Source organism: Choloepus didactylus, chromosome 16, assembly GCF_015220235.1.
Source record: "Choloepus didactylus isolate mChoDid1 chromosome 16, mChoDid1.pri, whole genome shotgun sequence".
Classification (NCBI taxonomy): domain Eukaryota; kingdom Metazoa; phylum Chordata; class Mammalia; order Pilosa; family Megalonychidae; genus Choloepus; species Choloepus didactylus.
The window spans coordinates 16,768,303-16,840,391 of NC_051322.1; the positions used below are offsets into that span (position 1 = coordinate 16,768,303).

Sequence of the window (72,089 nt, forward strand, 5' to 3'; positions counted from 1 at the left end):
AGCTTTTTCTAAATGATGACGCCAGATCAGCTCTCACCCCTTCAAGGGTACATTGGAGTTCTGGGATCCTGCTTGTGCCTGGGTGCTCTGAGGCTTTTTAAGCGATGGTGGTTAAACCAAAAGAGCATCACAGGACCATCACCCACTCTGCCTGGGATGCCCAGTCCCCGTGATGCCGCGGCTCCTGCCCAGCCCCTCAGCACAAGCCTGGTGCCATGTAAAAGGACCCAGCAGCCACTGACGTTCTTCGGGATGTTTGAGGTGAGAAAGGAGAAGCCAAGAAACTACTCTTATTTTTTCTACTCCCATCGTTGTTTCTTCATGTCTCTCCAGGTTACCACAGTTAAACCCACAATTAAACCCAGGGGACCATTGGATGGGCCTATGAGGCAGACCAAGGTGGCTTCTTGGCTTTGGGGCATGTGACAAGGGGGCTTGGTAGACCGTCATTGGGAGAGCATGTGCAGCAAAACAGGTCATTCTAGTCCTGCAGGGCAATTTTATGTTATTATAAGGAGATATTTTTCTGTCTTATACTTTGGTATGAGGTTGTTGCTTTCCTGCTACTTTATAATATTTTTACTAAAGAGTATAGAAAATCCCATCCTCCAGTTCTGTAATGAGAAAGGAAAAGCAGCCATTGGCTGCCATTGCTGCAATCATTCAAAATAGGTGGCCCATCACCTCCAGATGGACCAATGGGCAGACCTCCTGCTGCATCTGCTAAGGTGGAGGTGAGGAAGAAAGAATCTGGGGAGTCTGCTTCTCTGCTGAGACCACTGAGAGAGTACAGGGGACATCACTCACCCACGGGGCACTGGGAAATTGGTATCTGTATATGGCCATTGTTACCTGATTATTACTGCATGCTATCTTGAATAGAAAATAAACAGGCTTTCTTTAAAATAAAAGTCTTCTGCTTATTGCCTTTGGCTGTTGAGAACTTCTACTCACTTCATTATTTTACAAAACAACAACAAAACAAGAAAAACCAGAAATCTATTACTCAAGTTAGGGCCTGACAAAGTTTTGGCCAAAAATTCCACTAAACTGCTCACTGAATTAGACTTCACCTTATTCAAAGCCTCCTTTGGTAAGTCTTTAATCTCTACAGTGTATTAAAAGTCTTCAAGGAAAGTAAGGCATTTCATGTATTTATTATAGGCAATGCAGATTTTTGAACTAAAATTTAAGATGTTATATTTACACAAGCAAGCAAAATAGTAATTTTTAAAAATCCATCAAAAGGTGAAAGTTTTCTGGAGGCAGAGTGATTGTTTTTTAAAATCTTACGAACATGTATGAGTCAAGAGAATCTAATCCTTTAAAATTGTTCTCATTTCCTTGATCATGTCACCCCAGTGGCCCCAAAAATAGTGAGAAAAGCTTTAGTGTAAGTGTACCTTTTTTCCACAACTGCCATTCATTTAGGGTTCACTAACTTATAGAATAAGTTGCAAGAGATCCTTGACCCACTTCGTAGATGAACAAACCAAGACACAAAGGTGTATGAGGCATGTGATTTGCCCCAAATCAGAATGAAGAGTTTGCTTGTTTTGGTTTTTATTCCTTTTTTTTTTTTTTTTTTTTTTTGGTGATGGGGTAGTCACAAATTCACCCCTGCACATCTTCTGGGTCTTTGCGCCTTGCTTGGCCCTGTGTGTTTATGGAGAGGCGAGCTTTCCATAGAAGAGAATCGTGTTCGTGTCAATGTGCCTTATAAAGAACAGGAAGGGGTGATTCGCCATAAACTGAGCGCGGATGGGGAGTCTTTTTAGTCCAATGCTTTCCCCGGCAGCAGCTGCTGCCTCAGTACCCTCCTCATTGACATCTACGTAGGACTTGTGGATGACCTTGGATAAATACAGGCGCTTAGCTGGTGATATTCCAGAAAGATCAGCTTTGATATGGTTAAAGATATCTGTCATCCCTAGGGATTTTAACAGAGTATTTAGCTCATACTTGATCTCAAGTTTGAATCGGGGGATATGGACTTCAACTTCTCTTTCCACCATATTGGAAGAACTGGTCCACTTCTGAAATGTCTTCAGGTTCAGCTGCTTTTCTATCTAAGAGACAAAACACAGATGAGCTCAGGTGTGCTACTTTGGATCTGTTATGTAACCCATAAAAGGTCATGTTCTTTTAATCCAATCTTGTGGGGACAGACCTATTGTGGGTGGGGTCTTTTGATTAAACTGCTTCCAAGGAGATGTGATCCCGCCCATTAAGATGGGTCTTAATCCTTTACTGGAGTCCTTTAAGAAATCTCAGGGAGAGAGAGAGCGCTCAGAGAAGCTGAGAGTCATTTTGGAGAGAAGCTAAGATATATAATCCAGAGTTTGCCCCTGGGAGAAGCAAGGAGGACCCACAGGAACGGAGAGAAGCTAAGAGAGACAGAAGCCCAAAGGCATTTTGGAGAAAGCTATTTTGAAACCAGAACCTAAGAAAAGAAGGACCAGCAGACATTGCCATGTGCCTTCCCATGTGACAGGAGCCCGGGATGCCATTGCCCTTTCCTCAAAGAAGGTCCTCTTGATGCCTTAATTTGGACATTTTCATGATCTTAGAACTGTAAATTTGTGAACTAATAAACCTTCATTGTAAAAGCCCATCCATTTCTGGTATACTACATTTCTTCCAGATTTAGCAAACCAAAACACTAGGTCAACCCAACACACAGGCTTCTGCATCAAATGCTGATTGTTTTTATAATTCCTAGCACAGATGATTCAATTCCATCCCTTTCTTTTCCACCTTCATAAATGTGTTCACATCCTACCTATGGGGAGCAGGGAGACTTGCCTTTAGCCACTTCTTCCCTTTATATTGTCTATTTCTCATTTATGTTTCACAATTAAACTTCTCAAATGCGCATCCTATAGTCTGTTGGCAATTATCCCCTCAGCATGTGTACTTCACCTAAACTTTTCCCTCTGTTTCCTCCAAAGTCATTGTGTCCCCATTTCCTGGATGAATTCAGCCATTTTTTCTTGGTTCTCAGGTCTGAAGCACTGACTCACACCGTCCTTTATGAGCTTGTTTCTCCTTTGGCTCCTAGGATGCCATGTTCCCCTCGCTCCACTCTAGTTAGCTTGACCCCCTCACATCCATCTCCTTCACTGTCTGTTATGCGGCTCCTGAAGCTGAACTCTCGAGGCTCACCCCATGCCCTCTATGCTCTGCCCAGCGTTTCAACTCCTACATTTATGCTCAGATCCTGCAAAGCAACCTCAGCAACCCTGACTTCTCAGCCTCCGTCCTGTTCATACTTTTGGTAAACCCTTCAAATATTTCCACTTGGGCATTTGAAACTCTCTAACCAGCCCTCTCCACAACTCCAAACCAGCAGGCTGTGTCAAATTCCAACATTCAGTCCAAGGGTTTAAAACTTTTTTTGGTCAATTGCTCCCCAACCCTGCCCCAACAATATAAGATCAGATATAAAGGACTGGAGGCTTTTCTTCCAAAGTATCTTGTCCTTTTATCCTTGCTTACCCTGATGCAAGTCACTATTGCTTCAAAACCCAAACCCATCTGGCTACTCCCCACGTCCTGGCTCCATCTACTCATCGTCCACTCATCTGGAGAGGCTGTCATCACATCACTCCTCTAGGAAACCTTCCCTGAGCGCCTCTATCTCACATAGGCCCTCTCTACTCCCAGAGGACATTCTGCAGAGTCTATTGTAGCACTTGTTGAGCCATATTTATGACATTTTGTGTGTGTTTCCAGAACCCAGCATAGTGCTCAGTGCATCATACACACTCAATGTTTGAGTTTTAAAATGAATAAATGAACAAATAAATAAACGAATCAAGTTGTGGTGGCTTGGAGCTATGTACCTCAGAGAAACATGTTCTCAAACTTAAAACCATTCCTGTGGGTGTGAACCCATTGTAAATAAGATCTCTTCACAATGTTACTTCAATTAAGGTGTGAATCAAACGAATCGGGTTGGGCTTTAACCCAGATGACTGAAGTCCTTTATAAACAGAGTGAAAGTCAGACAGAACAGAACAGCTAGACGGAGCAGCCAGAAGCTGAAAATCAAGGAACCCAGAAGAGAAGGGAGATGACAGGAGAGGCCACCAGGTGCATTGCCATGTGACAGAGGATCCAAGGACCAAGCCTCACCAGCAGCCAGCCCCAGAACACCAGTCTTTGGGAGAAAGCATCACCTTGATCACACCTTGACTTGGACTTCCAGCCTCAAAATCATAAGCCAATAAATTCCCATTGTTTAAGCTAACCCATTTCATGGTATTTGCTTTAGCAATGAGGAAACTAAAACACATATTAGTAAAGACCACTTCTAAATGGCTTTCAAACTGTTACCTGCCTCCAAATATCTTCCACTCCAACCTTGCACAGGTGCCCAGAAACCTGAGCCCCCTGGATGGAACACACCTGTACCACCTCCGTCCTCAAGGCCATGGCTGTGCTTCTCTAACTGACTTCCCTCCAGCTTGGCACCCCTCTCACTTCTTAATCCAAATGCACTCACCCCAGCCCAGGGCTCCCCTGCTTTCTGGAAGCCTTCTCTACAACCCCCCGCCCCCACCTGTATCTGATTGGTTTACCTCAAACAGGTAGCTCCTGGCTTAGAGACCCCTGGCTGTGGCCCTCCCACTTGCGTGTACCAGCTTCCCCAGGACTGCGGGGGCTCCACTGGGCTCCGTAAGGAACTGTCCACCACGAGGCTGCCCAGGTAGCCCTGTGTGGGGCACTTAGCTGCAGCCAGGAGAGAGGGTTAGACCCAAACCCCTGCCACTGCCAGGGCCTCTTTTCCAACACTGTGGAGCCCATTTCCCCACCCAAACAGCACACAGACGATGGTGCCTAGCCCGCAAAAGCAGGTTACAAGCAGATGAGAAATACTGCCCCTGAGAGGAAGAGGGGTTCATGAGATTTCTGAGCCCCACTAACCTGACTCAGCTTTATGACTATGCTACCATACAGCAGGTCTGTGTCCAGAATTTCTGTGTGTGTACATGTTCATATATTTGCGCACCCTGGCACTTTTGCCTCCATGTACCTTTTTTCTCATGTAGGAACAGCTGTTCTCCCTAAATACATCGTCTTCAAGGGCAGGACCCTGTGGATGAATCAGGCTAGAGCGTGGATGAATCGTGATCGACCACACTAACAACACGGCTATGCGTAGTTGTGTGAGTCTGTGTGAGCACATGTGTGAATGAGTGTATGTGTGTGAGCATGCGTGAGTGTGAGCGTGTGTGAGGGTGGAGGGTGTGCATGCATGCACCTCAACTGCACGTTAGCATGCTCCTCATTGTACCTGTTTGAGATGAGCTGGGCCCACGGGAAGCAGAATCACCATGCTGAGCCTGTTGTTCACGTAGGGCAGCTCAAGAACTTGCATCTGCGGCTCCGGGATGAAGGCCAGTTTAAACGTCCCGCTTTGATACATCATTTCCACAATTACGCTTTTACCCTGTTTAAAACAAAGACTGTCATGACATGGTGCAGTACGTATGAGCGTGTATATGTATATGTACACTGATTTTCTTATGTAAGAGAAATACCCACATTAACAGGCTAAAGAAATGGGTAAAATATAAACCACACAGAACATCCTGTATTACTTTCCTCTTGCAAAGGTTATCAAGTTGTTTTTTTTTAGCTAAAAATAGGCCATGATTCAAGCATGAATAGTTCATGCATAAATAAAGATTATGAATTGTATATAGATAGATAGATAGATGTCTGTACATAATTAGAGCTATAGTTCCAATACATATATATTTTAGAGAGATGACATGGGTTTCCCAAAAACAAAGCCAGTGTTTCTAGCTTAAGTGATTTATGTGGAAAAAAAAAAAAATCCTATCATAGGATCCATTCTTTGTTTAATCCAGTCAGAGACTCTCTAGGAGAAAAATAATTCCAATAGTTTTATTGTACTGCTAGGGAAAATTACGGCAATATACACTGGAAACAATGCATAGATAGGAGAACAGTAAGAAAAGAACAGGTTTTCTTCTCTGCCTGTGAATCCCAGTGTCCAAAGACTCTGGTTAGGGGCCCTGTGGGAAAGATGATGTCACTTCATTCAGGAAAAATGAAAATTCATAGAAAACACAATTAAAGGAACCTACTAAAAACTAGAGTAGTATTTTCACTAAAACTTTCTGAATTGCCTTTAAATGATTATAGCATTCTAAAAATTGTTTCATCAATCTGAAAATGAAATACTTACCTCACTTAGCTGAAAAGGAGCTTTAATTGTTTCTCTTTCCTGAAATTTATTTTTCCATTGTCCTTTGAAATACATGACATTCACCAGGACCATCACACAAGAAGGGTCAATTGTGCCCTTTGCAAAGAGGTTTTTAACTTTCCCTTGTATTAAAAAAAAAAAAAAAAAAAAAAAAAAAAAGAATATAATTCTACCTGGATTTCAACTTAGTAATGACAGAGAGTTGAAGAGTCACAAGAAATTTGAAACGATTTCTTTCTTAAGGCTAATTTTAAATTTGAAATGCTAGAGGATTTCCTTCATCTCCTGGCCATAGAGCCTGTCCTTGTCAAATGACATTTATTTCAAAGAAGAGTACTTAATTATTTCTAATCAGAAGATGGCATCAGAGGAGAGCTAGTATATTAACTATAGGTACATTTGTTTTACACCTAGCTATATCCAATGCTTTCTTAGACATTACTGCTTATTTAAAGAATTCTTTAATAATTTCTAGTGGCTTGCCTTTAATATTTTTGAGGATGCATTTTTACCTGCACCTCACTCCATGCAAATAAATTAAGTGTTTAATATTAACTTTTTTCTTTCAATGCACTAGAATCAATTATTATAAGTATACACCGTAAGTATATTACAATATGTAAGTATATTATCATATATATGAAAATAGAGATTTACAAAAATAAACCAAGAGTTGACTGCTTTGCAAATGTACTGATGCAAACTGAACATCAAGTTCTCTTCGTGCATTTTGGTGAACTGTAAATACAAAACCTTTTTGGAATATAATCTGCCATACAATATGTCAAACATGGAGATAGCTAGAACATCAGGCTCTAAGCTTGATGAGAGTTTTCATTTTCATTGAACTTCTGTGCCTAACACAATAACTAGCATATATTTAAGTGCTCAACGTGTTTTTTAATGAATGGATAAATATATAAATGAATGATGAAATATTAGTAATACTCAAGTAAAGGATGATTAATACACAGCATGTGGCTCTCTAATGCACACCCAGGGCAGACAACACTAATCAGCCTAGTCATTCATTCTATAAAACTTTAAGTGACTTCTATGTCTCAGGAACTGTTCTAGGCACTGAGACTATAGAACTAAACTAAATAGACAAAAATCCCTATCATCATGGATCTAATATCCTAAGACTCTTTCTCAACTCAGGATTCCCAGGCAGCCACAACCAATTGACCAGAGTTGGCACATAAGATAAAACACATTTTTCCTCTATGCTTTAAATAAGTTAACAGATCTGAAAAATCTGCAGATCTTTCCCTGCATTTTCTAACTTACTACCAAGAATTTTATAGATACATATTTTTTATCTGGTCACTTATTACTAAACTTGAAAAACATCCATCAGTCCATCAATCAACAAGATATTGTTAGACAAAAATTATCTTAAAAGTTCATCACTATGGACTGATATGATGAAATACAAAGGTGTTAGAAAACATGGTCCTTATGCCCAGGGAAGTATTTGTTTTATGTTACTGACAGTTAGAATAAAGGTTGCTGAATTCTTTCTCTAGCTGTGTTTATGGAGAAACACAATTAGTACTAATTTAATAATCTGATTTTTTTTAATTCTTCATTTTATTGAGATATATTCACATACCACGCAGTCATACAAAACAAATCGTACATTCATAATAATCTGATTTTAATTCATCCTAATTTTAATTTATTATTTAATAAACCCAATTCTCTTCCATTTCAGGGAAATTGATTGCCAAAGTGCCAAGACTTCAGAAGCTAATGACACAATGAGCTGGTAGCATATCCACATGGAGAAGGATTATTTCAAATGACTTTACTACCCAATAATTTGACTCTACATCTCTAGTGGGACATACCCTAAGTACAAAGAGGACTTCAAAATTAAAAAAAAAAAATCTGAAGCTACTATTGTTGATAGTTTTACTAGTACTGTGGGTTTACTTTTTGAGACTGCATATTTTGTGGGATGAAGTAAATGTGTAATAAAATTGGTGACATTGAAATCTGGGATTTTTGACATGTGGTAAAAAGAAATAGATATACAACAAAAGGGGATAAGTAAAAGTCCTATGAATCTAAATTTGAATTGGCAGCATTGGGATGAAATCATAGTGTATTTTATCTCTAAAAAATACGTTTCCTAGTTATTCCCACTTAGAAGGACTAGAAACAATGGACAAGCAAGTAGCAAAGAGCATTCTAAATATCGTTTCTCATTGAAAGGAACAGGCCTCCTGGTAGGTCAGGGAAAGGAAGTAAACAATTAAGTATTCATAATGATACTTTAAAAAGAAAATTCATTGGCTACCTTTGCAGGATGCTAGGAAAGAAACATTGTTCTAAAAACTACCAGCAACCTATATTCTGCCTTTCTCACATGACTACCTAAGGGCACCCCAAATAGTTGATGGATGTAAGTTTCTCAAATAGAAATATTTCAACTTGTAAATGAAGAAAGAATGAGAATAGTGCAATTTTGAAACCCCTAATGAAATAATGAACCTAAACAGTAATCATCGATGTCCATTAGTATCACAAAAAGACATTATGTGCCTCCTAATGGAAGCACAACTCCTCCAATAAAGTATATTTGCCAAAAAAGAAATCAAATTTGAATCTTATCATATCTCTAGTGCTAGCTACCAATAGGAAATATAAAAAACAGAGGAATATATTAAATGACACTTCAGGATGTGATCATCATAATCTAGATTATGGTCCACTGCAGTACAAATACCTGTTTTCTTCCACAAGTCTTCTACAAAGAAACAACGCTGCATTGGTGGAGAAGCTGAAAAGCTAAACAGGCAGTGACTGAAAAAAAGAGAGTGAAGCTGAGCAGAATTGCTGGCAGTAACAAAGGGCTGGGAAGACCAAACAGAGAAGCAAGGCAGCCAGGTCTGGAGGGGATAAAATTCAGAGATAAGAGAAGCACAAGAAAATGAACCCCACAGAATCCGGGAGAACTACTTTGCCCTAGAGGCAGGAGACCCAAGTTGCCACAAGCCTCAACACGGAGAAACACAGTAGAAAGCAGAGGGTACAAACGAATTTGACTTAACTGATAGCATTAAAACTCTTACCCCCAAACTCAAGAATACACATTGTTTTTAAGTGCTTATGGAAATTTTACCAAAATTGAAGCATATGTTTTACCACAGAGAAAGTCTCAATAAATTTCAAAGAATTCGTACACATTCTCTGACCACAGTAGAATGGAGCTAAAATTCCATACCTAAGAGACAACTAGAAAATTCTCACATATTTGGAAATTTAGAGATCACTTTTAAAAATAATTCATGGAATCAGAGAGAAAATCTCAATGGAAATTAGAAAGTATTTTGAACTCAATGATAATTGAAACAGAACAGATTAAAAAAATTGTGAGATGGAGCTTAAGTCATACTAGGAGAGAAATTTATAGTCTTAAGTGAAAATATTAGCAAAGAAGAAGGGCTGAGAATCAATTATTCACATCAAGAAATTATGAAAATACAGCGATTTAAAACCAAAGATAGTAGAAAAAAGAAAATTAAAATGTCAACCATAAATATTAATCTAATAGAAAACAAATCTATAATGGAGAAAATCAACAGAGCCAGAGTTGAGTCTTAACTATTTAACATAAGTATATATGGTATACATACCAAATACTTCTTGAGTATACGACGTATAATACACATGACCAAGTTAGATTTATTCTAGAAATACCAAATTGGTTTAACATTAGAAAGTCAATCAATGTAATTCACTACATCAATAAAGAAGAAAAATCATAGACTAATGATGCAGAAAAAGCTTTAATAATGATGGTAGTCATTTGTGTCAAAAATTCTTAGCAGACCGGAAACAGAAGAAAACTTTCTTAATCTAAAAAAGTGTGTTCATAAAAAACACCTGCAGCAAACATTACACTTAATGATGAGTTATTAAATGCAATCTCCCTGAATTCGGAAACAAAACACAACACAAAGATACCTAATATCTCACCACCTCTATTCAGTGGAAGGCACTAGCCAATGAGACAAAAACAAACAACAACAAAAAAACAGCCAAAAAGATTTAAAAGGAAGATAATTGTGTATATAGAAAATCTAAAATAATCAAAAGCTAAACTATAATTAATAAGTGAATTCAGTGAAGTTAATATACAAAAGTCAGTTCTATATTTATATATCAAGAACAAATAAAATTTGAAATAATAGATACTAGCTAAAATCAAATTAAAACCTCAGACACCCAGAAAAAGTTTATCAAAAGAAGTTCAAGACTTCGGCATGGAGAAATACAAAATGTTTACTGAAAGACATTAAGGAGGATTCAAATAAATAGAGGAATATTTCATGGTCACAGATTGGAAGCTGAATACTATAAAGATATTGTCTCTCCCAAAATTAATCTACAGATTCAATAATATTCCAATTAAATTTTCAACTGATATTTTTAATGGAAATTGATTAGCTGTTTTGAAAATTTATACGGAAATGCAAAGTGTCAAGATTAGCCAAGGCAACCTAGAAATACAGGAAAAATACTGAAAGACTTACACTTCCAGCTATCAAGACTCATTATAAAGCTATTATAACTGTTGTATTGTCATGAGAATAAACAAATAGACAAATGGAACAGAATGGAGAACCCAGGAACAAACTCACAAATATGTTCACCTTATTTATGATAACGTTTACATTGCAATATAAAGATGAGAGTATGCTCTTTTCAGTAAATAGTGCCGTGTCAGTGAGAAGACTACATGGAATGAAAAGAATCTTAACTACTGCCTCACACTATGCACGAAAATCCATTCCAGCTTGATTGCAGTGAGACAATAAATCTTCCAGAAGATAACATATGACAATATTTTCATGAACTAGGAATAGGCTACGATTTCTTTTTAAAGCATACAAATGCACCAACTATAAAAGAAAAGATTGATAAATTTTACTTCTTCAAAATTAAGAACTTGCATGCATCGAGACACCATGAAGAGAACAAAAAGACAAACTACAAAATGGGAGAAGTTATTTGCAAAATATAAATATAGTATACGAATAAAACTCCTGAAAATGTATTTAAAAAAAAAAGATATCCTTAGAGATGGGCAAACATTTAAACAGGCATATCACAAAAGAAACCATGAAGATTCCGAAGCAGTGTTCAACCATACAATTCATCAGGGAGATGCAAATTAAAATCAAAATAACTACAGTGGCTAAAGTTAACAAGACAGAAAATGCCAGAGGTTGACAAGAATGTGGAACAAATGAAATTCCCATTTATTTCTTGAACCAGTAAACTGGTATAACCACTTAAGAAAACTGTTTGGCATCTACTGAAATTGAATATTTATGTACCTTATGACCAGCAATTCCATTCCAAGGTATGCACCCAACAAAAATGCCTACACATGTGTACCAAAATACATGCATCAAAATCCTCCTAGTAGCACTGTTCATAATAGCCCTAAACTAAAAACATCCCAAGTGTTCATCAACAGTAGAATGAGTAAATATATTTGGATATTAGAGAAAGAAATATTATACACCAGTAAGAGTAAACAAACCATACTACATATAATTATATGGATGACTCTCACAAACAAAAATACTAGCCTAAAAAAGTCAAACACATACTCCACGATTCCATTTACATGAAATTTTAAAATAGGCAGAACTAGTGTGTAGTTAATGGAAGTCATGGTTGTCTTAGCAATTGGGAAGAAGGGGACAATTGGGACTTACGGGGAAGACCCCAAGGGTGGCCTGGGGGTGTCCCCTCCCAATAACAAATACTTCATTTTTCTGATCTCTGTGGTGGTTACACACTCTGTGATAATCCATCCAAGCAGCATACATACAGTGCGTGCACTTTTTCTTTAGCACATATATTTCAATTAAAAATATTCACTTAAGAAATCAAGATCTAGGAGACATATCTGCCAATTGCAATGTATACACATTATATGGGTCTGGACTCAAACAAAAACAGTAGAAAAAATGAGACAGTTGGGAAATACAAGAATTTACTGAGTGTTTGTTAATATTAAATAATTCTAATTTTCTTGGAGTGATAATGGTGTAGTGGTCAGGTTAAAAAAATAGTGCTTATTTTTGAGAGAAACAAACTGAAATATATATTTAAAATGAAATGATATCTGAGATTTGCTCAAAATAACCTAGAAGAGGTGGTGAGAAATGGGCAAGGGTATAGATGAAATAAGATTGTCCATAAATAATAAATATTGTAGGTGGGTGATAGGTAAGCAAATAAGGATTCGTTATATTATTCTCTCTACTTTTGTGTATCTTTAAAATTTTTCCTTAAATAAATGACTTCAGATTTAAAAATATGAACCCTTCTTTGGTATCAAATACCTATGGTGCTAATTTTTAAAAAGAAATATTTAACAATATATAGAGGTGGTTTTTCTTCAATAGTGAAAGGTCAATTTAGGTTTAACTGCAGAATGTGCAACGATATTTCTATGAATTAGAAATGGTGTTAATTCTCATTCTTAGAGTCACTTGGCATACATCAGACTCTTGTTTAAGGCCATTCATTAGAAGAGCTATCCCAACCCCACCCCCCTGCCCTACCCCCCATTTCCTGTGTGGTCGATCTGTCTGTCACATTCTGGACTTCCCCAAGCTTCCTCCTTAGCATTTACTCAGGAAGTTAACCAACACAGCACAGGCAAGTTCGGGAACACCTCTGTGGGTGCATGACTTATCCTTACCATAGGTTTTACTTTCAACCCAAGCATTAATGGTTTTCCTGGTTTCTTCTGGAGAGTGTTCAAAATCAACAGTTTGCAGCCTAGCTCCATACAATTCCTCAGAACAGCTTAAATATTTCTGTGAAAGAAAGAACAGTTGTGCAACAGCGTAACGATAATGTAAGGAGAACAAAAACCTACAGCTCAATATATTTCTAAAATCCTAATACACAGACAAAAGAAATTCAGGTATACAGTTTCAAAAGGAAGCAGAATCCACAATTATTCTTAATGAAACAAATCATGTAACAAAATTTAAAAGCTTTCCGAAAGAACTGGTCAGAAAAGTTTAGTTGCTAACTCCTGTCATATCATTGCTTTCTTAGTTCTAAACAGTTCAAAGCAAAATGACATATTGCACTCAGTACATACCATTTCACTCTATACCTAACCTTTCTTCCTCAAAGCAGACAAACAGAAGTTACTGCTCTAATTTTTAGATAGGAAAACTGAGACCCAGAGAGATTGAGTGAATTGCTTGTCTGAGGCCTAACAGAAGGTTAACTGCACCATCCAAATTACAACCAGTGGTAATACAAAGAGATGGCTTGGAAGAATTTCACCCTCACTTCACGGTATATATCAACTATACCACAAGACAACATAAATAAAAGTAATAATAATAATATTCTCTGGTACGAACAATTGACATTTTTTCAACTTTATGTAAAGTGCAAACAAAAGCATTCTAAGGAATGTCATTATTTTTATTCATCTATAACATATTATCAGGTAAACACTGTGCAATTCAGCTTCAGTGTAAAGAACTCAGCCCTCTTTTTAAACAGAATTCCCACTTCTAACCCCATCTCCTGGAGCATTCTGGAGCCATGTTGATTCCCACTCACGGCCCTTGTTTCCTGGAACCATGAGCTTTCCACTGCCTCGCTGCCAAGGCAGCAACCAAATCCGCATGGACCCAAACAGAACTGCCCGCAAGTCCAGTGGTCAGACCCAGAAATATACCCCGATAGCCCCAGGACCCAGTGCCCCAGCAGGAACCGAGCAGAATTATACAAGACAGAAATAGGACAGCTGGGAACGTGGCTGACTGGGTATTTTGTTTGCCATTTCCCCAAATGGGTTATTACTAAATCCAGTGTAGAACAAAAGGAAAGTTTAAGGCAAAACTGAGCCTTGGGATGAGTCAGGGTTTCTTGCTCTGAGCAGAAGAGTCCAGTTGTATCTGGAACATCTTCAAGTGCTGCCTGTGGCCCCCAGCATCCCATGGGAGTTTTATCAGCCAGGATTCCTGGTATAATAAAGTCTGTCTCACGACACAGGCCATGACCATCTTCATGACACCAATAAGGAGCTTTCCAGTTGAGGACCAGATGCAGTCATCACCAACCCAGACCGACAATTATCTACTTTTACATGTAGGTAACTATCCGGAGGAGGCAAAGTGGGAGAAAGGGAGAGAGAGAGTGTTCCAACCTCAAAGGACCCTGACCGTTATGACCACAACTTCAGGCACTCTCCATAAAACATTCTCTACATGCTCCTGGGACAGTGGAAGAAAAATCCCTCTGAAACGTCTTTGGTACCAGCGTGGGCTGCCACAAATTGCAAAAGTTCTCTCAGAAGTTTGCCACATCTAAGACACAGCCTGGGCCTCCAAGCTGGGAAAGAGCATTGGAAATTCAGGACTTCATTCTGCTTCACCCAACTAGCATTTAGATAACACTGATCAAACAACAGCAAAGTCACCCAAGCTAGAAATTCACCTCAATCATAACAGGATGATGACATCGCCATTAAAAGCAAGAGGGTGGAAAGATAGATACAAAGTAACTGTTCATCTTTATAGACCACATATTGCCTTTGATACTAATTGAGTCCTCTTTCTAATTGACCAGATTTTGCCACGTGATTATCTCTGTGACTTTTGTCAAGCTGACTGTTTGGAAACTATCTTCCTATCTGTAGACTTAATGGCAATTTTGTTCCTATTTCTTAGGACCATGTAAGGATTTTATGAGATTATCATTTAAAGTAATAAGTAGGATGATTGACACCTAGTAAATACTCAGTAAAACTACATATTACATTGCTGTTGGGAAATGGCATAAATACTGTTACAATTTTGGAGTTAGAACATATCCTAATCCTCTAATTTTATAGAGAGGGTAAGTAACTTGCCCAAAGTCTTATGTCTTAGGGGACAGAACTCACGTACAGTGAACCTCCCACAGCCCATTGATTCTCTCTCATTAACGATCTTGGAAGAAGAGATGAGAAGTGTCTTCCATTTTTCTTCTGGTCCTTGGGGGCTAATACTCCCCTACTTTGTTTTATGCTTCATCCCTGACCTTGGTTCTTGAACGACTGTGGGGATTTTGCAGAAATAAAGTTTAATGTTGCATTTCACAACTTTAAAAGGGAGTTCTGGTAAAACCATTTCATTGAAATGTTAAGTCAACCCAAATTCATCCTCTTAAAGATGAATGCTCTTACTTTTCCCACTCTTCATTGGTTTGATGGCCTAAAATTCAGAGAGTGCCAAGAAAGCTGTTGGCCACCATTCCAGATGGGCTTACCTGACGGAATGTCATCTCCCTGGTCCCATAGAGCCTGTTGGCCAAGCCGAGGGTATAGTTAGAGTCCAGCTGGTTGATTCGAGAGAACAGGGCTCCCAACTCCAAATGAATCCTTCCAGTTTGGCTGCACTGAAGCATCAATAAACAAAGGATGGAATATTAAATTGCTTGGTTTCTTGCCATTGGAGAGTTATTAGTGAGGTAAAAACAAAATCTAAAAACAAGGTGTTAGTCTCTTAATAAAGAGGCAGTGACTATTCATAAGCAAGGAGTTGAATAGTTTCAGAGCATTTTTCTTCTCTAGATTTCTGCCAGCACAACTATCTCACTCCTCCGTGACTTTTGGCAATTGCAGACTGTGCAGTCATAAGCTATTGTAAAACACACATGCCCTTGTTGACCCTAATGGTTTGATTCAAATACAGGATTGTCATAAATGAAGAGATTCTAGTGGGCTCTTCCATGCAATACTACACATTTTATTGCCACCTTCATGCTCATGGAAAGATTTCTCTACTCTGTCACACTCTTTCCAATGCCTCGGTTTTCTGGGTGGACACTTAGTCAAATGCTGCAGCCTTCACTAGATTGGCCTTGCACACCCCTCTGTCCTTCAGTGGAAGCAATTCCACTGAGAATTCATGGGCATTATATAGGCATTATGCCTATGTTCCCTACAGCAATGTTTCCCAAATTCTGGGCTTTGATCTCCTAAGAATAATTTCATGGATTCTGTGAAGCAAGGAGGGTTCTCTGAATCTATAGGCATCTGTGTATTTTCAAAATCCATCACAATCAAACATATAAGTGTTTTCACATGCAGGTTTGATGTCAAAAGGAATCTTCCAACTGGGAATAATTAGGGACCATAGTCCAACAGCATGTGGATTGAGCAACATCTGGCCTTGCTTTCCAGGTATATATTTACACGGCAAAGCATCAGGGTCCTTTCTCAATCCTGTCACTCTACTCAGAAAATCTAGCCCTGTGTAGACAGGACTGGCAGACTCAACATGGGGCAAGTCCATAAAAGAACAGGAAAGCTTGAGGACAGATGACAATAAATAAGGTAATAAAATCTGGTGTGGGGGGTATTGTTTTATTGTCATTACTATCACTATAGGCTATAGTGATTTTCAGGAAAGTTACAAGAGACAAAGGAAGACATTGCTGGCTTCCTTGAGGGTCAAAGACTCTACTTCTCCATGTCTGGACTATTATTTCTTGGTGTTCTTAAATTAAGGTGTGTTTGACAGTTCTGCAGTGATACTATCATACCTTAGATGAGTTCTTATACTCCCACTTTAATGATTCTGCAACTTGGTTAAAGTGAAGCACCTAGAAAAAGAAAGAGGGCTCAATTAGCATAAAAGGCAATATGCAGTCTATAAAGATTAGCAGTTATTTCGTATCTATCTTTCCATTTCAGATAAAGAGCAATACTAATAGCTAACATTTAATATTGTTATTCTCCAATTCCTGAACTACATCTTGACGTATCTTATTTAACCCTCTGTTTTAGTTTCCCAGCTGCTAAAACAAATAACATACAATGGGTTGGGTTAACAATAGGAATTTTTTTGGCTCACGATTTCAGAGGCTAGAAGGCTTACTTCCTTCCAGGGTCAGTATATTCTGGCTGGTTGGCAATCTTGAGGTTCCTTGGCTTTTCTGTCACATGGCAGTGCACATGGCAGTGTCCCCTCCATTCTCTTCCAGGTTCTGTTGACTTCCAGCTCTGGCTGCCACCCATGGCTTCTCTCTCTGTGTGTCCAATTCCCTTTACTTATCAGGACTTCAGCCATGTTGGATTAAAGCTCACCCTCATTCATTTGGGCACACTTTCACTAATAGCATCTTCAAAGGTCCTATTTACAAATGGGTTCACACCCAAGGGGTGCCTTTTGTGGGGGACATGATTCAATCCCCAACACCTCTAGACAAGTTGTGAGTAGATACTATTATCCCCATTTCATAGTTCAGGAAATTGAGGTCAAAAGAGAGATTAAGTGGCTTGCCCCAGGCCACTGTCTGTCAGGCTCCAGGGACTGAGCTTTTACCCACCAGCCCCTTCTCTCCCTCTTCTACTGTTCTCCATGTCATTAACTACAACAGTGCCTACCTGGGGCCCTGTAAGTCGTTACATGGTTTTCCAGCACAATACCTATTCTAAGTGCAAGAAATCATGATAGTGCATTGAAATGTGGGATAAAGAAATAAAAGACAAATACAATGTTTTAGTTTCCTTGGCTGCTCAAGCAAATACCATGTAAATAGGTTGACTTAAACAATGGGATTTTATGGCACACAGTTTGAGGCTGGGAGAATTCCAAAACTGAGGTGACAGTAAGGCAATACTTTCTTCCCCAAAACTGGTGTTCTGGGGCTGGCTGCTAGTGATCCTTAGTCCTGGGTGCCTCTGTCACATGGCGATGTACATGGCGGCCTCGCCTGGCCTCTCCCTTCTCTTCCGGATTCTGTTATTTCAGCTTCTGGCTGCTCCGTCTGTGGCTTTGTATCCGTTTGAATTTCCTCCTGCTTATAAAGAACTCCTGTAATAGGATGAAGACCCATCCTGATTGAGGTGGGTCACACCTTAACTGAAGTAACCTCATCAAAACATCCTACTTACAATGGATTCACACCCACAGGAATGGACTATGTTTAAGAACATATTTTTCTGGGGTACATAGCTCCAAACCACCACAATCATAACTGTAAGTATCCTAGGAGTTAAGTGACATTTTTCTAGATTTTCCACAGCAATAAAAAAATGGCATGGAAAGATCACAGGATGTCTCAAGTAACCTGAGAGTCACCCTTTCAGAGTCTCAGTTCACCCAGCTATAAAATAGATGCAACAAGCCCTACCCACCCCACAGAGTCATTATGAAGTTCAAAAGTAATAACAAATATTTTTAAAAAATCTTGATAACTTTTAAAGCGCCTTATACATATAAATCATTTTTATTATAATTTAAACTGCAAGAGGGCAAGAATAGCATCACACATGTCCTCTATCAAACAATACCAAAAGTACACTGCAGAGATTTATTTGTGATAAATTTATGACAGTAAGAGACCATATAAGTGCATTATTTAAGTCATCATCCATTTTTAAGAAATAAGATTTGCCCAAAGGTGTTTTTTTTGTTTGTTTGTTTGTTTTTTCCTTTTACAAGATTTGCCGTTTCCTTGGTATAATGCTGCAGATAATTTGGCTGGCCCATAGGGGATGCATGAAAGACTTCCAGGCTATGGGGAAAGCTTTGCTGCAATCATACCTTTTCCATTTGCTCTGCACTGTTTCTTCTGGCACCGAGAAGGATCATACTTAGGGCATAAAGCAGACTCAGTGGAGAAAAGAAGATGTTTTCTCCTACATTGTTATTGTTCAGCTCTTTGAACACATCCAGGCAAAATTCAACATTCGCCGTGCTGAGGGAACCCATTTTAAGCCAAGGCCTTCCTGAGAACAGAAGCAAAGACAATCTCACAATATCATTTGCAGTATTGAGAGTTCAGTCATTACATTTCATGACTAAGTGTCTGAGCACACTGCTTCATGGAAAATTACACACCCTTATCATGATTTCAGAAATGAGTAACTGCTGGAAGGGACAATGCACACTAGTTTTAGAATCTAATGAACAGAAGAGTTACTATTCCTGTCAACCAATAGTTCACAGCTATCCACTTTATTTGTGTACACTTAAAACTGGTCTTTAATTGTTCTGGTGCAACAGAGCAGAAGGCATTGGATCTTTGTGCACTTAATTTTCATGCTTTAAAACACTGCTTATACAGGAATTGTCACTGAGCAAGGGCTCGCTGCCCTACATGCACAGAAGTCAATGTCATGACTTCGAGATTTTGAGAAAAGAAAAGAGCTTTAATGCAAGGTCGACTGGCTTGCACACAGGATCTCTCCCCCTAACCCACTCAAATCCGTCTCCCCAAGTCTAAAGAGCTTAGGGTTTTTATGGGATTCAAATAAAGGGAGGTGGAGATAATGATGTTATTTAAGTTGCATAAATGGATTGGTTATATTTTAATTACAGTTAATGAGGAGTGTGCAAGTGTGGGCCCAAATAGCCCTTGAAAACTGTCAAAAGCTAGCTGGGGTGAGCACAAGGTGGCTGTAAAAAAGGTCTGTGAAGGAGGGCATTTGGTTACAACAGTGTTGTACATCACTCAGGTAATATAAGATAACACGTAAAGGAATGGAAATGAGCTAAAATAAAATTTACAATTACAAGTAAAACCAACCATTACAGTCAGCAGTTGCAGAATTTGTAGAGAAGAATCCTTGAGCTACAATAGGATTGAGCTCAGTCAGATGAGATATTTTCCCACCTTCACAGCCTCAGGGAGAACATCCCATCCCTTTCTTTCCTGACACAAACAAGATGGTAGTCAGCAAATCAAATTTGGGCAAAATTATCTGCACATATGCATCTTCTTGGTGAGACCTCATTCCCTGTGCCCCTATATGAAAGGAAGGCAAAATCAGAAAATATGTCATACCATGAGAAAGTGGCCAAAACTCTCAGCCCTGGGCCCCAGCCATGATGTCAGTGAAAGTGGGGGAAGAAAGGAAGATGCTGGAATTTGTGTTGTCCTAAGTCAATCATGTGTCAGGAAAGAAGAGTTCATAAGTCCCACAGACATCTACTATACACTGCTAACTGTAAGGTGCCATGAATGCAACAATGATTAAACCCAGTTCCTGCCTTCAGGAAGTTTCATCCTTCAGAAGCCCCCATTGCCATGAAACACTCTCTTCCTATAATTTCCAGCTCACCTTTCTCTCTTGATTCATCCCCTACCTCACCAGTCACTCCTTCTCAGTCTCCTTTGCAGGATCTTTCTCACATTCTCAGCCTCCATATATCATAATACATCAGGATTCAGACCTTGGGCCTCTTCTCTATTTATACTCAAACCCGAGGTATGACATGTTGTCAGTTCCTGAATTTATGTTCCCCTGAATTCCAGACACACCCATCCAACTGCTTACTCAACATATGCACTTAGATGTATAATAGGCATCTCAAATTGAATGTATCCAAAAACAAACTCTTAATTTCCTAACCTCTCTCGCTGGCCTGCTCCATTCTTCCATTTTCTCAGGCTAAACACCTTGCAATCATCTTTCAATATACTCTCATTTATATCAACATTCAATCTATCAAAAACTCTGTGTGCTAGATCTTCAAAAAGATTCCCAATCTGTCTGTTTTCCAACTTTCCAGTTACCGTCTTGGTTAAAGCTATCATCATCCCCCTCCTAGACTGTTAAAATAGTCTCACAATCCATTTTCCTGATTCAGTCATTACCCTCCTCCATTATGTTTTCCACAGAAAAGCCAGGATGGTATTTTATCAGTCAGTTACATATTCCTCTGCTCAAAAACTCCAGTGCCTTCCCCCTCTCAGAGTAGAAGCCAAAGTCCTCACTGTGACCACAGGCCCTCTGAGATCTGCTACTTCTGAGGCCTCATCCTGTACCACTCTCCTGCCAGCTCACTCTGTTCTAGCCATGTCTTTGCCTTGCCCTCCTTCAACATGTCAAACACATTCCGGCTCAGGGCCTTTACACTTGCTATTCCCTCTTCTGGGATGTTCTTCCCAAAGATTTTCCAATGGCTCACTCCAGCAGTTAATTCACCCCTCTGTTCAAATAGCATCTCATTAGTGAGGCTTTCCCCAACCATCCTACATGAAATCTGAGCTCCCACTCACCCCGCCCCACCCCCCAGAAACCCCCTACCGCATTACTCTAGTTTGTTTTTCTTCATAGCACATATCACCATCTGACTAGCTGTACACCATGCATTTGTTGTATGATCCCTCCCCAATAGAAGGCAACCAAGGTCCTTGTTTTTCATGCTTTATTCCAGAACCTAGACCAGCCCTGGACATAGAGCAGCCACTCAGGAAATATCTGTGGCGGGAGTTTCAGTCTGATCAGTTTCATGATGGAGGGGTACAAGGAATACCATGGAAGCACAGAGAACAGGCAAGGAGCCCACTATAAGAGCAACAGGAAGACTCCTTGGAAGGGGTTATATCCCTGCTGCTCCATAAAGAATGAAATAAGAGTCATCCAGGTATATACATAAAGGAAAATTATTGCTGACAGAAATAATAGCATAAGCAGAGACCCAAATGCAAGAAACAGAAATTTTATATCACAAGAGCAAGAAGTAGGAGGCCAAGAATGGTGGGAGGGGGCCTGAAGACAGGCAGGGCTGTAACCTTCCATGTGCCACTGGGGAGAAACCAGAGACAACCCTCTATACCCTGATGGGGCTGGGTCTCCATGCTCCCGAGTCAGGGCTTCGTATCTTCTCTATGATCTTCTCTGGCTCACTCAATCATTTTCCCTCTCCCTCTCCCTCTCTCTCCCCACTCCTGATTTCCTCTGATTCTCTTCCCATTGGTCTCCCCCACCTCACTGCCAGACCATTCTATAAGCTACCACTGGAATTCTCTCATGATCACTCCATTGAGCACATCTTTTCTCTTCTGAGATACCTTCAGACGCTACCCATCTGGCATATCCAAAAAATTGTTGGCTGCCTACCATTCGGCCTTTCTCTTCCATTCTCTTCTTCAGTGCTCTGAGAACCTGCTTCGAGGCAGATTTCATGTAGCCACACACTTCAGAGAAGGCTTTGCCCTCCTTAGCTCCCAGCTACAAAACTTGATTGCTCTAAGCCAACTGAGATAATTTGTATCCCGGGTCATGACTGGTTTAGGAAGGGATAGGTGCCATAATTCTCACCAATAAGACAGGAGATGTCTGCTGGAGGACTTTTGGAAAATGTTTCCCCCTGATGGAAAGAGACCCACAGGAGGAAACTGACTGGCTTCTTCCACTCAAAGATGTTGTGCCTGCAGGTGACCCTGATTGCAGCGGTTATTTTGGGACCATGGTGTAACAGCCTAGGAGGACAGGGATGTCAGAGAGGAAAGATGGAAAGAGCCTGGTCCTTGATGATGCACAATTGAACACATGGACTAACCGGCCCTGGACATGCCTTACTTGGGATTTGTTGACAAGTGAGATGATAATTTTTCCTTATTGGTTAAGCCACTTTAGCTGACTCTTCTGTTACTTGCAGCTGAAAGCATCCCAATTCACTTTAGGGATTTCTTCATATACCCTTGGCCCCACTTATTCACATCCCACTTTTCCAGCAGAAATCTTTCATTCTTTCACCTCTCATCAACTAGGTTATAGCTTTGCAATCTTTTAGGATCCTAGTCTAGGCTTATATTCTCTAGGACATTAGAGCAAATGACCAGAATATGTCTCCAACTGTATGCATTTGTTTTAGTTCCTAACTTTTCTTGTTTTCAGCCAATACAAAAAGAGGCAAGCTCTCTGGAGGTGTGTTCTCCAGGGCGTGACGCTGTTTGTTACTGATTTCAGCATTTATGGGATGCTTCTCACTAAAACATGCTGCTTTCTGCATTGAGAACCAAGCAGAGCCCAGGGTGAAAGCCCCAGGACTAGGGGAGTGAGGAGAGTATACTGGGCTCATCGGTTACCGGCGGAGAGGAGCCAAAGGAAATATGTCTCTTGTGGACTTTCAGAATAATGGCCCATGATATTTACATGCTAAAAATGACAATCACACACCCCTGCAGTCAAAACTGCTCACACTAACACAATCATTAAAGAAGAGATGGCGGCATGCCAGCTGTCAGCCCACACAGTCCAGTACCAGGGGCCTAGCGGATACTCTATACCAAGCCCGGACCATTTTCTTTGCTCTTGGCTTTTTTTTTTTAAATATAACTAAAGAGTTTTGTTAGTCTTATTTAACTGAAATATAATTATGTGTCTTCAACAGGATGCTGTTGAAGTTAATTTTATATAGTGCGTTGCCACATGCCTAATAATAGCAGTGTCCTTGCAACCCCTTTGTTTGGGTAACTCAATAATGAGATCATGTCCATGCTGGACAGTCTTTATACTGCATTCTTCACTCTCGCTAATGGGGTCACATTCTGGGAGGTAATTTCAGATTTCAGATTTATTAGTAAATATACATGTATGTTTCCTGAATTTATGTCATATTGTTATTGTAAAACAGCCTGATGGTGCATCATAATTATTTTAGCCCTACAGTTTTACTGTAAAATCCTGAGTTTAGCAAGTGGGTGATGTTACCCCAGCAACAAGGGCTGGGAGGTCACAGGATTGGGGAAGCTTCAGGATTCGAACCCAGGCCCCTGTCTTCTGAAACCCACTCTTCCCATTTCTCATCCCATAGCATTCAGATAAGCTTTAACTTGAGACAGAATGATTGGATTTTATTGCACAATAGTTCTTATTACCCCAATTTTACAAGGATCATATTTTACCAGAAAAATTAAGAAATTTTGTCCAAAATATAAAGTATTAATAGGTTTAATCTGATAGTTAGTGGTTTGAAAATATAATATTATTTGCCTCACTTCGCAGTTGGATCTTATCACTCCTGAGGCATTTAGTTCTTGGTACAGGGAAGGAATACTTTAAGTTTGTGTTTCCCCCAAACATTATTGAGAATGTGTAACTAGAACTCATTCATGAACTTTGGTACTTGGCCTATTTATTTGCAAGACAGAGTTTTGCAACAAGATCCCCACTCTGCCCACTCATCCAAAATTCCACCGTTCTAGCTGTTATCATAGTTCTTTCACAATAGATGGTCTGTGTTAATCACATATTCGGCTGATTTTTACAGCCACCTTTATTGGCAGTTGTCTCTACATCGAGGTATGTGCACCTTTGCATGTACTTAGGCACGTGCGGAGGAAGGTGCAGATTTCAATCCATTGGATGTGGTCTTCCTCCCTAATGGAACATTCCTTGAGAGCAGGGGAAATTTACCTTTGAAATTATCAGTGTCTTGCATAATCACACAGCTTCAATATATATTACAGAAACTGAAATTCTAAATATTTTACAATTTCTAGCCTAATTAATACTACCCAGTTGGTTACAAGGAAGAGGAGCCCATGACAGAAAGGAGTCCCAAGGCACACAGAAACTTATGTGCACCCCCAGCCAGATGGTGAGGGGAAGGTGGAAGTGTTCCAGAAGCAGAAGAATTTCAAATGGAGGCCCCAAAAGTGGAAAGAATTGCAGAATTTTTCCTTGAGTTGACACTTTCTATCTGCTTTTCAGTTGAGAAAAATTTCTCCCAAGCAACAGAGATGTGTGGAAGTCACCAAGGGAGAAAGGGAGGAAAAGAAACATGCCCAAGGTTGGATCTCTTCTAGGTTAGGAAGGGGAATTTCCAGAAGAAAGAACAATTCAGGAAATGGGAAAAGGAAGGAACATGTCTTGGGAGGGCTGCAAAGGGACACAGGGTCTGGGTGTGTCCTTCTTGGGAAAATATATCTCCAAGGTGGTTAAGATACCGGGTCCTTACAACCTGGAATACAGACTGAGTAGGTTCATACCCATTTCACAAGACTGCTCTCTCATGACATAATTATCTATCTTCTATCTTCCCTTTCCTAAATCAGAGCTGTTCTTTTAGTTTGGTCTCTGTTTCAAATCTCACATATGCACATTTGTGAAATTTACATTTTCTAAAAACAGTAGAACTTCAGGATGTTCATCTCATCCTACAAACATAAACTATGACATTCTACACCCATGTACAAAATATATGTATTATTTAAAAGATTAATTTTAAAGCCAGAAGGGGAAACCAAAACCCAAGAAAACAAAGGAATTCTTCTTAACACAAAAATGTATTAATAAGTCCGGTCCAGTAGAATTGAGATCTTCTAAGGTGCAAAGAAGGGCTGCATCACACAAATGCCACAGCCGTGTGTGATGAGCTCTGTTTTGAATCTGGACTCTCAGTGAGGAACTACACACCATCGACAGGGCTGCACTAGGCAAACAGGCAAACAAATGCAAGATGTGAAATCAAGTCAGCCTGCCTCAAGGATTTTTAAAAGCACGCTCTCAGTGACATTCAGACTTGTTATTATATTCATCACGGTGTCCTGAAATAATACAAAAGCAGACCCCATATTTGGCTCATTACACTCCCATCCAAATGCTATTTTTTACCATTCTCCTCTGTTCCCTTTCATTGTACAACAAGCTCAGCTGAGATAATAAAGCTTTCAGGACAGAAATATTTCTCTTTACCTTTCTGCTTTCCGGTGGCAAAGTAGAGAGTTTGGCAGGAGAGACTGGAGCTGGGTCCCACAAGAGGAAATATGAAGACGTCACTTTTTGCTCCTCCCTTTCCATTTGTGTCCTTGGTGATTCAGCTCTCCACCTGCTGGGCGGGAAGGACAGCCCTGAGGAGGAAGTCCCTCCGTAGGCCCTCACGGAGATGCTTAAAACCCAGAGGCTGCCTGGATGGCCAGCGTTTTCTGGAGAAGTGCCCAGGTTTTAACGTCCTCTGCTCTGCTGATGTGGGAGCATCTACAGCCTCAGCATTATTCAAGAACACAAGCTGTCTTTTGAAAGAGAGCGGCAGCCACACATCCAGTTGGCAGTGCCAGATTCAGAATTCCAGGGATTGTCCGTGCCAGCGTGGATGTCACAAAGCCACTCAACAGGAAAGATTCCAGTTGGGATGGACACTTTCTGGCTTGAGGCACATTCATTCCAAGACCTTCTGTGCTCTCCCTACATGGAGCGTGTGTTTTTATGGAACCCTTCAGCAATGGACTAGCAGGTAAATCCTGTCCCTTTGAAGGACACAAAAGTGAGCTCAAGCAGGAGTCATCCTGTGGTTTCAGTTTAAAGGCTTGGAAGGAGCCACAAGCCAACTCTGCCTCAAGTGAGTTCAGAGGCTGGGGTACGATTCAGGAGTGTGGAAGAAAGAATACAGATTAGGGGGAGAAGCGTTTGGGGTGTGAAGGGGTCGAGGCAAACCCAGTTCTCACAGGCCCGTCTTGTCCATTCGATAGAGACAAGGTCGAAACCACTGCCCGACCCATGACTATCCTGGTGGTCTCACTGCACTGTAACATGAGAAAGTCCTCAATGCCTTTTATTTTCTTTATCCTCAAGGGTCAGCATGTCCTCTCTTAATCAAAATGAAGCCATTCTACAAGGCACAAGACTTAGAAAAGTTAGGTTTAAAAATTATAGCCCTAAAAGAGCTGTGTACAACCAACCAAACAGAGCCAAGCATCCTAAATCTGCCCGGCCTCTCTCTGCTCGGAGCAAGTAGTTTTCCCAACATGAGCCACCTCCAGCTAGGGACTTCCTTTCCCTGCAAACCTCATTTATCGTCAGGGATAATCAGCCCCTTCACTTTGTTTTTATCTACCTTGAGACCCAATAAGAAAAGGATTGAATTTCTTTGCTTTCCTGCTATCTGAGAATTAGGCTGATTAAACATCATTTTACATCCTTGGTCTAGATTGTACCCCTGTTACTTTCCCTATTAGAGGGGAAATACTTATACTCCATTCCTGATTTTCCTTTCTGTGTGGAACGGCATCCTTTAGCATAACCCTCCTGGCCTCCCTTTAACCTTTCCCTCACTCCTCTTCCCCTCATGTTAGCCTTGATCCCCTGAAATCAGGGCCTTAGACAAAGTCTTGCAGACAAGTGGTTTATCTGGGAAGTGGACTCTGAATAGACATTGGAGAGAAAAAGGAGTGGAACATGGAAGGAGGACAAGCTAATAAAGGATTTTATCAAGTTGGCCACTGGTACTGTGGGAACTTCAGAGAAACCTTAAGAAACATATCTCAAAATTGTTCACCCAGAGGGAAAAAGGGAGAGCACTGATATATTGACTTTCATCCTCATCGGTCAAGGATGCCCATAGCTGTTGACTTCGGCTGGACTTGGTGTGAGCGTGAAGCAGGCTCATCTCACCCCAAAGCATCAGAAAAGCCCTGGAAGGAGAAGCGAGATGTAAGGAGAGATGCTATCTGGTTGCAACTTTACAAAGTTATTTAAAGCTGAGCTCGTAGCGTCAGCAGCAGCTACAATACGAGTTGGGGTTAGAATTTGAAGTGCTGCACAAGAGGTGCTCAACACTTCTGCATGGGTCAAATTGTGTCCCCTGGAAAGACAGGTTGATGTCCCAACCCTCATTACCTCAGAATGAGACCTTGTTTGGAAATAGGTTCACCGCAGATGGAATTAGTTAACATGAGGTTATACTGAAGTAGGATGGGCTCTTAATCAAATATGTTGTCCTTATAAGAAGAGGGAAATTTGAACACAAGGACAGAAACACACAAGAAGAAGACAGCCACGTGAGACCTGAGCACAGACTGGAGTTATGTTGCCAAAACCGAGGAACATCTGGAGCCACAAGAAGCCGGAAAGACAAGGAAGAGTTCTTCTCTAGGGGCCCCAGAGGGAGCATGGCCTTTCAAATACCATGATTTTGGACTTCTAGCCCCCAGAGCTGTGATGGAATAAATTTCTGTTGTTTTAAGCCACCAATTTGTCATAATTTGTTAGAGCAGCTATAGAAAACCAACACATCTAATCCATGGTGCAGCCCTTGGTGCATTTGGAAGAGGTGTTGCCTTCTAGTTTCCTTTTGTGGAGTCAACTGTCCAAAGGAAGCACACATTCTGGTCAATTGTTCCTGCCCTAAGGTTTCCCAGGGAAGAGTCCCACATTGGGAGACCAGTAAGCCTGTGACTAGGCTGTACATCTCTCTAATTCTGAGGACCAGAATTAGAAAAATCCTTTTTGGCTCATGCCTAATGACTATCATTCAACCCAGCTTTACCCAAAATAAATATTTTGTTCTCCATCTACCAGATTTCTTTGACTTTCAGTTTATCAAAGTTCTTCAGGACTCAGGTGAGATAATAGGTGTTATTTATTGAGGCTCGTAACCAAGAAGGACAATGAGCATGTGCTTGAGACCAGAATGCAGGCTATATTTCTAACCCCAGTTACCCCTTCATCATGGGCAGGCCATCCTGACTGTTGGCCTTTGTCAAGAGTTACAGGAGGAGAATTTCAAGAAAGAACCTGGAGGCAACCAGGAGGGCAGAAATTGCTTTGACTATGTACTGCAGGAAGAATACAGGCTGCAATCTGTTCTGTCAATAAAGTTTAAGTCCCTAAAGTATAAGTATATCCCTTAAGCATTTGGGATATACTTACACTAAAAAAAAAAAGTTTTCATTGTTTCTCTGACATTCAAATTTTCCAGGGCAATCCCGTCCCTTTGGTCTCTTCTTGAGAGAGTGTAGTAAATATTCACCTGTCTGACATTTCTTTGAACTAGATGCAGAATTAAGAAAGATTTGCAAGGCAGTTCAGTGGTATCTGGGTACTATATCTATCTGCTAAAGGGAAGGAACAAATGGAGAAGGAGTGGCTGCTGTCATAGGAAAAAGAGGGAACAGTTGATGGGAAAAGATTCCCAAAGATATGGAAGGGGGTAAGACATGGTTCAGATGGAAGGACCAACTTTACACAAAAAGAGACACAGCCCTTCCCAAAGACAAGAGTGGAGAAGGGTGGGATACATATTTATATAAATTCGCACATATAAGAGTGGGAAGTTTTGCCTAGAGTGTTAATTGCTCACAGACACCAACCATGTGTTTTGCTAGGTACCTGACATTTAGTAAGCACTCAATAACCACTGGTTAAACTCAACTGATAACATAATTTTTCTTTTTATTGAGGTAGAGAGGTTTAGGGTTAGAATGAAGCAAAAGGTCAAAGTTTGGAATGGCCAATTTGGACAATTAAAGAAGGGACTGATCAAGAACACACAAAAGCCTTCCACCCTGAGTGGCCAGCAGGGGCTGGAACCACATGCTGGTAGTAGCAGAAAGTGAGGATGAAATGCTGACAAGTATGGTTTGCTGTGATTTGCAAAGTTCCCACCTCCCAGCCTCCCAGATCCTTGGTACTTAATCCCCACAACCACCTCCATGTTTTACAAAAGTTCCACCATTTTCTGACATTTTTGGAAGACAAGGCTTTTTCAATGATACACTGTAACTCTTACTTTACAATATGTAGAGAAACCCTTTCAAAGAAGTCATGTTATGTGAAATTCAAGAATTTTGAAAACAACTCCCAGAGCCCTTTCCATTCAGTCAGACCTGATCTTAACAAAGGCCCAGATCTACAACGAGACAGAAAGTATGTGAGGCATGAGATCACAGTCTCCTGAACACAAGTAAAACAATAAACAATGCTATTGTTTTATCAATATTCCAGGAGGCACGGAGAGAACTTTCAACTCAACAACTTAAAGTACACTTCTGTACACTTCGAGAATTTCCACCAGTAAGTCAAGAGTCCACTGCTTGAAACAAAATGAGAGTAGCTGGTCTTTTAAAAAATCCTTTAAGACTCATCAAAGGACACTAGGTAGAAACCAGTCAAGCCACAGGCTGGGAGAAAATATTCACAATACATATACCTGACACAGGTATCCAGAAAAGACAAAAAGTGGCAACTTAGAAAGTGAAAGACAAATAAATGGATAAAAGATTCATACAGGCACGTCACTAAAGATACTTAACAAATGACCCATAAGCACACAGCAAAGCACACATTAGTCATCAGAGAAATACAAATGGAAACCACAGAGACATGCCACTTCACACCCATGGGGTGAGAAAATTAAAAAAACATTGACCACACCGAATGTTTTCAAGGATGTGGAGTAACCAGAACACTACCACACTGTTAGGAACATAAAAGGGTGCAACCACTTTGGAAAACTGCCAGGTTCTTAAATCTAGCACTTCCTCTCCAAAGTATATATCCAAGAGAAATGAAAATATTTATCCACAATAAACCTTGTAAAAGAGTTCCCAGTAACTTTATAGCTAAAAGCCAAACACTGGATGGGCATCAAGAGAAGAAAGTATAAACAAACGGTGTCACATCTGAACCACAGAATGCTACGCAGCATTAAAAAGGAACAGGAGGTCAGATGAATCTCAAAAGCTTTATTCCACGTGAAAAAAGCCAGACCTCAAAATGTATGTATTGTATGAGTCCATTTATATAAAGTTCTAAAATAGGCAAAACTAATAGATGGGAGTGGTGGGCTGGGCTGCACCAGATTGCTTTTGTCGTGTCATCTAGGTTTGGCAACTCCTCTTCTGCCCTTTTTCCAAATGTCTCCTGATGCTGCTGTTACTAAGGTAAATAAATAATAAGAAAGCCTGTATTACTCATTAATTACAGAGAATTGTTTCCATCTGTAATTAGGATTGTCAAAAATAAGCATCTTCATCAACTCTAGTTAAAGGTAAGGGCTGGTTTCCATAGCTCCCCAATGTCTGTTGCTAGTGACCCTTTATCCCAGGAGATACTTCTCTTGCATCTACAGGCCCTGCAGCCTCCGTGCTGGAACCCTGAGTCTCTCACTCAGCTGCCTGTTTGTCTATATCTTGGCCAGTACCATGTGGGAGATTGGGTCTGAAATGAGATGGAATGCCCACGGTGCCAAAACTAGGGACCTCTGATGCTTCTTGTGGAGCCCCATAAACCTCTCCTCTAGCTGCCACAGGCCCTGGGTTCAGGACTCTCTCACTGGTTGGACTTAGCAGGGCCAATGTGCTTCCGGGGTTTCTCAATCGCTCAAAAACTCAGCACCCCTCCACCCAAGCCTGGCACCATCCTCTCAGATTGCATGCTCCCTAATGACTGCATTCCGCGGTGCTTGTGTTCATGGGGTGGGGAGGCCAAGTCCAGCTTCTCAAAGGTTCACCCGGAGAATACCCAGGTTGACAGTTGGGCGGTAAAGGCATTTGTGTTGCTATTTTTAGATCACCACTCTGCGTCCTGAGTAATGCTGAGAGCAGGAAATAGTGGACATTGTGTTTGTGTATACAATAGAGTCTTATTTGGAGAATTCAAAACCGGCCGCTTTTCCAGGGCTGGGATCCAAGAGGAAGAGTCTGGGGCAGGGAGGGAAGAGGTTTTCTTTTGTTTGGTTTGGGGGGTTGGGGGGGGGGGTCTGTTATTTAAATCACTCAGGAAATGCAAAGTCACCTGGCAATTAATGTCCTTTTCACTTTAGAGAGATAAATATAAAACATTCAACATATCTTTTTGTAAAATAAAGATTCAAAATAGAGCACTTGATTTAATAAGCATAAAGATACTATAATTTTCTATAGCAAAGAGAAAGAAGGGAGAAGCACTTCCTGTGACATGATCGAAAAGGAGAGTAAAAGAGGTGAGGAGGAACCAGCAGAGAGGAAGAGAAGATGGGAGAACCAAAGGAGAAGAGAAAAGGAGCAGTCGGAGAAACAGCTCCAGGAGGGTACGGGGCTGGGACCACTTTCTCGGGTTTGTGCTGATGGCGACCAGGTGACTGGTCCAGCCCCGGGCGACCTTGGGAAAACCCTCCGTCCCCATCTTCTTCAGCTCAAGTCAGGCACTTGGATCAGATGATTTTCTGGCGCTTCCCTTCCTGGTCGTGCGTGGTCACCCAGCTCTGCCATGTCTGAGGCCACTGGGTCCACGTGTGGCCCCAGCTCAGCAGACTGAAGAACGTACGCTGCGTTTGTTTTGTCAAAAGTTTAAATCGCTTGTATTCTTCCTCCCATTAAGTATATTTTATAATTTAATTTATGCTTGCTGCTTTTATTTGTTATTGTTTATACTTCTGTGGTCCTTCTGAGTTTTACAAGTCTATGATTCTGGAACCAAGGGCCAGGTTACCTGCTTCTGGGACTTACATCTCAGCCTGTAGCCTCTAGGAAAGGAGATACCCCATTAACCCAGCAAGACAGGCTTTAAAACCCTGGGTCCTGAGAGTCTGTAACCGCCCCAGGTACAGACAACAGAAGACTGGCCTGTTACCCAACTGGCTGCTTCACAGGGAAGAGGCCAGCTAGAATTTCCCCTTCCAATTATACAGTGCAATGAACAGAGACGAGATGAGAGCACTTTTAGTTCATGTTTGCTCAACTTATTAAAAAACAAAAGCTCACAGAATCACATTTGAGCTGGCTCCAAGAGACCAAATAGTCAAATAGTGCTAGGTTTTGTGATTTATTGTGTTTAAACAAAGGTCTCAGATTTCCTGAGCAGCTTCATGGAGAACTATGTTGATCTCTTGCATGTTGACCTTAATAACATTTGATGTCTTGGCCTCTTGAATTACTTATTCACATTATTTAATATGCATTTATTGGAGATAGTGCCAAATGAGTGTACGTCCCATTTTACTTTTTTATCTTTAACAGATCTCAAGACAATACTGTCACTGAGTAAGCATACAAAATAAACTTAATTAATTAATGATGATTGAACAAATGAATAACTAATGAACAAATGACCAAATCATGGTTCTGGGATAAGCACAAGTCCTAAATCAGACTTGTCTCTGTGTTCTGTCCTCCCCAAGCCAAGGTTGCCCCAACTGCTGGGAGAAATGTCTGCAGGAAACCTGGCCCATCAACCTCACTTAGCTAAATTAAAAGGGATGGACTTCATCTTGTAGACATGAGAACTGGAAGGGACCCCAAAGTTCATTTAGGCCAAATGCTCAACTTACAGAAGGAATAATGGAAGCTTAGAATTGATATCTGTGGTTATGGGCTGAGCGAGCTCTGCAACCAGGTAGCATTCAGTCTCCACATCATCTTCTTGACATCTGAATCCTTCTTTATTTTAACTGCTGGATAGATATGTCTATCCAAACAAGCTCTGTATGAAATTGGGGAAGAGGGTGTTACACCTATTGCCTTTCTCATTTAAATACATCAGCATACTTCAAAATAAGAAATAATCTCCTATATTTTGTGTACTTGATTTTTTTAAAGAGAAGGGGGTGGGGACTTCCAGTCTAGCCAAAATGGCATGGGCTTGTTTCTCTCTGATCCTCGCTGATAAATGCAAATATAAACCCTGGAAATAACAGATGAGGCAGCCAAAGGAGTACTCTGAAAGGTGGTAAGAAAAGAGCAAGCTAGTCTGTGACTCCCCCAGGACTGGAGGAACAGGAGAGCAGTGAGGTGCCCTATGCCCCCCACCCACCCAACAGGAGAAAGGACCTGGACCAGGGTTTCCTGGCCCCCAGCCTAGCAATGGAAAGAAGCCCAGGTGGGCTCATTCCTGCCCCTGATTGCACAAGAGGCTTCTGACAACAGCAGGTGAGCTGGAGCTTGGGGTGGGATTGACAGGGAGTCCTGCAAACAAAAAGCAGCCAGGGAAAGTGCTCTCCTTCCCCAAGGTCTGAGACCTTCCTTCCCCTTCAAGAGACACCAGGTGGCCCAGCAGCACCAGCAAGGGGGATCTGCCACCACAAGCGACCTGGCTGGGACGTGCTCCTTGTCCCTTCCCCCACCCACAGGCTCCAGGTGACGCTGCCTAGGGAAGCTCTGTTCATCCTCTCATGCAGCAGCCATGACCACTGGGAACTCAAACAGCAACAGATATTGAGCAGACTCCAAAAGAGCACTGCAAAAGCTCTGAAAACTGAACTGTCATTAGAACCACAGCACACAAAAGTAGGCCAGGGTCTGTAAAATCTGAGCAGAGTGACTGCCTGCTACAATAAAAGGGACTCGGAGTCTCCTACCATAACAGGCAAAATGTCCAGGAAACAATCAAAAATCACCCTTCATACCAAGAACCAGGAAAGCCACAAATTGAATGAGAAAAAGCGACTGACATGAACATCAGCTAAGTCAGATACAAGTGCTTCACTAAGCGATTACAAATTCTCTTAAAGCAAAAACAAAGGAAATCTCTGCAAATAGAAGAGAACCAATGGAAATTATAAAACTGAGAAATACAATAGCAAAAATGAAAGATTTGCTGCATGGGCTCAGTAGTAGAGTGGAGATGGCACAGGTTAGAATCCATGAACTTAAGGACAGATTAATAGAATTTGCCTAATCTGAAAAAAACAGAAAATAGACTGAAAAAAAAATACCTGCGAGATAATAACATAAGATCTAATATTTGTACTTAGAAGTCCCAGAAGGAAAGGAGAAAGAGAGTGGGCTAAAAACTTCTCAAATTTGATGAAAGACATAAATACACAGGTTCATATAAAAGACTGTCCTTTTCTTCATGAGTTTGATATATCGTATTTGATTGAAACAGAAATTATAACACTGTCTGATACTGAAAACAATGAAATTTTAAAATGGGGATGATAAAGGGAACTACATGGAAGTGGAAATTCCACACTTGATGCAAAATGGCAAACTGCTGCTACCAGTAGACTGTTATAAGTCACAGATGTATATCATAATACCCAGAGCAAATAAGAAAATATTTGAGACACAGTAAAAAATACTACAAGTAAATCAAGTTGAAATCCCAAAAAAATGTTCAAGTATCCCACAGGATGGCAAGAAAAGGCAATTGGAAGAACAAGAGAGAGAGGAAACAAACAAAACAAATAATAATATAGTAGGCTTAAACTCTCCTCCATCAATAATTACTTCAAGTGTAAATGGTCTAAGTACACCAAGCAAAATTAAAAGGCAGAGATCAGCAGAGAGGATTTCAACAGAATTAACCAATCATACACATTCACAAATAACACACTTCAAATTCAATGACAAAATTGTGCTTGAAAGTAAAAAGATGGAAAGCAATATACCAAGCAAATGTTAAACAAAACAAGCAGTAGTCACTGTATTAATACCAGATAAAGCAGATGTCAGAGCAAAGAAAATTTTAGAGAAAGCAGGAAGACATAACAATCTTAAATGTGTGTGCACCAAACAACACGGCCTCAAAATACGTGAAGCAAAAATGGGTAGAGTTGAAAAAATAGACAAATCAGCAAGGATATAGAAGATCAGTACAGGCCAATGGTTAGAATTTTAGTAATAGCAGTATTTAGAGGTCAGCCAAGATACCGACACTTTCTTTCCAAGTGGTTAAATTATTTTTTCCAATCCAACATTTCATCAAACAAGTTGTAGTTTAAGGGACCCAGTTTTATGCAATTTCTCTGTTCCACCAACTCATCTTATAGATCACCTTTTAAGTTTTTGTGTAGTATCAAAAAGGAATATCACATGGGCAGAGAGTATAAGTGTGTTTGCGGGGTACCCCAAGGCACTGGGGAGAAATGTGGAAGTGTTGGACTTCCCTACCTGGGCTTTTGCTGATTTTCCCACAAACATTGAGGACTGCCAATTTAGTGGGCCGAGCCCCCTCGATCTGGGGGCCTTCCCCTTTGAGGCTAGTTGCTGCAAGAGAGAGGCTAAGCCCTCTTACAATTGTGCCTAGGAGTACCCCCCCAGAGAGCCCCTTTGTTGCTCAGATGTGGCCCCCTCTCTCTCTAAGCCCACTCGGCAGGTGAGCTCACTACCCTCCCCCCTACCTGGGATGTGACTCCCAGGGATGTGAATCTCCCTGGCAACGTGGGAAATGACCCCTGGGGATGAGCCTGGACCCAGCACTGTGAGATCGAGAGGATCTTCTGGACCAAAAGGGGGAAGAAGAGAAATGAAACAAAATAAGGTTCCAGTGGCTGAGAGATTTCAAATGGAGTCTAGAGGTCACTCTGGGGGGTATTCTTATGCGCTACATAGATATCACCTTCTAGTCTTTAGTGTGTTGGAATGGCTAGAGGGAAAAAGCTAAAGCTGACAAACTGCAACCCAGTGACCTTGATTCTTGAAGATGATTGTATGACTATGTAGTTTGCATAGTGTGACTGTGTGACTGTGAAAATCTTGTGGCTCGCACTCCCTTCATTAAGTGTATGGACAGATGAGTGGAGAAATGGGGACAAAAATTAGACGAAGAATAGGGTGGGACGGAGGGGATGGAAAGATATGTTCTTTTTTGCTTTTATTTTTATTTTGGAGTAAGGAAAAGGTTCAAAAATTGATTCTGGTAATGAACACACAACTGCATGATGGTGCTGTGAATAATTGATTGTTCGCTGTGGATGACGTAGGGTGTGTGAATATATCTCAAACTGTATTAGAAAAAAGTAAATGAACAATGGAGTAGGAGGGGAATGGGATGTTTTGGGTGCTCTTTTTTATTTTAGTTTTTACCTTATTTTTTAGAGTAATGAAAATGTTCAAAGTTTGATTGTGGTGATGAAAGCACAACTACATGACGATACTGTGAACGACTGAGTGTACACTTTGAATGATTGTATGTTATGTGATTAAATCTCAATAAAATTGCATTAAAAAAAGGAATATCGTGGTGTCAGAGTGAGGTAATGTGAGAAAGGCTCAACCGGCCATTGGAATCCAGGAAGCCGCTGGAATCTGGAAAAGACAAAAAAATGGATTTTTCTATAGGACTTTCAGAAAGGAACACAGTCCTACTGGCACCTTGATTTTAGCTCAGTGAGACAAATTTCAGACTTTCTGGCCTCCGGCATTAATTCCATGTGCCAAAGAATTAATAGCCAGACTTCCAGGAAGACGGCAGATTAGGAGAGACAGAGCAAAATTCTCCTCCGTGAAAAACACTGGATAAAGGACAGAAGGTGCTTCAGAACAGCAGGTCCAGGGTGCCGCCGGCTGGGCTGGACTTCTACGCCACACAGTGAGGACAAAGCTGGAGTTTAGGGTGGGAAATCACTGTATGAAACCGTTCAATATCACAATGGGGACATTGCTGCTTTCCATGAGCACAATTTTAGGCAACGTAATTGCTTCCAATGACTTTCCCTCTTTTTTGCTGGCTGTAAGAAGAAATAATAATGCAACACCCCAGCTTTAAATTCAAGAAATACAGGCAGCAATTTCAGGTAGTCTTTCTTACAGACTTTAGTTTTTTAGTACATTAAAAAGACTAGAGAAGCCGTTACAGTGATAATGGAAAAACCTTATACATTTTCATTGACATCACGGAACTGACGAGATTTGAGTAAAACACATCTGAACTGAAGATGACTGTGAAGAAAGAGCATCATCCTCTTTCCTGAGAATTGGCCACTGTTGCCAGCTCAACACATCTGCATAACTTACTTGGGGGGGTGGGCTACCGTAATGCTGCCATATTGCCATCTTGGAATATTTCTGTTCAGGAGACCAATGGTAAGATTAGATTTTTTTGAAAGTGAATTTAATTTCTAGCTAATCACCCTATTTAGACCTTGAATTTATTTGTTCCTGAAATTTCCCAATAGGAAGGTGGCAATTTATTCTTTTAAAAGAAGTATGTTCTGGGCTAAGACTACACTAATGAACAAGATGAATGTAGCTCTGCCCTCAGAAAGCTTATTGTCTATCAAGAAAGTCAAATAAAGCACAAGTATGAATATATAAACATGAATTACAAAATTTTTCTAAAATATGAATTATATTTATAACAATACATTATAAATGCAAGGATAAGATGAACAATTCTTCAAATCTGTTATCTGCAGACATTTTACAATGCTGGAACATAGGCTCTAGGTCTCATAATTTCAAAGCCAGAATTACTGCAATCCAGCTCATGTTTATTGAGCAACTGCTATGTAAAGCACTGCAGTTCTACAGTTCTTCCCCCTACCCAGTGCCACCACTATGGCCTCCTTGCTGTTTCTTGGCAATCGCAGTCACACTCTTATCTCAAGTTTTATTGTTTCCTCTCCTGGAATGTTCTTCTGCTAAACTATCTATAGGATCACTCCTTTACTTCCCTCACTTCTTTTGTGAAATCATTCTCTCCATGAGATGTTCAATCTAGGATTGCACCCCAGCCCGAACGCTCCCCATCTCCCTTCCATTCTTCAGTTGTCCCACAGAACGTTTCTTTACCATCTAACATGCATATATATGTTATATATTTATTATTACATAGATTATTATAATGTGTTATAAAAATATTTATATAATATATGTAAGTACATATAATTTATTCCCTATCCTCCTTACTGTAAACTCCTAGAGACTGGGGACATATCCTACCATGATGAGGTCATTCACATTATTTTTGCATGTATACATTCATTGATTTGCCAGCTTGAACACTCGCTGGAGCTGATAATACATTTTTACCTTATTAACCAGGACAAATTTGGGTCAATTAGGTCAAACTTAAGTAAATAACTAACCATCAGAGAAAAAGAATTTGCAACTTATGGAGAACAACAACATCTCATTTTAAAAGTAACTTTTCAATTTTTTCTTATTACAAAATCAATACATGTTCATTTCAGAAAAAAAAAATAGAAAAGATTAAATAAGAAGAAAATAAATACAAATGATGTTCCCTAAAACCCAACTGTAACCATTATGAATATTTTAATAATTTATATGCCAAAAGCAGGATGACAGTATTCATACTACTTGGAGGCACAGGCATCAGATGCTCAGGTCTGTCCTGGGTGGGCTCTGATCTACTTCTCACAAGCGCACCTGATGTGGCTTGGAGATGCCCTATTAATTCCACAGATGAACCTGCTCAGCGACCACCCCCACAGAGTAAGCTGCATGTGTGGGGAGTTAAGATAAACTGGCCAATGGGAGACAGAAGTCAGTGGTCACATTCTTCTCCCTTTACACTCCTGATCCGTATTCCGCAGAGTCCAGATACATAGTTTGCATGGCTTCTTAAGGAGGGCTGGGCCTCACAGACCCAGCGGTCAGTTTCACTTAGCAGGAACCAGATCAAGAGTGTCTCCTTCTCCCATTGGCTCCTCTTCCGCCCCGGCGTCACTCTCCTTGTCCCTCACTTCTGCTTCCTGGGACGGCACTCCCTAATAAAATCATAGCACACGTCACCTGCTATTGGATTTACTTCCTCAGGTTAAGGTACCTAATTTTTCCTTTAAAAAGATAGGTTAAATACCCTTTTCTATCATTCTCAGTTCTTCAATTCTTCTGTATATTATATAAATTCAGTAAGATCACAGACCTTGTATGTCTTCATTATCGTTTATACCCAGTACCTAAAGAGGCACCCGATATACAGTAGGTGCTTGGTGCATTTTTAATAAATGTATGAACATTTAAAAAGAATATCACAATTATTTGAAAAGGCTATTAAAATTCTTCATTTTCCAACGACATATCTATGGGAGGCTGGATTTTCTTCACATCCTTCAACCAAAACAACATACAGCAAGTTGAAGGCCCATGCAGATAAATGAATCCAGTCAGATACCAATTATATAAAGTCAAACATTAAAGACATTTACAAAAATATAAAACAATGCCACTTTTCTCACCACTTTTGTGTCTCGGAAAAGTTATTTTCATAAAAATATGCCATTGATATTAGCATGCAATGGTGTTATTGTCATTTTAAAATGAACTAATAAATATATTTCTTAAACTTTTTCAGTGTTAATTTCTAATACGGTGAATAGCATTAGATACATTCACAACAAAAGCTCTTTGAGATCCTTAATAATTCTGAAAAGCGTAAAGAGGTCCTGACACCAAAAAATGTGGAGCCACTACACTGAACAGTTCTGCTGCATCTAATATGCTGACCATTCTCTCCTGGTTTTTCCTTCACTGATCTTTCTCGGTGTCTTACTCCAACTTGTTTTCCTCTTTCCACCACCTGGCCTTCTCCTAGTTTCCATTCTTTGCTCCCTTATTATATCGAGTCTCTCTAGATGATCTCAACCACTCATATTTTAACAACCAACTGAGTAGATGACACCTGAATTTGGATCTGTAATCCTGATGACTTCACCAGATTCCATACCAGTAAAACTGGCCGTCTACACCTTTGATGTTTATTAGGAAGCTAAACTCAAATACTCCCAAACAGAGCCTGTGAGTGAGTGGTACCTTCATTAAACCCTGACACCCAAATCAAAAATTTGTGCGTCATCCTAGACGCCTTTCTCTCTTTTCTTTTACCTCCTCGCCATTTGCCAACCCTAGTTTTTGCTGCTTAAATACTTCTGGAATTTCCCTTCTTATCCATCCCTCCATCTATTGCACTCATTCAAGCCCTCAAAATCTCTTGGCTTAGATTATTTCAAATCTTCCCCATGGCTACCTGCTACTGGTCCTTCCATCCTTCAAGAGTCCACGGTTATCATCCTGAAATACAAATCCAGTTATGCCCTCACCTGCTTAAACCCTTCAGTAGCTTCCCAGTGCCTTCAGGACAAAAACTCAGACCCTTCCTCACAGCACAGGAGGCCTTCATCACAGGGCAGATTTCCCTTCCCAATTGCAACTCCCACCTGAGTGTCCGTTCTTGCATTTTTCACTCTAGCAAAATTTGTCGTGTTCTCCTAACACTACTTGCATATCTCTTCCCTCTGCTGTAATGCACCTCCCTCCCAGACTTACCCACTTGTTGAACTCCTCTCCATCTTTTAAACAATGAACAGGAATCCTCTTCTTCTTCTATCCCAACAACTCCCTCCCCTCTATTTTGCTCTGTCTTCTATCAGCTGCATATTGTGATTGTTTTAATGTCTCCCTTCCCTCTAGCTTACCTGAGGGCTGAGTCTTATTCAATTTTGCCTCCCCAATGCATTCTCTGTCTCACAGTAGTTTGATGAATGGAACTGGCTAGATTGGTACCTGTCTTAAGTTGGCCTTCCAGGAGGTAGACTATGAAATGGAGATTTCATGTAGAAAGTTTATTGGCGAGTGCTCTCAGGAACCACACCTGGGAGGGAGTGATAGAAACAGGATTATACAGAGGGGGAAGCTGAATTATAAAGCAGCTGCAACAGAGGCCTCAGCCAGTCCTACAGGGGGCTCTGGCATTGAAATGGCCTTCTACTTTCCAAAATTGAGGGAAGGGGGCTGGGCTTTACCTGAGTCATTGGATGTAGGTTCCCCCTTCCATCAGCGGGTGAATGGCTAAGTACGCTGGCCAACATCCATACTGCGAACACTATGCAGCAATAAAAAGGAACAACTAATACATCCAACAACTTGGATGGATTGCTTCCCTTTTCATCACACCAAATATTAAAAGATGTGTACAAGGGTTGAGATTTAATAAAATCAACAATTTTTACCACCTCATCTTGGGCATTAAATGAAAAATTATGCGTGTGTGTATATGTGTGTGTGTAGTGAAGAATACACACCTACTAGTCTAGTTTGAGGCCACTGCCTTGATTCATGCTAAGGTGCCAGCAATTTTATCCACCACTGCTTTGGCCTCACCAGTGCAAATCTCAACACGGTGGAAAAGGAAAATAAAGTCTTATTGTAGTGAGAATGCATTTCGTCTTGTGTTCATGGGAACTCTCAGGGGTCTGCAGATCATATCTGGAGAAAGCCTTGGTACAGACTTGAAGTCTGAAAATGTCTACTGGATTTGGAAATAAAGTCCATGGAGACCTTAGCAGAAACAATATCATTAAAGGCTTGAGGAGGAAACGAGAGTGCAGCAGGTGAGGAAGTGGAGATAGTGAGCCTAGAGCCTAGACCACTCTTTCAAGGACTTGAGTGACAGGAGGAAGAGAAGCCTGTAGGAGTCGAACAGCCAGAAGAAAGTGGTTCCCTTGTTTGTTTAAGAAGGGACAGACTTGGGATGTATTTAGGCCAAGAAAGGGCTCCACTAGAGAGAGGGAAGGAGGTAGAGACAGGGAGAGAGGTTTGTTTATTTTAAAAAGGAGTGTAACTGATGAAGGAGAAGGTTCTTGAGAAAATGGAAGATGGGAACAGGACGAAGAGGACAGGCAGAGGAAGGAAGAGTAACAAGGCACTTAAGTCTGCAGTTTAGAAAATGATGGGAAGTTGAAGAAGTTCCAAATTCATATTTCTCTTTTTTTTTTTTTTTCCTTTTCTTTAATGAAGTATGAGTCAAGGACATGAACTGAAATGATAAAACCAAGGGTTGAGCAGGGAATTACAGAAAGGGACAAAAAATTTCATAGAACATTTAAAGGGAATATGAGAGTTGACCCAAGATAATGAAAAGATTGGAAGACACTGTTGGGAGACCAGCTAAAATCAGAAACCATGAATTATTAGCAGGTGCAAAACAAGGCCATGTCCTCCTCATAATCAGATGAAAGGACATCCACCCACCACCCTACGGATAGAAGAATGGCATTCGGCCTCCCTGGCTCCCTAAGGAGACCACAGTATTCACCTGCCCAGGAAATGCTCACGGAGGTCAACCTTGTGCTCCTGCTGCCTTTCAGAGGAAAAGCCAGAAACCGGTTCTGTCCCAGGAAGTCACCTGTGGTTGAGGTGTCATTGCAGCCACCGCCACAAGGAGTCGCTGGCGGCGTGGTCCCGCGCTGGTCCTTTCACCCCGGTCTTCAGACCCTTTCCACGAGAACACCCTATAACTGTTTTTTTAAAAACCATTTACTCCTTGCACGTTTTTAAGGTGACATCTAAAATTTTTCTTCATGATCAAATAGTTTCAAAGGATATAATTTCTGGCATTCTGTGAATGCGCTGTTTTAAAATAAACTGTTACTTCATGCTTAAATGTATCCAGTGGAATCTAACTATTTCATACCCACCACTACCCATTTTAAAAAAACATGTGAACAAGCTGTTTAACATTGAGACATTTTACATTATTCCTTTTTGCCATGAAATTATATATTTCCATTCCACTTCCTCCGAAGACTTTTATCCTAATTTAATGTATTTTCATACTGGAAACTCATTATAACCCTGTCATGCTTCTCTGAAATGAAAATATGTATATAAATTTAAAATACAAAATTTTCTTATTTACAATGCTCTAAATGTTTAAAAGTTTTCTTCCTGATTGAGTTATCACTTCACTTATTGGTAAGCAATTGACAAAAATACATTAAATTTTGATTAATAATTCTTAAACATGAAAGCTACGTTTCTTATTGGAGCTGCAGTTCTTAATGAGATGAATCCATACAACTTTTTTTTCTGTGCTTTTTTATTTAAGACAAAGGTATGTACTGCTAAAAACTCGTTAGTTCTGTGTCTGACAACAATCTTAGATTTTGTTAATAGGAGACAGAACCATTAAACATTTTGTGAGATCAAATAGGACAAGGATTAACTAATAGGAGTAAATATTTGATGATATTATTTGATAAAATTGGTTTTTTGTATTTATTGGCCCTGCACACCAAATGTGAAACTCTGATTTATCCATACGTTTATCCAATGATTCTTTTTAAAACATTGAAGTCCAGTTAAATATTCCACTTATATTTCAAAATAATGAGTTGGATAAATTTACACTGCTTTTGCCGGTTGGGTACTTTTCTTATGCAAAGGATAAAAGTATCAAGTGCAGCAGAAAAGAATTGGTCACATTTAAATTCATGGGTGGGAAATACATAGTATTCAGTAGTTCTTGTAGGAGCTCTTTTGCTTTGGAATTCAGAGGAATACAGTCCTCACCTGTCACAGCCCAAGAGGGCTTTTGTAGCCAAAGGACTACAGAAAGCACTGGACACGTTCTGAGACATGAGCTTTTATTACAGGGCTTACCTACAGGGTGGGGAAGTCGAGTCACGTTGCCCTGAAATCAGGAGCTTCTCTGAATGGATTCAGGAGCTGCTCTGAATGGCGGCATGTTCAGAGCACAACATGGAGACAGTCCGTACTTTTGCAGGCTGAATAAGCTGCTTATAAGGGCTCATCGTTTCGATGGGTATGAGAGCATAAGGCGGGGAGCGGGGGTCGTGTAACATAGGGATTGACTGTAATCAACAGGGAGGAGGAGAGGATTATAGAGATAATGGTATCTCAGGGAGTCTCAGGGAGTCTCAGGGAGGAGGTAGTTTTGGGTATAGATTACAGTGAGCACCTGATATTACAAGGAGAACAGGTCAAACCTTAACTGTCCTAGGTCAAGCAAACTGCTGGGTGCAGGCTTTAAGACACTTGGGGGCCTGGGACTCCCACATCACCATAAGAAGGGACTGGAAGAGGCTAAATCATTAAAGGAAAATTGCCGTTACTCCCACTGCCCTGATCTTATATAAATAGAAATGAATATGAGCTCAATTACTCCCCTTCCTACAAGCCCTTCCATTCTTCCCCCTGACCTGGAATCTATGTAAAACAAGGAAAAGCAGGCAGCCCTTTGGGCCTGGATGAATCATTGTAAGAGGCTCTGCCTTTGATGTCCCTGGGTAATTAATTCACCACAGCAAGACTAGAGGTAGGTGAGAAGTTTGCTTTTCTTTGGTAATGTGGGAGAGAAATGGGCCTTGGTCTTGTGAACAGGGGCACAGTCTCCTGCAGATCAGTTTTAGGAGAAAGTGCACATGCAATCTGAGAGCTGGGAATTCTCCGTACAGTAGGAAAGTCTTTGGACGCCTTTGGGCTTACTCTAATTTGAAAACCCCTGTTTTAGAGTGTGCTTGAGTTAGGGGCAGCCTCTATCCGGGTCTGAGCAATGCATGCCCCACCCTCTGCTAAGTCACTCTCTCCTTCCCTGTCTGTGTCCCTCTCCCCCATGCCTCCACACACTTTCTGACCACAGTGGCAGAAGTCTGCCATCAGTAAACACATCTGGCATTTAGAACTAGCCCCTCTCTGAAGGCTGTGGGCCAGGTTGCTGTACTGGAAGGCTGATTCCCTGTTCTCTGGATGTCCTCTCTGGAAATTAGTAGGATGTTATTTGCACTGTCCATCACCTGCTGCCACTATGAGTGGTCAAAAAATTTTTAAAAATTAAAAAATTAAAAAATGGAGAAGCCAGAGTTCAACCCTCCCTAGCCTGGCTTCTCTGGGCCTGGGGAGGATGCCCTCCACAGGAGCCAACACCCCAGCCTCCCTACCCCATTCCAGCTAGTCCTGAAGGCTGCTGAAAGTCCCTCCCATTGCCCACCCCTAGGCCTGTCATTTGCTGCCCCAGGATGATTGGCAGTCATAATATGACCTAGCCCCATCACTCTCAATAGACAGCCATGAAGACGTTCAGTTCAGTGTCCATGTGTTTCCCAAGATCTGGGCTGTTGAGGCTTGTTTGTGATCAGATGGAATCTCATATGTTTTAGAGTCATAGAAAAAAATATCTGAGAGATTTCTTTCCAAGCTGTTAACAGTGATTAGGTTTAGGATAATGGCTGCTAGAAAGTGGAGAAAGAATTCCCTCCCATGCTTTGCTGCCTCCATTTCTGCATGGCCTTAATTTATACTCCAGCAAGCATCTAGTATTTTGGTAATTAAAAAAAGAAAAAACTTTTAAATAGCAAAGATGAGCATCCTTGGGAAGCAAGTGAGGCAAAGTGAATATTATTGTGAAGCAAAGCAAATATTGACCAAATTTCCGGATCATTCCTTTTACATAGAGTAGAACTAATATTCTTTGTCAAATGACTCTTGTATTTTAGAGAGGAGAGCACTGGGATAAGGTCAAGGTGAGGCGTTTACTCATGCAGTAGCAGATAATTACTGGTAAGTATGGGAATAGATTTTATCAGACTGGGGTAAGTGGGGCACTGAGGAAGGAGGTGAGCATAACTGCTCCTGGAAGACCTGGGGAATTGATGCATTAGAAGCAGGATTCTTTCCTGAAATACAGAGGCTGGTTCCAGAGGTAATGAGTTGGGAAGGGAAAGAACAGTTTGTGCTCAGCAACATGGGTCAGGATACGAGGCTCTGATGGTCACCTCTCACCTAAAAGGAAAGGCATCTTGGCAAGGCTCTCTGGTCAAGAAATCCCTGCTTCAGGCCTTGAGCTGGAAAACACTCACTTAGCCCACCCCTCAGGCATAGGACCTAACTAAGAACCCACTCTATGGAGAATAGATCACTGAGGAAGCCCTTAAAATGTGACCAGTGAGCACATTATGTGACCACCCTGGGATTCCACTGAGTCCTCAAGAAGCATGTATCAAAACACTAAGCAGTCAACAATCAGTTACTCCTGGTTATAGCTGGACTTAGTGCAAAGGAAAAGAAGTCTCTATTGGTTAAGTGAAAGTGTTCCAAATACATCCTGTTCTTCTGAAATGTTAGCAGAGACACATCACAGAAGAGGTGGAGTGCACTGTAGTTTTTCAGATAAGCTGAGGCATCTGTGGAAATAAATGAAGACCACCCAAATGAGAATAAGCAAAACCTACTCATTCTGAGCTTACTAAAGCAAGGGAGTCAGCCCCAGTCACTTGAGTTTGGCAGAGACTCAAAGGCAGGCAGAAATGTGGGAGATCTTCAGAGAGGAACAAGGGAAGGCTTCTGGTAGGCCATGATTGGAGGCCGTTGGCAACAGGAAGCTAGAGACAGGCTAACTAGAAGCATATTGGATTTTCTCTGGTTGATCATAAACTGCAAGCGGGGACAAAAATTAGGGAAGCTGATAGTTATTAAGTCCAAACCATTCGGGGCTGATTGCTACAGAGTTTGTGGTTTGACTTCCTGGACTGGTTGCAGCAGATTGTGGTTTGGCTTCCTGGGCTGCTTGCAGCAGGTTGTCATCAGAGTTCTCTTTTATGTATTGTCTGGCCATTGTCCATTTACATATTCAGACCCTCAAGCCATGGAAGAAAGATTTCCCAGAGGACTGATTAAAATAATGTAAAATGGCGGTCGATCAAAAATGTCAAATATCAAATCAAAACAAATGAAAGGGAAGGGCTGAGTTCACAGTGCTGGAGTTGGGAGATGTCAGCCAAGGGATGGGGCACAGAGCAGGGAGAGAATGACAGGGAAGATGGCAAAGCTGAGAGAAAGAGACTGGGGAACTCCCTGGTTAAATCCACCAGAGGAGATCAGATCACCTGTAAGAAAGAGAGGAGAAGAATGCCTGGGTGAGATCCCTGAGCAATGCCTATGGGCAGGGACTGCACTGGCAAGGCAGTTTGTTTTAGTTTCTGAGGCTGCTCAGAGCAAATACTATAACACGGTTGTGCTTAAACAATTGGAATTTATTTGCCCACAGTTTTAAGGCAAAAATGTCCAAATCAAGGCATCATCAAACCATCATCAAGATGATGCTTTCCTCCTGAAGACTGGCTGCCAGCGAGCCTTGGCTCCTCTGTCACATGGCAAGGCACATGGCGCTATCTGCTGGTCTGTCCCTTCTCTTCCAGATTTCATTGACTTCAAGTTTTTGCTTCCATGGCTTTTCTTTTTCTCTCACTCTCTGTATTCATTCTGTTTATAAAGGACTCCAATAATAAGATTAAAACCCATCCTGAATGAGGTGGGTCAATCTTAACTGAAGACACCTCATCTAAAGGTCCTACTTAGAATGGATTCGCACCCACAGGAATGGATTAGATTTAAGAACACATTTTTCTGGGATACTGTACTGTAACAGTAACTTCTTAAATGTAATCTTGAAACTGTAAGCAAGCAAGAAATTATCAAGTAGCCTTAAAACATAACCTTCAAAGCTGGAAGTAGTCTATAAAGAGAGTTCTTAGTCTCACAGAGGAGTCTCACACCCAGGCCTGAATAAGCTTTAATTTATTGCCCCAAACCTCCCATATATGAATAAGCCTTTCATCTATCTCCCTAGACTGGGAGGCACTGTTTCCCAGCTGCCACAGGATGTAAATCCTGAAGGAAGTAGAATGAACCACTGAAATTCTCCAAACCTCTGTAACCTGTTAACTAAGATGATTATACTTCTTTGTCTCTGATGGGTATAAAAGCCAATTGAAAAATCACTTCAGGGAGGCTGATTTGGGAAAGCGTCCCCCTGTCCTCCGGCCGGGGTAAATAAACCCTCTTTTTCTCCTCAGCCTGGTTCAGCGTGACTTCTATTGTCCACGCCGAGCAACAAACCCAGATTTGGGAAGTGCCCCTTCTACAGTACAGCTTCAAACCACCAAGGAGTTCAAGACAGGAGGTCAGAGATATAGAGAACTAACAGGCAGAATCCCAAGGAAGAGGGGGTCAACAGGCAAATAATTCAGAAAATGCCTGACTGAAGACTGAAGAAGGGCTATCGAGCGGCTATTAGGAAGTCACTAATGAGTTTGAGTAGGGATGTTTAAGAGAGACAGGAAGTCACTAATGAGTTTGAGTAGGGATGTTTAAGAGAGACAATGGGGTTAGACTACAATGAGTACATGAAGAGATGAGGAATCTCCACTCCTCTGGCTAAACCTCAAGCCTGAAAGAACAAGCCAGGGTGTTTCCTCTGTGGCTGAGTGTTTCTATGGGTGAGCTGAGGACTATCTATGCACACGATCATCAAGCCCAGAAAGGCACCACGTACTACCCAGACAGAGTCTAGTTCTCCTGCAAGCCTTCCCTCATTTCCCAGAGTGACTATTCAATTCCCCAAATCCCTACCCTCCCCACCGCCACGTCAACATGCTCACACATGCGCATACACGTTCCCACGGTTCCTAAAGGAGACCTTTCTTCTTGCTTCATTAAGAAGATCAGTACCACCAGAGATGGGGGGACCGTCATCTTCCTGTCACCGTGAGGCACCCATCTTCCCCTCCTACCTTTCAGGCACAGGGAGGATGTGCCTCCCCTCCTATCTCAGGAACCCCTCTCTGTGGGTTCTGGAGCCACTCCCATCACATCAGCTCAAGGATGTACTCCTTTCATAATCCCTTCTCTCCACCATTATTAATATTTCCTTCTACCAGATCATTTACAGCAGTAGATTAAAATACTTTAAAATCTCAACTCAAAAACAAATCCTCTCTTTATCCTCTTTTCCCCTCCGCCTCTAAGCATTTCTCTGCTCCTCTTTATAGCCAGATTTAGTTTCCTTCACTCCATTCCTCACTTTTCCATTCATTCTTTAAATTTTTAGAAATCATGAGATATCTCAAACTTTACAAAATGTTACGAAGACAATATCATAAATTCATATGCCCACTACCCAGACTTGACCCAAGACAACATGTTTTAATTTCCATGTTAAAGAAATAGTAGGTTACAGATAATGTGAAAGACCCACCCAACCATCTCATTCCCCTGCAACTCTTCGCAGGAGAAACCACTATGCTGGAATTGGTGTGTCGACTTCCCATCAATGTTTTATTGTTTTTAATAAATAGGTGTGTGGCCTTGAACAATAGAATGTTGTTTGTGGTGCTTTAAAAATTTTACATAAAGTATATATGCATAGTTTCCTGAACTGGGAGCAGGAGCCGCAGACACCAGCGCCTTCTTCCCGGGCCACCGCTCCGTCGCCGGCCTCCCTCGGACCCGAGAGCAGGCCGTGGTCCTGCCGCGCGGGACGGCAACCGCGCGCTTGGCGCTCCGGCCCGGGGCACCGCGTCCTGCGGGGCGACCGCCTTCCCCGCCTGCCCACCCGCCCGCGGCCCTGTAGCTGCTTCTCCCGCTCGGGCGGCCGCTGCCATGGGCACCGACAGCCGCGCGGCCGGGGCTCTTCTGGCGCGGGCCAGCACCCGCACCTGCAGACGGGGAACCTGCTGGACCGGGGCCGCCTGCGGAAGAAGTGCCCGTCCGCACACAGCGAGGAGCTTCGAGATTGCATCCAGAAGACTTTGAATGAGTGGAGTTCCCAAATCAGCCCAGATTTGGTCAGGGAGTTTCCAGATGTCTTGGAATGTATTGCATCTCATGCAATAGAAAAGATAAATCCTGATGAGAGAGAAGAAATGAAAGTTTCTGCAAAACTGTTCATTGTGGGATCAAACTCCTCATCATCAACTGGAAATGCAGTTGACATGGCCTGTTCAGTCCTTGGCGTTGCACAGCTAGATTCTGTGATCATTGCTTCACCTCCTATTGAAGATGGAGTTAATCTCTCCTTGGAGCATTTGCAGCCTTACTGGGAGGAACTGGAAAACTTAGTTCAGAACAAAAAGATTGTTGCTATTGGTACCTCTGATCTAGATAAAACACAGTTGGAGCAGCTGTATCAGTGGGCACAGGTAAAACCAAATAGTAACCAAGTTAATCTTGCCTCCTGCTGTGTGATGCCACCTGATTTGACTGCGTTTGCTAAACAATTTGACATACAGCTGTTGACTCATAATGATCCAAAAGAACTGCTTTCTGAAGCAAGTTTTCAAGAAGCTCTTCAGGAAAGCATACCTGACATTCAAGCACATGAGTGGGTACCACTGTGGCTTCTGCGATATTCAGTGATTGTTAAAAGTAGAGGAATTATCAAATCAAAAGGCTACATTATACAAGCTAAAAGAAGGGGTTCTTAACCAGGATCCATGATCATAATTTACCTACTTTGTATTTTCCTTGCTTATAAGATAAAACTGAGATGTGTAAAAATCTAGTTACTGCCTGTAAATGGTTTCATTGAGGCAGATATCCTTTTAGTCATATTTGACATTATTTTGTCTGTCAAGTGTCAGTTCCTTTTCTTTCCTCCATACCAGTTCACTCACATGAGCCACTATATTGTTTGCATTAAACTATTGTTCTCTAATTGAAATTGTCTGTAAAGAAAATACTTGCAATATATTTGTTCCTTTATTTTTATGACTTAATAGAAATCAAGTAAAATGTTGGTAGATATATTTTGGCCTAGGCATCAGGGTAATATATATACTTATTTTTTATTTCCAAAAAATAATTCATTAATGCTTCTTACTCTCTAATATAACTAAGCAATTTAATAACTGTTATTAAAACTGAAATACTGGAAGATATTTTTCTGTTACTGATAATTATATTTCAGAGTAACTGGAGTAGCCAGGATCTACTAGTAGTGTAAATAAAATTCATTTCTTCAATACATGAATGGCAATTTAAATTTTTATGTGTCCTTGCTTATAGCTTAGCTATGATGACTTAACCTGGTATTCTTGTGCTGTCTTTTCTTTTGCTATTGTGTATAAAGATAAACCAAAGGAGACTGGAAGCATTTGAAATTATTATTTGGGGGTTTTATAAAAGCAACTACTATCAATTTCAGATTTTTTTTTCATTCTTAATCCATCCTTAATATTTTACTACTCATTCAAAATATATTCTTGAATATTCAAGAAGTATTGAGGTTTACTATTGCTGTGCACTGTGGACTCTGGAGACAGCATGGGGCACAGTGGGTAGAGAGCCAGGGATTGAAAATCAGTTGAGTAAAATATATATGATATTTGTTCCCTACTAATAACTAACTAAAAGCCATAAAAGGGATGAAAAAAATTTTTAATTGAGGGCCAAAGTTGTCTATTTAGACAACTTTGAGATAGGGTCTTCTTAACTATGTATTTAAAAGCAAAACAATATAATCAGAATTTTAGAGACAGAAGAGACTATAGATCATTTAATACAATTACTCAGTTTAAGAACAAGAATATAGCAAATAAATAAACTGCTAGCTTTGTTGTATATGATAGGTCTCCTTAATACTATAAATTCATTTCTGTAACCAAATAGTTTGAAAAATTCTTTGAAATACTCTTGTATCTCAATCATTATCTTTAAATCATGGGCATATATAAAACTAGTTTTGCTCAAGTTTTTTCAGCTTAGAGAAAAGAATGAGATGCAAGCGTTCAGTATTCAAAGTAAATACACCAGACCCTTTTCATTACTAAGGTTTTTTGTTTCCTAGTTGAATAATTTGAGCGTTAGAATTATAATGTGAAATCAGCTGACTTAACCTACACAAACTTGTGTAGAAGTGAGTGTCCTAAATAACCTTTATATTAATTGTATATAATGTTATTAACTATATATAGTTAATTTTTTATTTGAAAATGCACAACTTTTTTTCATATAGCATGAGTTTTAAACAAATGCTCATTTTATTTTAAGCCTATACAGTGAAGTGATTGAGATATTTTAAGACAAAACTTTAAATATCACATTTATTATTTTTTTAAAAACTTCTACTTACAGAAATGGATTGTTTGAAGGTTTATTTTGAAAATGGAAAAACCTTATATTGTTAATGTAGTCAAACTTAAGCAGAAGCATTTTTATGTTCTTTTTCCCCTACTATTGATAGAAAAAACAAAATAAAAGCAAGATTATGGATTCATTTTATGAAAGGGATCATGTACGGAATTTTTCCATGATTTTTTTTATCACCTCTGTACCCTGAATTTCTATTACTGAATAACTTTGTTAATTTTTTAAGGGTTTATAATTTTCCAGATTGATGTTCAGATGATCATTTTTCATGAACCATCAGAGTAGTGGTTACTTTTCAAATATTTGATTTAAGGAATTAATGTTTTAAAAGCCAGAAAATAAAGAACAGTAATATTACCAAATGATTGCTTAAAACTGAAAGCTAAGTTATCAGTAGTATATGACACTTATGTTTTCAAATGGGAAGATGTGTATCCATGACCTGAGGTAGAAATAATTTATACAACTGGGGTTTTTTTTCCCCAGGTCAATATGAAAATAAGTTGCAACTCATTACATTTTCAAAATACACTGGCGCTTTACTTTAACACATGTATTGGAATGTGTTTGGGATTTGTTCTATGATGAGTCTGTCATGGATTCTCATCCAAGAAATTGTAGTCACCAGAAGAGCCAAGGTGTCTTATAAAATATACTTGCATGCAATAAACTCCAAAGACCACATTGCGCCAGTGCACCAACAGAGTGTCCGTTTAGGGATGGCCAGTACTAGAACTTGAATCACAGGTAATAGCTAATAGTTTTTCAGTTCTCAAAAAAAGAGAAAATAAAATGTTATCTTGTCTATTTTGCCTGAATGGTTCGGACTTTTTCCAATTTCACAGCCAAGTAGTAACTGAAATAAATCGTGTTTTTCAGGTCTAAGGCTCATTTAATTGTGTCTTTTTAAAACAGATTTTCTTTGTAACTTTTCCACCTAGTATTTTCCATATTTGGGGATGTAAGCAATTGACATATTTGTTGTATATCAGCTGCCAATTCATCTTTCTGCCAAATGTTCATTTAGAAAAATGTGAAGCTCTTTTAATGAGAATTTAAACCATTTGGGTCATTTGTGTTTTTATACTGGAATACACCAATTTATGAATCTGAAACTATTTTTTTCATAATTAACTTCCTAATGTACCAGAACTTGTACCTTTTGTTCCCATAAAGTTGGTGATGGTATATGTCAATTTTGGTTTTGAAAAATATGTAACATGGCTTTCATTAATATTTTTGTAGTTTCTAGAAGAAGTACACTTAGAAAGGGAATTGGATAATTCTACTTTTTCTTATGTGTCTCTGGTGATGTACTGTAAAATAAAAGCAAAATATGAAACATTAATAAAATATTTATAGTGGCTTTAATTTTACCTATATTATGAGTTTAATTAAAATAAAATATGAGTTGTATAAAAAAAAAGTATATATGCATATCCTTTTGCAACTCGCTTTCTTTTCTCCCCAACATTATTTTTAGAAGATATTTATCTTTTTTGATACACAAATATCTAGCTCATTTGTGTTCACTGCCATAGGAGACTCCACTGTATGAACTTAGCATAATTTTCCTTGTCCTTCTGTTAATACACATCTAAGTTGTTTCCAGTTCTTTCCCATTGCCAACAGCATGTAATTAACACCCTCACACATATCTCTCTGGCACAGAATGAGAGTTCATCCCAGTTATACATTCAAAAATAGAATTGCTGAATCTTAAACAGATATTATCAAAACTTCCCAAAATAGTTGTATTAATCAACGTCCTCACCAGTGTCTTATCATTCTCTTCCTTCACATCACACCAACCCTCAAAATTTAAGAATTGCCAGTATTATCAATGTAAATGTCACTGTTGTTTTAATTTCATTTTCCTGGCTTAGAAAAATTAAGCATCCATATGACATTGGGATATACTTGTCAAGATCTACAAAAAATGCTTCTGACATTGAGGTTGGACTTGAATTTTCCATGCCCAACAGAGGTAAGCGGCTGAGCCCACAATGTTTTGCAATCACACTTGTTACTCTAGCAGCGAAGCACCACAGCCACTTCGTGTCACAACACCTTACCCTCTGCTTGTGCTTCGTGTCCGGTATCCATCAATGATGACCCGATGCTACCATATACCATGCACCAGTGTCCTGTTTCCTCCCAGCAGATGCTTCTCCATATGGAGCAACAATCCCAGAATCCCATTCTGAAGGTCTGTTTCTGGGGCCATTCCAGACACCAATCTCTACCGTGTTAGTCAGGGTCCAGGCATATCAGTCTACCTCAGTCATCCCTGCCCTGCGGAATGACTCCCTAACTAACTTCCTTTGAACCTTACTGGGGTTGGTTTTGTGCTGTGAAAATTAGTAAGTAAAATTAATTAAACCATGTTCTCATGCTACTCAAGACACCCCGGTGAATATAGTAATTAGCACGGATCCTATTATTTGATGCTTGAATAATCTTCACCATTAACCTGTTTCCCAATAGCCAGCTACAACCACACACTTGGCAATAAGGAAGAAATAAAATGACTCCACAAGATTTGCAGTTTAGCAATAATGACACATCTTCACACAGTTCCCAAGGAACCAAGTCTGGGGAACATCTAGGGGATATTTCTCAACCAACCTACAAAGGCAGTGGCAATGGCAGAGTGGCTCCACAACGTGAAATTTACAATGGGGTTATTTGGGTTCCTGGTTTCTGGGAACCAGAGAAGTCCACGTCTTTTTATGGGTTCCTGACAGAAATAAGTTTGCAAATTCTCCAATGTATAGACTTCTAAAGCTTGCTGAGTGTTCCATGACACTATCTATATGCTGTCAGATGTCACAGCACTGACCCCCATGTACAGGAAGCATTTTTTGGAAACAGGAAAAAAAAAAAAAAGCATAAAATGATTTCTCATTGAACTAACCTAAGCTCTCTCCAAATTTAATAAAACCCTTAGTCAATATCAACTAGTGCCTTTTCCCCAAACTCAGCCTCTTCTTGGCAAACCTTGGTAGCTCAGTGCCTCCGGAGAATTCAGCCTTCGTCTGAAGGCCCTTTCCATAGAGCCACCCCTCTGAAGCCCCAATTCATCCTATCATGTCACCTTATTTTTTCCTTCCATGTCCATTTCTTGCTTCTGTCCTAGGGGCCCGTTAGGTCCCTTATTCTTTGAGCCCCAAGTAAACACATCCTGCACCAGCTCCAGGAACTTCCGATTCTGTCTTGTGATTATATCCCATGATGCAGACTCAACTGAGAAGTCCCCGTTCCTCAGGATTCACGAGTCCGCACCCCTGGCACGGTTAAGAGAACTTCTGCATGTCAGTTCCCTTTGGGATTCATCACACATGCACGGTTGTAAGGGACCTAAGAGCAGCATGCCTAGTCGAGTGGGCAGGCAGATAAAAACTTACAGTTTTGAAAAATTTCTCCCCATTTTCCCCTCTACTCCCTACATTCTCCCTCTGTACCTCTGGGAACTTGTAGGTGAATCTTGCTCTGACTCCCTGATGGGCTGGGACAAAAAGAGGCCCTGCTCATAGCTGGCATAAAAAGGGTCCAGGACAATAATAAATGTCCTGGACATTTATTGAGGATTTGGAGAAATTGGAACCTTCACGTATTGCTGGGGAGAATGTAAAGCAGTGCAGCCACTGTGGAAAACAGTTAGGTAGCTCCTCAAAATGTTAAAAATAGAATTAGCATATGATCCAGCAATTCCACCGCTAGGTATATACCCAATAGAAATGAAAACGTATGTCTACGCAAAAACTCGTACATGAATGTTTATAGCAGAATTATCCATGCTAGCCCCAAGGTGGAAACAATCCAAATGGCCATCAACTGATGGATGGATAAACAAAATGTGGTCTACCCCAACAATGGAAGCACTGATGCAGGCTACAATGCTGATGGAACTTGAAGACATTGTGTGGATTTAAAGAAGCCATGCACAAAAGGCCATATCGTATGATTCCTTTTATATGAATGCCCAAAATAGGCAAATCCATGCTGCCTACTTTGACAGAAAGTTGACAAGTGGTGGCCAGAGGTTGGGGGAGGGGAAAACCAGAAGCAGGATTTCTTTGGGGAGTGATGGAAGTGTTCTGGAATTAGATGGCAGTGATGACTGCACAACTTTGTGAGTATCCTAAAAACCACTGAATGTACTCTTTAAAATGGTGAATTTTATGGCATGTAAATTATAACTCAATAGAAGGGATCCTTAACGGCCCCTAACCCGCCTGGCGATGGGGGTGATACTAGAACAGTTGTCCCCTGACAACGGCCTTGTCCCAGCCCCAGACGTGACCCAGGATACAGCATACTCTTTAGGGAAAATATATATATATATTTTTTGCCTATGTCTTTTTCCTCTCGAAATTATACATATTTACCCACTGCCACCACGATAGAGCTGTTTTGGGGAAAATGAAGGGCTGGGGATCACCTGAAGTTCCCCACACATCGCCAGGCACCACTCACTACTCCTGGTTGTCTGTGGACCAAGCCCTGAAGACAGTCTCGGGCCAGCCGCTCTCCTCAATCCCACTGGCCGTTCAGAGTGCGGACCTGGGGCTCAGTATTGGACCGTCCCTGCACCTTCAGATTTGTCGAGGGGACATTTTCCCTGTTGACAGTGCCAGAAGAAAAGTTTCTTTCCACTTAGACAAGAGGGAACGTGTCATTTTAAACCTGGAAGCCGACTTAGGCAATGTGGGGTACTGGTTACATCTGCAGGTTCTTGAGCCAGGTTAACAGGCTGGAGATTTCAGCTGTGCTGTTACCCAGCTGTTGAGTAACCTGTCGGCTTTTGTGTAACCTGTCAGCTTTTGTGTAACTTGTCAGCTTTTGTGTAACTTGTTGGCTTTTTTGTAACCTCTTGGCTTTTGTGTAACCTCTCTGGGCCTCCATTCCATCATCTGTGAAATGGAGATAATAAATGTGCCCCCCTTTAATGAGCTGTTGTAGGTGTCTATCAGCTAATACATATCCCAGCTCAGCAAACATCAGTTATTAACATCATTCTACCCACAGGAGCAATGTGCATCAGAGGAGATTAACGCCCCTTAATAACAGACTTAACAAGGCATTCAGAGAACACCCCTTCTTTCCACAATTGCTTAACAGCCCAGAAATCTGAAACCAGTGCACTCACTGGCAACATACAGAAATGTCATGGCCCAGGCATCTCCAACGATTCCTTTTCTGTTTCATTTTTATAAGGTCTGCAAAATTAGGAGGAAGCCACTCGAAATGGCCATGTGTGTCAATCGTTCTCCTAATCACTAATTTGCTCTCATGGAGAAGTAAAGCAGCTGTTAACTGACCTTAGTTAACAGGAAAATTCGGGGCTCCCCTGCAAGGGGTCACGGAGGAAACCAGGAGGTCTGCTGCCAGGGCAAAGCATTTAGGGGGAGGGAACAGATTCATACACTCCACATTTTGCTGAGACACCTCCTCTGTTGTTATCTCTGAGTTGGAATTAGAGATCTTTTCCTGGTTATACAGAATAATTACTAGGGAAATTGGCTGGATGGATAAGCCATTTTAGAACTTAAAAATAGCCCATGTAAACTTTTTAATTGTTAAGTACCCAAAATGTGCCTTAAAGACTGTTCAACAGCTAAGAGAAGAAAGGCTTATTTGAGGGGGTTGTGGGGCAGGGGCCGGGAGGTGGGGGAACCTGAGAAAGTTGGAATTAAACTTCATTCCCATTGTCATTGGAAAGCCAACTACAGCACATTCCATATGAGCTAAGTTAGATAACATCTGCCACCAGTTACAGACCTACAGCTCTTTCTGCAGCTGAAAAAAGAAGTCGAGTCATAGAACAATAATCATGGGGTTGGTCATAAATATTTCCTGCTAGTAGGAGTGGGGGTTAACCTCCTTGGGAAACTAAAAGTTGATTTACTTGAAATACCAACTGCAACAATGAGGAAGAGGCAGGGAGAGAGAGAAGTATATATTCCGGAGCTCAACCATTCAGCACACAAAGGCTCACCAGCTCCCTACCTACTCCTGCTTCCTCCAGGAACCCAGGTAAGTGCTACTAGCCCACCCAGCTTAATAACAAGAATAAGTTTTGTAAATAATAACAGTGATGTGTTTTATATCATGCATCTATTTCATTAGGTATAAGCGCATATTCTTGACTTTTCCTTGGCAAAATGAAAATATCTTCTTCATCTGATTTGTTCTGTATCAAATTCATTTATTTCGGAGTAAACAAATGCACCCTTAAGAGGACACAGGGAGAGTGGCTGGCAGCCATGGAACTTTCATGAGAACTGCAGAGAGGAGTGTCTCTTGAGAGGTAGCTAGAAGTAATTCCACATTAATCTTCATCTTGGCATTCACTATAAAGCCTTTTCTACCCAGGCAAAGTAGAGCCAGAGATGAAGGAAAGATGAATATTGCTTTTTTGACAAAAGTCATTGCTAGTCTGCTAATTATGAAGGTAATCCATTTTCATTGTAGAAGACTTGGAAAGTAAAAAGAAGACAGACTTTGATTGCAATAGTCCTGTAACCCAGATATGTCATTTTCCTTTAAGATTTCAGCTCCGAATAAAATTCTGTTCAGTAAAACCATTATAAAATGAATCTTATGTTTTTCTCAGAAGTTCCAGATCACACCAAGGTCACCATGAATTCACTCAGTGGTGCAATCACCCAGTTTGGGTTGGATCTGTTCCAAGAATTGAGAAAATCGGAAAAGGGTAACATCTTCCTTTCCCCTCTAAACATCGCATCAGCATTGTCCATGCTCCTCTTGGGTGCCAGAAACAACACTGCATTACAAATTGAGAAGGTGGGTGTCATCTTCTTCTAGGTTTCGCTGTTGGGACTAGATTTTCTCTGTCAGCTCTCTGAACAGAGTCCCCCATATATGGCTGGCTTAACGGGTAGCACAGGAAGCTGAGCAAGAAATTCCCCATGACTAGGTGGGTGCAAAGCTGATGGGCGAAGGTACGCACCTTCCCAAATGCTCTGCCCCCATCTGCTCACCCATGCCTGGACTTCCTTCTGGAGCTGGATGACCATCTACAAATGCCCCAAAATTAGAGGTGAAGCTGAAAACATGAAGACTACTGATAGAAGTTGTGCGTTGACTTAAAAGCATAGGAAACTTCACACATTTGCTCAGGAATGATGGATGGCTGGATGGAAGGATGGCTGGATGGATGGGTGGATGGATGGATGGATGGATGGATGGATGGATGGATGGAAGGATGGCTGGATAGATGGGAGGATGGATGGATGGTTGGATGGATGGATGGATGGATGGGGACTCTGAGGTAGCTGGTAATAAACCAGCTTTCCTCTGTGTGTGTGTGTGTGTGTGTGTGTGTGTGTGTGTGTGTGTGTGTGTGTGTTTCAAGGAGAGAACTCTTACACTGAAGTTCTTTGTGAAGTTTTCTGTTTATTTTTGGAGTTTTATTTTTTTTCTTTCTTCTGATTTAGACTGATCTTTGCATAATTTTCTTGTCTCATTTTCTGTCTCTTCCAGGTTCTTCACTTAAAGGAAGTCACAGAGAACACAAAGGTAAGAGCCACGAAACAGCAGGTGGGTCACACAGTACCTGGGTCCAGAAGTAGCATCAGATATCTATCAGGGTCAAAGTTTAAACTGAGGGATAATATCACATAAAGTGTAAAAGTTCATTTTTAGGGGAATTGAGGACAACTTGGACATGCAGAGGGATTTCAAATTTCTTATTACCTACTTATGATTTTCATATTTTTGTTTAACTGAGAGGAAGGCAGCACTGAATTTAAGAGCCTGGGCTCTGGCATCAGACAGCCTGGGTTCAGTTCCAGCTTTGTGGTTCACAAGCAGTTGAACGTGAGAGCCAGGCACAGCTGCTCTCAGCCAGTGACCTCATCCCAATGTGGAAAATAAAAGAACCCACCTCAATAAATGCAAATACATGCAAAACAATTGCAATTGTGCCTGGTCTATAGGAAGCCCTTGTTAAATGTTAGGTATTATTATTATTATAAATAATAATGTTGTAAAATAACATTATAATTTTAATGAAATATTAATGGGCTTAAGGAATAAAACCAAGTATATTTTGGAAAATGATTGCTATGAAACATATTGATTTAGAGCCTTAATATTCCTAAACTCATAGCTAGCAAGTGGAAGGTTCTGGATTCAGACAGACAAGTTCAAAACTTGGCTCTGCTGCCTCAGAGAGGTTATTTAGTTCTCCGAACTTCCTTGTCTTCATCTGAGTCAGAGTATAAAGACTTGGAGGTGCTGATATGGAGCCTTAGCAGAGGGCCACTTGCCAAAGAGAGCTGCTGCCACTGATGCTGTATCATTCAGCCCCAGGGTCACTTTAGAGCCCGTGAGAAGATCACACGGCCCAGTTTAAGGTTTCATAAAGCTGAGTGTTAGTGCAAGGAGACCCTTGGTCTCCTCCGGCAGAAACCACCCAAGAAAACTGGGCAATATGTGGAGCCTATGAGCTCTTCTCTCCCTGATCCTGGGGTGCCACATGGCCCCCAGGGTTCAGTCAAGCTCAGCCCGTAGTGCTTGCATGGAGAAGCTTGGGGTTTTCTGTCTTTCTGTATCAGACTCTGTGAAAGGCTGCAGAGATGAACAAGTAGAATGTTGAGCAGATGGGAGAAAAGAGCTGGGGTATGTTTCAGAGCTACCAGGTCAAAGCTCTTCATGAGGAGGACAAACAGAAGCTCAGACAGGAAGTGCTTGACAGAAGCTCCTGCAGCCAAGTAGCTGCAGAGCCAGGGTGGAAGGCAGCTGCCCCGATTGCAGGCACACTTTGCTGGAGGCCCTTTATCCAACATGAAGGAAGCCAAGACCTGCGTCCCCAGGCAGATGAGCTAGTGGCCCTTCCCTGCTTAACCCGTTTGGGGTTTGCTGACTGGTGACTAACCACACTCCAACGGTACAGAATGGCTGATGCCAGGGTGAGAGAGAGTAAGTCTTGTCCATGCACCTTCCTTCACTCCAACTCCCCACTTAGGCTCCCTGATGTCAGCTGGCCCAATCAGATCTCTATTCGCCCTCTCCTGCTCTTCAGCCTGGGACCTTGTCCAAACTCTGGGTATTCCTCTGAAAATGAGATGAGCTTTACTTGTGCCCATAGCATGACTTAAGCACCAAAAAAAAAAAAAAAAAAAAAAGTCTTATTTCCTGGGATAATAGCTGTCCCCAAGGGACCACATGAGCAGGAGGCTGTCCGCGCCACTGCATCATGGAAATTTGCAGGCTGGGGTCCCAGTCTCACCGATCAGCATTCCCTGGAGCGTCTGTTACAGGTGTGGATTCATGGGCTTTTCCTGAATCAGAATCTCTTGGCTGGAGTCAGGGAATCTGCAGCATAGGAAAGAAAATCCAGGGCAGCCTAGTGCATGCTGAAGTCTGAGACTCACTATTTAGAACATCGTCTTTCCCCCTTGCAGGGAGCCCTACAAGCCCCTTCACTCTACCCAGCCCCAGAACTTCCTCAGCCCAGTACCCCAGGTCTTGGAAGCCAGGAGTCCAATCTGGGAACATACTGGGTTTCCTGCCTGGATGAGGAAGAGAAACACTTCTTCTTCACAAAAGAATTGTCCCGTGAGATGTTTGAGTTCTAGAATAGTCTTAGCTATGATTCCAATACCTTATGGGTAAAAAAAAAAAAAAAATTCTACTCAAAACAATAACAAAGGAAATTCTGGAAAATAATCCACTTAGAAGTGGGAGACTACCATCAACAAAGGCTTTTTGACAAAGCTTCATCACTTGGATCTAATGCCCAGTACAAATCAGCAGATATTGACTGATCACAAAGGTGTGCCAGATATTGTATTCATAGTAGGGAGGAAATGTAAATAAAATAAGGGACTTATGCTCAAGGAGCTCACAACCTAGTCAAGAATAATTTTGATCCAGGGTTAAGAGGCAAAACCATTTCATTTTCATAGGATTTCCTTTCCTATGCATTCTCTAAAGGGGCAGTGGGCAATATCTGGAGACATTTTTGGTCATAAGTTTGGGTGAGGGGTGCTCCAGGCATCTAATGGGTAGAGGTCAGAGATGCTGCTAAACATCCTACAAGAATTATTGAACCCCAAATGTCAATAGTGTTGAGGTTGAGAAACCCTACTTGAAACAAAAAGAACCGGGAAGAAAAGAAGCTGCTGTGTTTTTCTTCGGAAAGCAGCTTTAGAACTTTCTAGCCAGATGTCAGGGAGTGCCACACCCCAGCCTTCCTAAGCACGCGCTGTTCCAACACTCAGGATATGACCATCACAGGACAGAGCCATAAATCACGATGAACACATCCAAGAGGATAATGTCACTGAGGGTGTGACGTGGCTGCTTTATCACTTTAGTGATAACCACAACCTCCATGGCTGACAGAAAGAAATACGATTCTCACCCTTAAGAGACAGAGTTGAGCTGGGAGGCTGAAAGGAGCCACTTGACCCAGTTAGGGGACAATTCAATGGTAGAGTGTATGGTGCTGCCTAAACAAGCTCCAGCAGTTCAAAAGAACAGAAAGATCAGCGTACGTCGGGGCAGGAAGAAAAAATTTCCTGAGGAGGTTGAATGTAAAGCAAACTTTGAAGGGCATTTGGGGTCAAATGCACCAAATGTCAGGAAGTGAGCACAAAGATCATCAGCGAGGCTACTGAGTTTCTGGTATTGCTGTAAGGGACTTAGCATTGGGTTAGTTTTTACACTGCCAGAGTAATTCAGTGAGTTTTCCTTGTGGATGTTTGAAGGCTGACAGTACGGGAAATGTGCATGACCAATTTCATAAGCTTCTGACTGAATTAAAGAAATCCACTGGTGATTATCAACTGAACATTGCCAACGGGCTCTATGGAGAAAAGACGTTCCAGTTTCTTCAGGTGAGTTGCACTGGGCCTTCCACACCTTTTTTCTGCCTCGCAGGTCCTATGAAGAGCCAAGAAGAGCAGCTGGGCTGGCTCAGGTGGGGGCATTTACCCAAGTGTGTCAGGCTGCCCACCTGCAGTTCTACTCTGCTGCAGTGTCACAGAGCCTGGAGGGGTGTGGGTTTAGAGAGCACCTCATGCGGTCAAAGAGGAAATTGGGAAGCTGAGTTAGTCATGGGATGCCATGAATGACTTGACACCGATTCAGAAACATTGAGTAACTTTGCATGGGAAACGATCTAGGAAATGAATGGCTAATGGGATACTGTTTGGTGGGTAGACTTGGTGAGTCCCTGGGGAAGATTGGGGAAGCACTGAATACACAGGGTGATTTAGGTAAGCAAAAGTGAGAAGTGTAAAGGTTGAAATTAGTGGTGAGAAGTTCCAGAAGCAAATCATCTTCTTCACGGAAGCTCGATTTGCACTTTACAAACCATAGCTCTTCGCTCTCTGCCCTTTCTCTAGACGGCCTTGCCTTTTAGTGCTAGCTGGCACCTTCCTTCCAAGTTAACCACATTACACCTGTATAAAATAGGCAGAGGTTGTAAAAAGTGGATCTGCTCAGGGTCCAGATTCCTGTTTACCATATTTTTTTTGTGTGATTTAAGATAATTTAATTTGGGAATATATATTTACTCATGTATTTTATTTTATTTCCTCCTTTCTTCCTTTCCATCTCAAAGGAGTACGTGGATAATAATAAGAAATTCTACCTAGCATCTGTGGAATCTGTTGATTTTGTAAATGCTGCAGAAGAAAGTGAAAAGAAGATCAATTCCTGGGTGGAGAGCCAAACAAATGGTAGAGTATGGGCAGGTCATTCATCCTAAAACCCTTCTTGTGAGTAAAGCCCTGACCTTGACGTGGGTGTCAGGTGGACAAGGCTGGGGGGAGGGTGAGATGGGTGTTGCAGGGAGGGCAGGCAGGGCAGGGGTGACGTGGAGGAGTACGGGGAGGCACTGCAGGTGGTAGAAGGGTCTGAGTCAATATGGAGAGAACCCAGGGGAACCAAGGAGGGGATCCCAGGAAGCCGACTACGTGAGACACCTCTGGAGACTCTTCATACTTGACCATGGATGACAGTATCTTTGTGGACCCCAAGTCTCTTACTCAGACCCATCTTTGATTCGCATCCTTTTCTTGAAGTTAGAGCCTGAAGTTCCAATTATGAATGCCTAAGAGCAAGCACTGAAGGGTCTTCTTCCTCTTTGTTAAATGGGAAGCACACAGCTCTCCTCCAGCTACTCTTCTTGCCATCAGCAGCTCGAAGGCCCTGGGCCAGGTCCGCATCCATAAATCCTGCAGGCATTATGATGGCTGAGTGCCCCATCATAAGCAGAGAGCTTGACGGAGGACTCATGCCATCTCCACTCCCATCCACACCACCCACCACAAGCCAAAGCATCAGCAATTCCAGGTGGAGAAGGGAATTGCAATACACCCGAGGGGGAGGTGCCTAGAGGTGCCTGGCCACACAGGGCGGGTGCTTTGGAGCAAAGGTTTTATGTCACTTGTTCAAAGGAATAATGAAGTCCTACTTCCATTAAGATGGGAAGGAAGGAGGGGAGGGAGGGAGGGAGGAAGGAAAGAAGGACAGAAAGACAGGGATTTATTGAAGGAGTGGCTGGAATCACTGTATCAGTATTCAGTGTGAGATGACTGATGTCTCCCTTAGATAGAGAGCCTGAACTCCTTTCCCATCACAAGACAGAATGTCTATACTCCAGATATAACTGGTGCCATGAGGAAATCCACAGTTGGTGAACCACTGGTCTGCAAAGCACTAAAGTGGTGACTTGAGTGGAATAATTACTGGTCAGTCAGGGCCACTTGCAAACACCTCTGAGGCAAACCTCTTATCCCTTGCTTAGCAGACCATTTTTCTTTCTTTTGCAGGAAAAATCAAGGACCTGTTCCCCAAAGGCTCTCTTGACAGCAGCACCATATTGGTTCTGTTGAATGCAGTGTATTTCAAAGGGCAGTGGGCTGAGGCATTTAAAAAAGAATATACTGAAGAAGGCGAGTTTTGGGTGAACAAGGTAGAGTCTGTATTTTGTCTATAGAATGTAGTGTGGTCAAACATGGAATGTTAGGTTGCAACTCACACTCAATAGAATGCACAACCCTAGGTAGAAAATGGAAACTGTCATGGCTGAGTTTTTTAAATTGCTTAATGCATGTGCCTTCCTTTCGTTGGGCATATTGGAGAAACTCCTGGTCTCTAATTGTGAAGTTTCCTGTTATCTTTTAGAAGAAGAGTGTGTTTGGTATCTCGATGATGTTATCTTTTTTGTGTATACCTCACTTGGTGTGTGTTTGACACATTAATTTCTTGCAGAATGAGAGCAAACCTGTGCAGATGATGAAACAAAGTGCGCTCTTTAACTTAGCCTTCCTGAAGGACGAGAAGGCCAAGATCCTTGAAATACCATACAAAGGCAAAGATCTAAGCATGTTTGTGCTGCTGCCAGATGAAGTAGATGGTCTACAGAAGGTAAAATCTCACACCTGCAATTCCCAGAACCACAAAGCTTGTGGGAGCTGTCCCTAGAGGCTGTGCTCACAGATTGGAGGGGGCGGCTGGTAGAGCTCACATGTAGAGCATGTTGTTTCTTCTTTGTGGGCAGCCTAAGGAAGAATCATTAAGGAACCCAGCTGGTTGCAAAAAAAAAAAACAAAAAAAAAAAAACTAAGTGTCAGTCTCATTATGGAAGAATATGTAAAAAAATTTTAGCCTCATAGGCCCCATTAAAATCCTGATGAAAACTATGGCATCTCACCTCAGCTAAAAATATACCCGTGAAAACAAACATAAAATTTTGCAACCACAGAGATCTCTGATGTAGTCCAAGCTGTTCATTTTAAGGCAAGGAAATGAAGACTTAGAGACTTAGGGAAGCTACGGAAAAAATGTGCAAGTTCACCACTAAGCAAAACCCGGCAAATTAAAAGAACAAGGAGTGCCATTGTGCATATATATTGAATCAAGGTGGTTTAATGGACAGTGGACAAATAGATTTATTTTTAAAGGCTACTAACGAATTTAGAAATATTATGGTGTTAGAAGGGCAAAAATCATTCTGAGCCTGATTTCTGGGAGTAAAAAAAGAAAAGAGAGAGAGAGATTAATAAAATTTTCCTTTTAGCATTGTTATAATGATCACAGGTTATGTATAAAAATACCAATAGTAGTACCTGGAGTATAAAAGGCATTCTGAAAGTGGCAGCTGCTTTTGCAATACCAGCCAATGGTGCTGCTGAAGCTGCAATGAATCTGCTGCACTGGGTAACACTGGAAATTGGGGATCCTTGGGGAAGGTAAGATGGCAACATACATGAAGCACCATTAAAATATCTGTAACTGCAGTTATCAGTACAGGCAGTAATCCCAGTAACATCAGTAAACCCAGGACCGGAATTTTCTCCTATGGTAACAAGTCTTAAACAAGGTAGAAGTTTTTGGATCGAGGTGGCTCAAAATAATGAAAAATTCAAAGCAAGGGACAGTGGCGAATCTTTGTATTATCAATATTTTAGCCTACGGCCTGGTGCAAACCAAATGGTTAATAAATGTTATTTAAGGAAAATTATATACTTTGAATGTGTTTGATGTTTTCATTATTTGACAACTTAAAGATGATTTAGGCAAATATATAACAATGTGGGAAAAGTTTCCAAATATGTCAAGCAAGAAAAAGAATAAAAATAGTGCGTATAGTATAATTGCACTATGTAAATAGTCATGTGTACAGGGACAATAACAAGAAGGGACTTTTTAAAAATGAAAAGTGTGGTAGGCCTCCAGCGTAAAGTTACAATATATAGTTCATCTTTTACAAAATAATGTATTGTAATGGTTCTGTTTTTGCATATCTCTATACACAATTTAAACAAATGTACTGAATATCCAGAGCTGTCCTTTTTTTGCCCAGTAGAATAAAACCCATCTAATAAACTGAACCATCTGTATTTTACACTTATTGTTAAATAATGGTTTCTCACCTGATCCAATCCGATGTTAAGTTGTGCTCAATATCTATCGATAATCATGTCAGTTCCTTTTTTCCATTGTATAGCTTGAAGATAAACTCACTGCTGAGAAATTAATCAAGTGGATGAGCTCAGCAAATATGAGGAAGAGAAACGTGGATCTGTACTTACCTCGGTTCAAACTGGAGGAGAGCTACAAACTCCATACCCAGCTGGGAGACATGGGGATGCAGGATGCCTTCAGTAACCACGCCGACTTCTCGGGCATGACTGGGGGAAGGGGTCTCAAAGTATCTAAAATTCTACACAAGTCCTTTGTGGATGTGAATGAAGAGGGCACGGAGGCGGCAGCTGCCACCGGCACACAAATAGTTGTAACGTCAGCACCAATATATGAAAAGTTCCATTGTGATCACCCTTTCTTATTCGTCATCATGGAGAAGGATACTGAAAGCATTCTCTTCCTCGGTGCAGTGTCTTCCCCTTAGGAGCTATTAGCCTGGCACTACTTTAGGACCAAGGTCACAGAGATAGCAAAGTGCTTACTGGAAACAACAGGTTCCTTTCAATCTGTCTTCCTTTCAAATCTCCTATCATCACTAAGAATTTGATGGTTAAAACCACATGGCTATAAGCCTGTCTCTCTTCTTCCCACACATATGTAGACACACTTTTTTTCCCATGAAAATTCCATTTGGGATAAAATGTTCAACTTCAAGGTGAGAGAGAAGGATATTTCAATACTGTATCTTTCCAAAATTTGAAATATCATTCTGTTTGTGACGTGTTTAAAATGTACTAAACCAAATAAGAACTGCTCTTCAATTAGCTGTCTAAATTTCTTTGAAATTGGGTGAAATCTGAGGGTGCTTAGAGCTCTAAATTTTGCCTCCTATAAAATACATATATCAATAAAACCATGCCTTATTAAAAGTACTTGTTGTTTTCCCTCTTTTTTTTACTCTTCAACAAACTACAAGTGGTCAGCCACACATTGAAAGATAATAACCATATAGAAAAGAAAATGCAAAACAAGGATAAGGAGTGATGAGGCTGGAGAAGCGGGGAGGAGTCAGAACATGAAGGGCTCATAGCCCATCTTCAGAACTTTCTACTGTATCCTAAAAGGAGTGGAAATCCATTACAGATAGTTTTGTTTATTTTTCAAAGATGCGAATAAGATGATCATGCTGACATCATGAAAATCTACCTCTGGCTACTATCACTTAATGGATGAGAGGAAAGAATAGTGTGGCTGCAGTGGGATGAATTAGGAAAACATTGCAATGTTGGAAGAGATCAAGAGAAATAAACGCATATGAGAATCACTTAGGAACTAACAACCCAGAATTCTGGCAATAGATTAGATCTGGGGTAGGGAGAGGTAAAAGCCAAAAATGATGCCCAGTATGGTCAGTTTATTCAAACACCATAATTACATGGAACCTTGAATTGGGAGTGAGATCTGGTTGGTTTGTACAGGTTAGTGTGAAGCCCTGATACATCCCAAAGAAATTTGGGCAGAGAATAAAAAGTATTTGCAAAGCCCCCTTGAGGGACTGGGGGGAAATGTGAAAATATTAAACTTCCTTACTTAGAGAATTTCAGATATTCTCACAAGCATTGGGGGCTACCAGTTCAGCAGGCCGAACCCTCGATTTTGAAGCCTGCCCTTATGAAATTTGTTACCGCAAAGGAGAAGCTAAGCTACTAATAATTGTGCCTAAGAGTTACCCCCAGAGAACCTCTTTTGTTGCTCAGATGTGGCCTCTCTCTCCAAGACAATTTAGCAGGTAAACTCACTGTCCTCCCCTCTATGTGGGACATGACTCCCAGAGGTGTATATCTCCCTGGCAATGTGGGATGTGACTCCTGGAGTGGACCCATCATCATAGGATTGAGAAAATCTTCTTGACCAAAAGGGGGAAAAGAAATGAAACAGTTTCAGTGACTGAGAGGATTCAGATGGAGTTTGAGAGGTCACTCTAGAGGCTAGTTTTTAGTGTATTAGAATAACTAGAAGGAACTACCAGAAACTGTTGAACTGCAGGCCAGTATCCTTGATTCTTGAAGATGATCATGTAACTATATAGCTTATATGGTATGACCATGTGATTGTGAAAACCTTGTCACTCACACTCCCTTTATCTAGTATATGGACAGATGAGTAGAAAAATGAATAACTGGGGGAGTTGGGGTATGGGATATTTGGGGTGTTCTTTTTTCCTTTTATTTTTGTTTTTATTTTTATTTTTATTTTTTGGAGTAATGAAAATGTTCAAAAATTGTGGTGATGAATGCACAACCATATGAGGATATTGTGAACAACGGATTGTACACTTTGGAAGATTGTATGGTATATGACTGTATCTCAATAAAAAAACAAAATAGCATTAAAAAAAAAAGAATGATGCCCAAGTTTCTGGCCTAGCCAACTGGTGAGACAAGATTTTTGTTTTGGAGAGAAGAAAAGACCATGGGTTTATATTTGCACGTTGTATTGGAGGCACTTTTGAACTGTCAGATGGCATTGTCTAGTAAAGCACTTGAATGTTTGAGTCTAGAGTTCAGAGGAGGAGTATGGACTGAAAGTTCTAAATTTGAGAGGCTTAAGATATAAGTTTTAGAGTTACTGGGGTAAATGCAGTAAATGTAGCTAAAGGCAAGGGAGGGATCCTAGGGAACGAGTATAAAGGGAGAAGAGAAGAGGATCTAGAATTGACCTTGAGGTACCCTGTTTCCATTTGCTAAAGCTGCCAGAATGCAACATAGACAGAAATGGGTTGACTTTTTCAATGGGGATTTTTAGGTGGCAAACTTGCAATTCTAAGGCCATGAAAATGTCCAAATTAAGGAAGGCATCAAAAGGTAGATACTTTGTCCAAAGTAAGACAGATGGCTTCTGGGATTCCTTGGTCACATGGGAAGGCACATGGTGATGTCTGCTGGTCCTTCTCCTAGGTTCTGGTTTCAAAATGGCTTTCTCCAAAATGTCTCTCCAAAATGTCTCTCTTAGCTTCTCTGAGCTCTCTCCAAAATGTCTCTGCCTTTTATTCTCCCACAAACAACTCCAGCAAGGGGATTAAGACCCACCTTGAATGGGCAGGGTCACATCTCCATGGAAACAACCTAATCAAAAGGCCCCAACCACAATCGACCCCCCCCCCAAGAATGGATTAAAAGAATGTGGTGTTTTCTGGGGTACGTAACAGATCTAAACCAGCACATACACCCATATAGAGCAGTCAGGTATTAATTGTTCTTATTTTCTAGAAGATAGCTTTTCTTCTGGGTCTGTAGACATTCCAGATCCTTACCAGTCGGTACTGTGTCCCAGCTGAGTTTAGGAAACATAATTTTGGAGAGTGTGAGCCAGGTGGGAATTTCTGTCAGCAGAGTTTAGCAGCCTGAGTATAAGGCAGAGGAGCAGGTGGTCACTGCATAAGACTGAGGTTTGGTCAAATTGCCAAGGGAATCGACCAACTGGAAGAGAGAGGGTGACATGAATGACCCACAGGGTCAACAGGCTGGGAAGGAAGGCAAGGGGGAGGAGGTTTCTCAAAGAGCAGAGGAGCACTAGGATGGTCGATGAGGTTGACGAAGCAATGCGATGGGGATCAGTGTGTTAGAATTTGAAAGGAAAAGACAGGTGGGCCAAGACCTGGGACTTTTTAGAAAATGATGAAGCTCAGAGTGTCATTGTGGGTTTGAGTTGTTTTTTAATGTTCCAGTGAAGTTGAAACTCAAGAGTTTTGAAGAATTGATTGTTAGAATGTCTTTCAACCGTAACTTTCAACTACTTGTTATTTTAGTTGGATTTTCACAAGGAACTTGAGATAGCAGCAAACAAGTTAAGACAAAGGCCCATGGGATTAGAGTCTGATCAGGCTAATGTCATGCTTGACGTTTTGTCATGAGAACTGAAAAACTTGCATATTTTCTTGGCCAGCCAGAGAAACATCCACCCCAGTACTGTGGCATTCTGCAAGAGAATTGAAGGGAAAGTCAAAGCTTGGGTGTCTTTATTTTTAAAGTTCTAGATGATAATCCATCAAATAAAATAAAAGATGATGAGCCCATACTGATATAAACAAATAAATAACTAGATTAAAAGTTTGCTAAGGAATGGGATATATATGTATTTTGAGAGTATCTCCCCAAAGTTTCACTTCATTCCCATTAGAGTGGCTGAAATACAAATTTAAATTTAAAAGACTGGCCACACCAAGTGTTGGAAAGAACATGGAGCAATTGGAGCACTTGTACACTGCTGGTGTATGAAAGGGAGCAACCACTTTGGAAAACAGTTTGGCAGATTGTTATAAAGTTAAACATATATTTACATATGGTCCAGCAATTCCATTCATGGGTATTTACCCAAGAGAACTGAAAACATATGTCCCCAAAGGACTTGACATAATTGTCAATAGCAGCTTTATCCAAAATAACCAAAAACTGGAAATAACCCACATTTTCATTAGCTGATGAATGGAATATTACTCAGCAATAAAAAGGACAGACCATTAATTCCCACAACAACATGAATGAACCTCACAAACAATATGCTTTGCAAAAGAAGCCGAACAAAGGGATTTCATACTCTTTAATTCCATTTATAGGAAGTCCTAGAACACTCAAAACTAATCTTTGGTGAAAGAAAGCTGAGCAGTTATTGCCTGAGTCCGGGGTTGAAGAAAAAATTGATTGTCAAGGAGTCCACGTGGTGGGATGAATGTCCTATATCTTGATTTCAGTGGTGACACTGGTATTTATATTTATCAAAAGTCAGTGAACGGCTGGACATTTTTGCGGAGAGTCGTTGTGATTTCCTGCTTCAACGATGCTTGAACAGAACTGGCGCTCGCCCTCCGTCGGCCCGTCACTCTGAGCAGCCCTCTGCCACCGCTCCAGCACCGCACAGCCACCGCCTCCTCCTCTCCTCACCCGCCCACCATGACGACCACGTCCCCATCGCAGGTGCGCCAGAACTACAACCAGGACTCAGAGACCGCCATCAACCACGCAGAGGCCGCCATCAACCGCCAGGT

The 72,089-nt window shown here is 41.0% G+C and overlaps 2 protein-coding genes, 1 long non-coding RNA gene and 2 pseudogenes across 3 annotated transcripts; 3 read left to right on the forward strand and 2 right to left on the reverse strand.

The window, feature by feature from the left end:
* Positions 1-1,147: 1,147 nt before the first annotated feature.
* Positions 1,148-25,841, reverse strand: SERPINB11 (serpin family B member 11). The gene is made up of 8 exons (XM_037806020.1): positions 25,725-25,841; positions 18,838-19,022; positions 16,832-16,891; positions 15,554-15,682; positions 12,975-13,092; positions 6,221-6,363; positions 5,300-5,455; positions 1,148-2,069 (listed from the first exon to the last, which is right to left on the reverse strand). Exons 2-8 carry the CDS (start codon positions 19,003-19,005, stop codon positions 1,665-1,667), a joined length of 1,179 nt encoding a protein of 392 aa, XP_037661948.1. The 5' UTR covers positions 19,006-19,022; positions 25,725-25,841; the 3' UTR covers positions 1,148-1,664.
* Positions 25,842-49,490: 23,649 nt separating this feature from the next.
* LOC119511586 lies at positions 49,491-50,490 on the forward strand (annotated as a pseudogene).
* A 7,550-nt stretch (positions 50,491-58,040) lies between these two features.
* LOC119511585 (serpin B4-like) lies at positions 58,041-67,977 on the forward strand. The gene is made up of 8 exons (XM_037806059.1): positions 58,041-58,174; positions 58,755-58,945; positions 59,645-59,680; positions 62,878-63,006; positions 63,735-63,852; positions 64,948-65,090; positions 65,390-65,545; positions 67,128-67,977. Exons 2-8 carry the CDS (start codon positions 58,781-58,783, stop codon positions 67,527-67,529), a joined length of 1,149 nt encoding a protein of 382 aa, XP_037661987.1. The 5' UTR covers positions 58,041-58,174; positions 58,755-58,780; the 3' UTR covers positions 67,530-67,977.
* LOC119511587 lies at positions 64,283-68,091 on the reverse strand. The gene is made up of 3 exons (XR_005212214.1): positions 67,054-68,091; positions 66,247-66,359; positions 64,283-64,350 (listed from the first exon to the last, which is right to left on the reverse strand). It is a non-coding gene; the product is annotated as an uncharacterized LOC119511587 (long non-coding RNA).
* A 3,903-nt stretch (positions 68,092-71,994) lies between these two features.
* The window catches only part of LOC119511237, a 2,402-nt pseudogene continuing 2,307 nt past the window's right edge, over positions 71,995-72,089 (forward strand).

Coding starts and splice junctions, on each gene's coding strand:
- LOC119511585 (XM_037806059.1), top strand. CDS start 58,781: ATGAATTCACTCAGTGGTGCAATCACCCAGTTTGGGTTGGATCTGTTC. Junction 58,946..59,644: donor CTGCATTACAAATTGAGAAG/GTGGGTGTCATC, acceptor TGTCTCTTCCAG/GTTCTTCACTTAAAGGAAGT. Junction 63,007..63,734: donor AGACGTTCCAGTTTCTTCAG/GTGAGTTGCACT, acceptor TCCATCTCAAAG/GAGTACGTGGATAATAATAA.
- SERPINB11 (XM_037806020.1), bottom strand. CDS start 19,005: ATGGGTTCCCTCAGCACGGCGAATGTTGAATTTTGCCTGGATGTGTTC. Junction 15,683..16,831: donor AGTATAAGAACTCATCTAAG/GTATGATAGTAT, acceptor TTGATGCTTCAG/TGCAGCCAAACTGGAAGGAT. Junction 5,456..6,220: donor CTCCTTTTCAGCTAAGTGAG/GTAAGTATTTCA, acceptor TGTTTTAAACAG/GGTAAAAGCGTAATTGTGGA.